Below are 72,089 nucleotides of genomic sequence, written 5' to 3'. Positions count from 1 at the left end.
TCATTCCTTTTTACAAGAAAAAAGGGATCATTAAAATACAATTAGCATTGAATAATTAATGTTTGCTATAAATATAGATAATGAATAGTCATTTGAAGAGTGGAGTAGTCAGTAGGAGGAAAGACCTTTTGCTGTGGAAGATCCTGTTACAAAATGCCAAAATCAATAGATGCGGTTTGTGATATACTAATTTCTCTAAAGTTGTTAAGATTGAAGATTATTTAACATTATACATATATATATATATATATATATATATATATATATATATATATATATAATATAAATAATCTAACAGTCTGTTAAACTTTTATTATTCATGAGAGTTGATTATATTCAACAAAATATGTGTACTGAAATAATAAAAATAAATACAAAAACATTAACGGAATGTGTTTCTGATCGGTAATATAGATTAACAGAATTTTTCTATGAACCAGGTTATTACAAATGTTGCTACTTATATATTTCTGATAATTAATAATACTATAATAATATTATAAAATAAATTGCTGTAAAAAACACAAATTGCTCTCAAATTACAAAATGTTCTGAATTATGTTTTGTTCAACAGTATCAAGTTTCCAATGAAAATGTTAAATGGGATTTGGTAACATTAGTGCTGCTCAGACTAGATATACAAATTTGTAACTCTCGTATATATTATAAATGATATTATAAAGTGTACTGTTATATTTCTATTCACATACGGTAGAACCTATTTTCTATAGTACCAACAGTCCTGCTTTGTTGTAGGCATGAAATAGCACATATGGATATTTTGAGGTTATTATTAATATGATCATATATCACTGTAAGTTCTATTGACCCTATGGCTCACTAGTTACTTACTACCATTGTTTAATTTTTGGGGTATTTTTTTAAAGTTTGTATTTATTAATTGATTATGCTATTTTCTAAGAATAGATTTATGGCTAAGCCAGACCATGTGATATTAATTGAAATAAATAATATCTGATTAAGAGAATACTTAGCGAATATAAGTTATGGATAAATTTCCTAATTTGGAAGAATTTCCAAATAGGTATTGTTAGTACTTGCATATATTGCATTACATGTATTAAATGATTACATAAAATAACAGTTTTGTAATTTAATATTATTGATTTATTCAGTACATACAACAATTATGATGCGTTCAAAATTGCATTCTTGATGCTTAATAATTTTATTCTTTGTACTTTCTTTCTAAGTACGTCATATATAATAATTGAGAATGCCATTTTGATCCATTTGAACATCACCAGTCAGCCAAAATGGCTGTAATAGAGCTGAATTTTCTGTAGCGTTAGCAACTGGCAATTAATATTGAATCTACTACAAAAATCTTATGCGGAAGAACTCATAGGTTAGTCCAGAAGCGCCATCCACATCGTCTTATCATATATAGAGCCATGAAACCACATTTACGAAGTTAAAGCAAAATAGATTTATTGTATAACTTTCGAAATAATTTAGAGTCAAATAGTAAGTATTAGAAATAAGACGTGAGTTTAATTAATTTATAAGTAGTTATGAGTTTTTATTTTAGTTTACATTAAAAAGTGTGTAGTCAATGAGTTCATTTACAAAAATAAATACTATATTAGATACGTCATGAATCAAAATAGTAGGAACATGTACTATAGTTTAAAAATTATAAATATAATTGATTTGCTTAATTTCTGTACATATTAATCATTCATTATTTAACAATAAAGATAAATAAGGATTTAATATCATTTTTCGTTTACTTTTCTTATTTTATTAGTATGAGCTTATATTATAATTATACATTATATTATTATATAATTATAATAATATATAATATTCATATTATATAATTATAACATTATCGTATCGATTTTTAGTCTTAAAAATGTTTTTGCTATGATATCGTTATCATAATCAGAACAAAAGATAAAACATTAAATAAGACGAATAAATAACTAATCGAAAACCACGAATAAGCAAAAACTTTTTTAATCTCAGACTTTTGACAAAGTATGGCATACGGGCTTGCAGGTTAAATTAAAAAACTTCTCCCTCATTCGGATCAGTTATTAAAATCGTATCTCACTGATAAACATCTTATTGTAAAACAAGACGATGATCATACCGAATTACATCCAATTTATTCAGGAGTTCCGCAAGGTAGTGTACTGGGTCCAATAATATATCTTCTATATAAGGCCAATCTACCGATCATAAAAATAACTACTGTAGCAACATACGCAGACGACACAGCAATGAATCTACAAACCCACCTGGAGCAAATGTAACTGTGGTTGAAGATATGGCGAATTAAAGCCAATGAAACAAAATCCTCCCATATAAATTTTATCCTGCGTATGCATTTAGATCGACGCCTAACCTGGAAGAAACATATACTCGCTAAACGAAAACAACTTGGACTTCAATTATATCAAATTAATTGGTTTATTTGGCGCAAATCTAAGTTATCATTAGAAAACAAGTTATTGCTGTAACAGTCTATACTCAAGTCTATTTGGATAATATCGAATTCAATTATGGGGTACTGCCAGCAAATCAAATGTATCCATAATTCAACGGTTCCAGAGTAAAGTGTTGCGTGCCATTGTAGTGATGCTCCATATTATGTTTCAAATGAACTAATACAACGCGACATTCCTTTAGAACCTATAACGAGTGTAATTCAACGTGTTTGTGTGAAGTACTTCGAAAGAGTGTCAGTGCATGCCAATGCACTCACTAATCAGCTAAATATGCCACGTGATAGTGAAGTGCGTAGACTAAAACATTTAGCACCATCTGATCTGATTATTGGATATATATAGACTTTAGAATAAGGCTAATTAATTAACATAATATTTTATTCAGGAGCATAATATTTAATTCATCATTTAATGAAGGGTTTTCTACATGCCATGTATATATAATATAAATATAAGAAATACTTATTGCCTATTGGGCAGATTGTGGAACAATTAAGAGTAGTAAAAGAAGTATTTTACATTTCACAGATTCCACAATCAACTTACATTGTGTTCAGTGAAACTGGTGGGTATCAAATAATTTCTAATAAAAATTAATTCTAACTTATTGTTAGCAATAATAAGATTTCTTACTTACCAGCTTTCACTGATTAGGCTGTGGGAAAAATGGCAGAATATTTTCGCCAATACGGAAGACTAAATATGTATTGATGAGTCTATGTACCAATGGGATTATCTTGGGTTAGAAGAGAGTACATGACTGATATTTTTAGTGTATGTTTGTGATTGTTTGTCCTGATCTATAAACGAGAGTGTAACTACGCTGGATAAGATCGGATATTCCTTATAACTCTAAGCCAACATTCTCACGCTTCATAACTACTAGTATTTAATTGTTAGTTTAATATTATCGAATTAAATGTTATACGAAATAAAACTCTTATTTTTCTGGTCGACCATTGTTGAGCCATCCTGTACAGTGTCCATCGATTTAATTTGGTTCGTCGGTGGTTGCAGCGGACGGAAGCTTCGTGGCGACAACAAAAACCCGTCTTCCTGGTGATGTAGGCGCAATTAAAAGTGCCCAATAAGGTCATATATCACGCAATATTGAATGAAACGATCAAGGTAAGCCTCGCCTTCCGCAAGAATTCGCTTTTTTCTTCTCGTCGTCGTCGGCTTTGCCCAGACTGGACTTTTTCTAAACAGGGGAATATATTTAAACACTGACCTTGATGGCTATGCGACTGTAACAAACCCACAACATACGTGGATCTAACGTGAGTATATCCTGTCGGTTTACGAGCTAAACTTCATTTTAATCATCATACGAAATAACATGTTTTATATTTATTTGATATAAGCAATAAGAAATTCATTTTGATAATGTACGTCAAAAAAGGAGTGAGAAAAAGAACTATTAAATTGTTTACCACAAAATGCCTGTGAATTTTCTTACATTACACTATATAATTTCTATGCTTACGATTTTGATATTTTATTACATTCTGTCAGATTTTTCTGCATATTTCTATTTAAATTGAAATCACACTGTAGATATTTTATGTAAAATTAGATATAATTTAGAATATGATATGAAAAAATATTAGAAGAAAATTTTTATATTAATGATGCGTGTTTGATTTGTTTTAAAGAAATACAAAAATGAGTTTTTGGGGTAGATGTTTTTAAAATTGTATATATTAGCAATGCTAGCGAGTATATCATCTATAGAATTCCGGACGTAAAAACGGTGGTAAACGAATGAGGAACGAGAAATTATGACGGAGAGTGTGTTAAATAGTTGGTTGGAAAAGTAGGGGATTTGGAAGGTGGATATATAAACTAATTCGTTTGCTGAAGGCGCGTTAAATATTACTGAACACAGTTGTTAACACTTCACACGGTGTTTAGGCCGCATCTTAACGGAATTGGTGGAGGCGTTAGTCCAGGATGTATTACTTTAACTGCGGTTGTGACGATGCAAGGAATGGAAAGAAAACGTAGAAGCGTAAGGAGAAGCTATACTAGTTCAAGACATGAACTGATAGTTATTAGAAGATATGAACATTGTGATGATTTATCGTTGAATTGCTTGCACTGTAGATATACTGGTATTTATTTAAATGGAAAATATCTTTATTAATAAATTATTTTTTCTGAAATTTACCAGTAAATATCAAACCTGTTACATAGTTAAATCATACTGATTCCTTAATTTTCATTATTCATTGTTCAAAGGTAAATTATAACGTTATAAACTTTCCTTTATTGTGCTAGATGTTGAGCCATTATAAAAAGGGTGTCATATAGACTCAATAGTTTGAAAATTTATAAGTAATTCGATTCTTAATGATAATATATTAGGTGGGGTGCGAACTGGAATGCTTTAGCGTTCGTTTAGCGTTAGAACTTTAATGTTGAAAGTTATATCTTGTATAATTTTTTTTAGTATTTGATCAAACAAAATTACTTCATTTTTTATTCTTTCAAAGAATGTTAGTGCGCCACAATGTGCTTGCGAATCATCTAAATCTGCGACACCGCAGTGATGTCCGTAGACTAAAACGTTTAATGCCATCCGATCTGATTAATGAACATATATATACTTAGATCGCTTATTGAACTGATTTTCTACATGTGGTATATTTAATTATTAACATAAAAATACTTATTAACCATTGGGCAGGTTGTTGAACCACTCAGTTTAATAAAAAACTTATTGTTTCTTGTCTTAATTGATGTCTCATAGCTTAGAGAAGCAGCATTATAGCATTCATATGTATGTAGATATCATATTCTTCTATAGCCAGTTTTGGAATAAAATTAACAGAAGTAACATATGCAAAAATTTTAATTAAGTTAAATAAGAAAAATATTTTCAATGAAGTACTTTTAGAAACGGACTTTAGTCTTACCGATTTAAGAGCAATTATTTTTATGTTAATGACCGAAATAGTTAAAACGCAATTTATTGCGAGACTTATCGCACCAAGACCCAGATCAAACTCTCAAGGAACATTCAGATAGTTTAATAGTAGAACAGGTTTAATAGTATAACAGTTTTCAGATGTTTACATGTCATGGAAAAGATCCAAAAGTTGAAAAAATGGTCACCAAATGAATTGACTGAAAAACTCAATTTCGAACTATTTCAAAGCAGATGTTTGGCTTGTCAGGTAATGAAGCCGCGAATATGGTTAAGGGGCGCATTGTGATGAAACTAACAGTTTTTTGTGGAAAGAAATTGTATTGCAGATCTATATGGCTTGAAAATTGGACAAAAAGATTAGACTAGATGCAGAACAGAGCAAAATATTAACAACTGACGGATCGCATACTATTGAAAATTTCAACGGGATCCAGTTAAAACGACTACAGGAGTACAGGTACTTGGTGTAGTAATACAAGATTTTTGCATAACATCGTATATGTAAGCACCTAATAATTTGTAGCATTGACAATATGTTGTTTGTATATTTTTGATATGATATTTTCAAGAAAGAGAAATAATAAGAGTGAGAAACTTGATTCTACAGAAAGATGAATATATGTACTTGTCAATCCCTACTACACCCATCTTGTTTACTACATATCATCTCTTGTGATTACATCTAACACAAATAGATATCTCATAATCTTTATGGACAGTACTTCAGTTTCTACAAATATGTGTGAATATTGATTGGTATATGGAATATATAATAAATATTTACAAAAACTGTTTTTTTTTGTTTAAATTCTATTAATTAAAATAACTAATGGCAGTAATTTATTTTTCCCATTAAACTTTAGCATCAGCTTTGTCAAATTGATTTAAAAACATATATTGCAATTTAATCTTATTTCCTAGTTCTAGCGATATATTCTATACAGTTTCTTTTTAGTTTTCGTCATTTTATATAGATTCGACAATTTTCTTGTTTTTGTTATCATGTTTTATTGTTATGCTCCATTTACATTCAACCCAACATTCAATCAGCCTATTACATAACATTCTATTGATATTTACCTGACTCTTCTTTTGGGAATATTTTTATTGGGATAATACGATCCCTTAACCCGCTTAGTTCCAATACGTCGAAATGGTGTTGATTTTTTTTCTGTTCGCATTTTGATATAATAGCCCGATACAGTTTTTATATTTATAATAATCATATGTAATGTAGTTTTCCCTGTTCAAGTTTCCTCACCCCTGCTAAACTTGAATGATTGGATTGGAAGTTGGATTTCCTCTTTGGTCTATCAAACCCTTCATTATTTATGTTAACTTTATATTGAATTGTGGGTATTCTTTTTGGAATGGTCTTCTTTGCACAGTCCAATTTATTTTATCTAGTTTTAAATCCATGTTATTTCCGGATATTGTTATGAAAGCAATATATTTGTATGATATATTATACGAGGTTTATTTCTTATTTAGCTAGCTCGTGCTAAATTTAGTGGTTTTTGGAATTCTGGATATGTGAACTACTTGGTAACTACGTATTTTTCTGGAGTATATGAAATATATAATAAACATTTACAAAAACTGTTTTTTTTTCAAAAAAAATATTGTACTAATTAAAATAATTAAGTGCAGTAATTTATTTTTCCCATTAAACTTTAGCATCAGTTTTGCCAAATTAATTTAAAAACATATGTTTAATTTAATCTTATTTCCTAGTTCTAGCGATATATTCTATACAGTTTCTTTTTAGTTTTCGTTATTTTATATACATTCGACAATTTTCTTGTTTTTGTTATCATTTTTTATTGTTTTGCTCCATTTGCATTCGATCCAACATTCAATTAGCCTATTACATAACATTCTATTGATATTTACCTGACTCTTCTTTTGGGAATATCTTTATTGGGATAATACGATCCCTTAACCCGCTTACTTCCACTACGCCGAAATGGTGTTGATTTTTTTTCTGTTCGCATTTTGATATAAGAGCCCGATACAGTTTTTACATTTATGATAATCATATGTTATGTAGTTTTCCCTATTCGAGTTTCCTCACCCCTGATGAACTTGAATGATTGGATTGGAAGTTGGATTTTCTCTTTGGTCTATCAAACCCTTCATTATTTATGTTAACTTCATATTGAATTGTGGGTATGCTTTTTGGAATGGTCTTCTTTGCACAGTCCAATTTATTTTATCTAGTTTTAAATCCATGCTATTTCCGGATATTGTTATGAAAGCAATACATTTGTATGATATATTATAGGAGGTTTATTTCTTATTTTGCTAGCTCGTGCTAAATTTAGCTCTTTTTGGAATCCTGGATATGTGAACAACTTGGTAAGTACGTAATTTGTTAGAGTATATGGAAGATATAATAAACATTTACAAAAACTGTTTTTTCCAAAAAAATATAGTACTAATTAAAATAACTAAGTGCAGTAATTTATTTTTCCCATTAAATTTTAGCATCAGCTTTGCTAAATTTATTTAAAAACATATGTTGTATTTTAATCTTATTTCCTAGTTCTAGCGATATATTCTATACCATTTCTTTTTAGTTTTCGTTATTTATATAGATTATACAATTTTCTTGTTTTTGTTATCATGTTTTATTGTTATGCTCCATTTACATTCAACCCAACATTCAATCAGCCTATTACATAACATTCTAGTGATATTTACCTGACTCTTCTTTTGGGAATATCTTATATTGGGAAAATGCGATCCCTTAAACTGCTTAGTTCCAATACGCCGAAATGGTGTTGATTTTCTTCTTGTTCGCAATTTTATATAATATCACGATAGATTTTTTATATTTATAATAATCATATGTAATGTAGTTTTCCCTATTCGAGTTTTCTCACCCCTGCTAAACTTGAATGATTGGATTGGAAGTTGGATTTCCTCTTTGTTCCGTCAAACCCTTCATTATTTATGTTCACTTTATATTGAATTGTGGCTATTCTTTTTGAAATGGTCTTCTTTGCACAGTCCAATTTAGTTTATCTAGTTTTAAATCTTTATTATTTCCCTATATTGTTATGAAAGCAATATATATGTATGTTATATTATAGGAGGTTTATTTTTTATTTTGCTATCTCGAGCTAAATTTAGCGCTTTTTGGAAACCCATTGGATTTTTGGCAAACCCATAAAATGACACTACCTGAATTATATCAGTTACATGTAAAATATTCCTCTATACCCGCAACATGTGTCCCCTCAGAACGAGTTTTTTCAAAATCTGGCAAATAATTAACGATGGAAAAAATCGCCTCACGGGAGAAAAGTTGAACACGATAATATCCCTGAACAGTAATTTAAAAATATTTCAGTTCAAAAATAAATAAAAAGGGTCTGGTAGTTATTGTACAATCATTTTTAGGTTCGTCATGGATTAGATTTTTCAATGATTAGGTATACGTTTACATTTTATTTAGTAGTTATGGTTATTGAACCTCTTTAGTTTTTAGGTTTTGTTTAAGTTGTATTGTACTATTTATATTTATTATATTATGTTATTTAAAAATAGCAATTAATATATTAAAACACGGTAAAACATTTGTGGTGTTATTATTCCATTCCTTTTTACAAATCCACAGAACATTCAGTATAAAAGTAATCCTACTTCCTTTAAAATTATACTATTTATTACATGATAATAGAAATTAGTAATTTCGTTTTCCTTTTCTTTTTTAAAGTTATCACGTGAATGAATATATATACATCTCTGTCTCGCTTATACTACCATTGGAGAATATAAACACATTTAAAATTAACTGTTCCAAGCATTTATCTCCGTCCTTTTCTATCTCACATTTTATTCAGATAAGAATTCCTACATGTTTGTCTGACATCACGAATGGAAAAAAACAGTCGAACCGTGCATTTGACTGAAATTAGTAATTACTATTTTCAGTCGCTATTTTTTTGACTATCGACTGTTTCGACTGTTTTGCGACTATCGACTGTTCGATAGTTCCCAACGCTAATATTAAGCTTTAAATAGCAAGACAATAGCTTTCTATTTATTTTTGTTATTTTCCGTTTGACTTGGTGATGATATTTGTGACGATGATTTCTGTTGCTTTAATACTTAAATCAATCACTTAGATATTCAGCTTGACAAACAAAATATAAATGTTGGCAATGTGTTAGGTGCTTGTATGTGTTCTGCTTATATTTCATTTCAAAATTCATTGAGAAAATTTCTATTCATTGATAGTGGACTACTTTTGTAGTAATAACTTTAATAAGTTTTAACAGCTTCTAATACATATCACCGCCTTTCTGAACTAACCAATGAAATCGCCATGTTGAAACGATTCGAAATGGCGTTTTCAGTCAGTTCGTGTGATGGCTAATTTGCATCCAGTTGGTTATTTCTCATAGCATATAGATGCAAATTAAGATGTTACTAGGCTGCCAGCATGTAAGAGTTTGAGCTGGGGTTTCATCCAAAATAAGTCTTACAGTTCATTGTTTTTGAACTCTTTGGTCTTCCAGACCGTTCTTTGTCATTGATATTAAAATCACCAGTTTCGAATCGTTGACTTATTTTTTTAATGTTTGTGTCTCTCGGAGATCTGGATATTATTACAATGTGACATCTATAAGCTTGAAGTATTTCAAAAGCGATACTTAAGGAAAAATAGTTCAGAGAAATTGCCTTATAGCCTTGAAGTGTTTGTCAACTAAAAGAGGGACGAATTATTTCGTGAATACTTGAAGTGCAAGAATTTGAAATTGACATTAGAAATCCTGAGGCTCTTAGTGCCGCATATTGATTGGGAATTAGTTACTTGATCCGTCTTGATCCTGAAGCGTCTATGGAATACTAATCATAAATTTACCAGAAAGTATTGAATGTGAAGTTATTTTTAAACATTGCGTTGGTATTTTAATATAGTTATTAATAAATTTGTAGGATTGGATTAATATTTGTTGCAAAATGTCTGATTGATTTGTAGTGGAGAGGTATAATGAGGGAATGAAATTATTTGTATCCGATATGTTAACTGGCTCTCTATATTTTAAAACCAGTATATAAAAATTATTATAAATTAAGGATATATTTAAAAAACTACGAAACCTTTAGCAGTTAATGCATGTCTAGATAATTATATTTCTCGAATAATGCTACAGCACTGTAGCATACAGTCTTGCTACAGTCTTGTCTTTCATTATTATATTTTTTTATTGTGCTAGTGTGTAAAGATATATCATCATTTTAGAAGTACCTACTGAAGATATTAAACAGTGTCAGTTCAAACCATTGGATATTGAATTTTGGTAACGCATAAACCGAACATTTCCGAATTTCCCAACAATTAACTTAGTACATAAACTAATAAATTAAATTTTGAATATTTAAATAAATAGTTATACTAGGAACATTTAGAATCTAAATCTGTAATTTAGTATATTTAGGTCTGATTATTTTGAGCTTTATTGTATATTATTTTATTTAATATAACTAAGAAAATGTTTCTATAATTATATTTTATTCATTTGAAATTATTAAGCAAAATATTGATCGGGCCCCCTACAATTTTAATATAAAATAATTAATCATTTTGCTATAAAAGCGCCGTCTAGAAAGTTTTATTGGAACATGCATTAACAAAGTATATATATGCTTATATTAGCGTATGAAAAATTGAAAATTAAACGAAATCATCATTTCATCTAGTAATGAAAATATATGCCGGAGAAGATCGAAAAGGAGAGACAATAGCTGATAATCCCGTATAGAACAGTGTCATAACTCTGGCGTGATTGCTACATAAACAAAAAGGGAAATTTTCCTTTAGTATAGTTTTATTTAGCATTAGCTTTTATTAAAAAGTGGATCTACTACGATAATGTTAAACGTAAAAAGTTATGAGTTAGTCTAGGAGTATAATAATAATAATATTAGAGCATAATTTTGTTGTGGATATGATCGGACCAGTAACGTATAGTGTATTAGGAGCTGCTAAAACCGAATGAAGCTGTTACTGCCTACATCAATTGAATAAATTAGACGCCGCTTTGTTACAAAAATATCAACAACAGCGTGTACTAGATGTAAATTCATTGTCTTGAATGGAAAGTTTTGCCACATTTAGCGTACTCATCAGACAAGCATTAACCCTTTTCCAAGCCAACGGAAAGGATGCTTGACTCGCACTTGTTTTCAAATTTCTGAAGAAATCCGAAAATGAATATAAAATGAAATGATAATAATACCGCCATGCCGCTAGAAAGATGGGAAACAGCTGTAGAAAATTATGGATGATATTTCGGTTAATATGTTCTGAACCAATTGTTTTCAGTAAATGCTTCTTTTATTATCAAAAATTAATTATATTTCATGTAATAAGTAAAACAAGTTGTCAGAAGTTATCTCAAAAGCTTAATGATGACGAATGTGATGTTAAAAAAGCTGGAGATGTATAAAGGTATGGAATTGATGACTTTGCTCAACACCGTTGGAGTTTCAGTTTGAAGAGGATTTAGTAATACAAAATAAATGAACCATTAGTTAAAATTTTCAAAGGGAATTGGAATTTAAATTAGGAATGGGCTAAAAATACGACGGTAATCACATTTGCTGTATACATTTATTTGAAATAACTGCTTACAATAATATAACATTAATAATCTGAATTACAATTAGAATTATAATAATGATATGTATCATATGATATGTATTAGGTACCGAAACCTTGTTTCGTTTAGTTACGTCTCAGTTTATACTCATTTTTTAAATATAATAGTTTGTATATTAATCGCAATAGCGCCTTTCTAGCTTTAGAAAAATACGCTTCTTAAAAGTGTTGAAGATATGGCATTTTAATATCTACGTCTATTTCTATCCCGTTTCTATCGCATTGGTAGCGTTCTGCCATGGTTTCATTGTGTTACATGAGTCTGTTACTTTGTACCAAAGTCAATTTTACATCTATACGCCTTTTGCGGTCGCAGGAGGCTTCGTTTCGATAATAGAATTATCTCGCTCTCACTCTACGGCCCTGTTATTTACAGTTTCCATTGTAACCGACCGAATTGCGAGTGCATTGTTGCCAACTTGTCTCCGCTAGATCGACGCCTAGGCCAAGTATTCCAATCCTAACCTCTAAATTTATAACGTTAAAATAGTTTTTGATTTACGACTAATTTTGCCTCAGCCATTAAATGGTTCATTATACACTTATGTAAATAGATGTTTTGATATGGGGAAAGAGTGATAGCGGTAGAGGGAGGAGGAAGAGCTTAAGGTAATTTGGAAAGGGATCGAACCAAACCGAGCACGTTCGGTTCTAAAATGGATTGATGCAGCGTTTAATGCAGAAGAGGGGTGTTGAGGGTGAAGTAAGGGCTTAGTGCATCATTGGACGTTTGAAGGCGGCCAAACCGGTGATTCTTTTTTCGCCGGCGGTGTGCTCTACGGCGTCTTTGATTTGATCGGTTGCCACAGGGCCTATACATACCAGGGGATCCTTGAAGTATGAGCAGACCTGTAAAACAAAATATCAGTGTTAATAAAGTATCTATATATATCCAAAGAAGAAGTAAACATAAGTCATCAAGATGCTTAATGTACTGGCTGCCGTAATTTGTAAATTCGTTTTAGAATGAGACAATATTTTCCTTCACATTTTGTTCTAGTTAAAAATAGATATCATGCTGTCCGATACGCTCGAACATGTAAAGAAATGAGCCTGCAAAAGTTGTTCGGTTGCCAAATTTATGCAAAACTCTTCAAAATATTAATTATAATAACTACAGGTTATAAACCGACAAAATTGTTTTAACGCTTTACTTGTTTTAATAAATTTGAAACCGGTGCTTATTATTATTCTGATTGAAAATGCCGAAGACATACCGAACAGATTGTGCCTCTAATCAGTTACTTCTTTCAGGAACCAGATAATGGAGGCCCCTCTTGTCAATAAAATTCGATGGAGAATTAACATTTTTACTGTTAAATATTATGTTGTAACGGTTATTACTGAACGAATTTTCAGCGGGTTGCAGCTGCACTGAATATTACTATGGGTGCAGCCATTAAAATATCTCAAAAATTTAAAAATATTATTTAGGATTCACCGAAAAGAAACTGCCCTCATACGAAGCGGGCGACGAATCAGATTACCTTCATGTTAATTCTATCAGAGATCAAATATATAATATGTATAAAAATGATGACTTGTTTTTTCAATATTAACATAATTTAATATAATTATTTCAGAGGAAACTGTCCGGCAAGTATCCATAGATAGCTTAGAGCTATGAGATATAGTCTTTGAGGCATGTAGAACATCTATTCGTACACTGTTATGTAATATAGTATTTATATGGTGTAAAGATAACTTACGAAGAGGTCTAATGGAACTTCCAGACGTTGCTTTTAAAAGAATACAATTTTTAAAAGCACATAATAAAATCATGGAAGACTTAATATTTCAATGTATGTATTTAAACGAGACATGGATATTTCAGAATGAGACATTGGGTCACTCATGGCAAGATGATAATAAAAAGTATTAAGATAAAAAAAGTTGACGGACGAAGGTAAACGCTGGAATAACAATTGATTAGGTATTATTAGTCGTAAAATTTATTAATAATTCATTGCAGATATATTATTCTTGTTCTTGTTAGAATTTTTGAGTTGGTATATTAATAACACCTTTGATTTGGATGAACTCGATCAGACACATTGAAGAAGAAATTGACAAAAGAAAAACTATTAGACATAGTGGAAATTAACAGCCTAGTTGTTCACTTGAATTAAACTTTGTGAATGTGTTATTTAGATTCAATGCTGACAATATCCCACACGAAGTTGTATTCTAGAGTATGAACGCTTTATCTGCATTGATGTGTGTGTAATTATTCAGAATTATACATGAGCATTACTTTAGAGAGTATAAGGAGGGGTGTGAATATTAACTGATTTGTAGTTATGGAAAAATGTATTAGGGAGTAATTTATTTATAATAATTATAATAGATTTATTTAAGAATGGTGCATACGGGTACTAACAGAAGAAACAAACAAATATAGTGATATCAAAATGACTTCACAAGGAAACACGCCATGGGAGGAAACAAGAAATAAACCTAAAAAAGTAAATATGCTGTCTAATGAAAATGAAATGCATTACTTGGATATACAATTGTTAGTTGGGCGGTTTAGGTCCCCAAGGGGTACCACTACATAAAAAACGCGCATAGAAATCTATCTCATGGGTAGTATGGAAATTAGTTAAATGTAAATATAATAAAACAACTCTAACCTATAAAATATTGAGGGTTTATAATTAATTGTAGTTTAAATTATTCGATAATATACGCATTAGATCTACTATAATATTAAAATACCAATTTAGTAAACACATTTTTGGTAACATTTTTATTTCGTTATTTTAATTAGACTAGAATTTTGTTATATGTTAAAGACAAACTATATTAAGACTCATTGAGTTGATGCAGCAACATCGGCACGTTTAGACGGCATCAATTAAGATGACGTATGTTCACTGCTTCTTTGGATTAACTATATATATTAATCGGCTTAGTGAAATTTGGCGGGATTAAAACTTATATCGAGAATAATTTTTAGATCTAATTTTTTTTGTGTAATATACGCTGCAAATAAAATATATTCCAATAAAACCAAAAATGTCCAAAATCCGGAAACCTGGAAAACCTAACAGATTATTGTAACTATACTATATTTGTATTATACGAAATGTATAAACAAACCCAGCGGGTGGCCGTGCGGGCTAAGGCTTTAGTTCGCCGACAATGACGTACTAAATTGGAATCTCCCTGGGGATAAAGGTTTTCTTAAGTTCATAAAATAAAAAAAAGGATAGAGTTCGTTAAAATTAAGATACCGTGATAACTGTGAGAGAAACCCGATATATGTAAAAATTTTATCCCAAAATAAATTGACAAATTTCGAGAAAAGCAAGAATCGTCTCTATTCTTTGCTTACAAGATATTTAGATTTTTTAAATCACAATATTGATTTAATTTGATGTCTGGCAAAGAAAACGAAAAATTGTTCTTGCTTAAGTACTGTTATTAATTGATATAGTTATGGATATATAGTATATTATTGCACTAGAAGTAATTATAAAGGTTGTTAATATTTTTATGTAAATTTTAACGGTATTAACTCCTGACAAATTTCATGTTTCATTGGTAAATCTATTTTTTAACAAAGCACTCAATGAATATTGTGGGTAATAAATACGTTAATTTGTACATCAAGAGTTAAAATGAATATTCCATAGAATATTAATACTGTAATAAAATAGTAATAATAAAATAGTTTCATAGAATTCTAATTACTCATTTGTCTCTGAGTTGTTAGTTCCCAAGTTATAGAAATAAACTAAAGATGACCTATCTGCAAGGGCGAGATCGAAAAGCGAATAAATAAGCACAATAAGAACAATCTCATTTACTTAAAAATTTTAAGTAAAGAAAGCTTTTTTATAATCAGCCTGGTGTATTTATTGTTTTTGTAATATATATTTTAGGTGACAAATACTAATAAAAAAGATAAGGATTATATGAATACATAAATGAAGTAATGAATATGTGCAGGAGTTAAAATTATTTACATGTTAGGCCTAAGTTTTTGAAAATTGTAGAAAATAAATTGTATTCATTGTATTCGTCATTGTTTTATTACACATGATAAAGTCAAATATCAATTTCAAAATTGTTCTATTCATTTATTCATTGTGTTAATATACAAACATGCGTTACTTCATCTATTATATTTGATGCTTTGAAGTTGTTACAGTGCTAAAAATAATCTTACTTATGGTACTTTGTTATGTTCAGTGGCGTAGTAATTTTTACTTATTAATAACTAAGTTAATGGAAATTAGATTTAATTAAAGGACATTTGAAAAAATTTAGTGAGTAGTTCTTGAGATAGTTTGCATTTAATTTTATATACAGGCATTTATTATTTTAATTAATATTTTGTATCAAATACATTTCTTATCTTATACTGAAAATACTGTGATAAGTTTTAGTAACATATCATTTTTTAAAAAATAGTCCTATAAAACTATTTTAAGAAAAACGGTCACACGGTGATTACTAGTAATTAATTAATAATCTACAAATTACACTTGTTTACTGATGTATGCGTATGACTGCGTATGATCAGTCCGTACACCCTTCGGCTGATATGGTGGGTACAGATTGAATATTCGGTCCGAGCTGCTTGCGATCCTTGATGAAAAATGTGTTTTCTGTAAATGCACCGAATCAGCTCTACCCGAATGCTCAGGTCTTTATCCACCATTAAACCAGGCGCATAATGGAAAGCACTTTGTGGGGCGACGCAGCGTGAGTCACGGCGAGATTTTGTGAGTTTAAAGAACGATAGCTACCGAGCAATATTGCTTCACAGCGTGCCGTGGTACAGTTTTGGCTAAGGTCATCCTGCGGGAAGCAGTGTGGTTGTCGCAGTTTCTCGCCTACAGTCACGGTGAGTGTTTAAAAATGGAAGACGAATTAGACGAATCTGTGTGGATTCGGCATGTTTTGTCAGATACAAGTTATGCAGACTTCATGAGGATTAATTGAAAGGATTCTTTAATTAAAATTTTTCTAAATTAAATTCTTGTAAATTGAAATACATTTTCCGTAAGTTTCTTTTTTGGATACAACTTTTCATTTATCTTTTACCAGCCACCTGGGAGATAAATATTACCATTTCAGATTTAAATTCCAGTTCAGTCGTTATTAGTACAATATCAATTGCCATTGTACCAAGCCTTCTACTGTGTATAGCTTTACTGCGAAGCAGGAATTGCAATCGTATTTGCACGGTTTCGGCGTCTGGCAGTTTTATAATGCGTACACTTGCCGTGATCCTCACTGCGTCACCTCACCAAGCTGCGTCCCATTTTGCAGACGATAGTAAAAAACCTCTCGATCCATGCCTACACAAGTTTCTATTGGCTAGGACTGCACATGCGCACTTGTTCTAATATAGCCTGACAGTTTTCACAACTTGCGTCCTCTTCTACCACACCTTCCGTGCCACAGTCTTATTTGTGGTTAGATGTAATTTTTAGGCAAATTTTGTATTTAAACTTTGTTGAGGTAATATAATTATTTCATAGGAAAAATTAGCGACAGAAAATGCGAGAATAAATGTATAAGGTATGAATTATTAATAAAATATTATCATTTTATAACACTAATTTTGTAGATTGTTATGGAACAAAGGATATATTTTTATGTTAAATAATATGGAAATAGAACTTATTAGAAGATTATAGTAAAGGTAAGAATGAAACATGGTTATGTTTCTATACGTTTTCTGTCTATTTGTTATAATACATATATCTTTCTGATTTTATAGATATTTTAAAACATATTTCGAATAAATACAAATATGGCAATAGAATCTTTGAAAAATATATTAAAAACAAATATAGTAAGAAGGAATGCTTGGATGTCAGTTGAAAAACTATTAGATTCGTTAGATGATCTGGTAGATTTGATAATTTGGAAAAGGATTTTGAACATTGAAAGATCAAACGCTAGTATCTATCAGAAACGTATAATTATTAATACCTACAGTTCAACAAAATTCAGGCAAATTTAAAGTCAAATATTACAACAAAATATACAATGTAAATATCAATCAAATCTGCGAGAATAGTTGTAAAACTTTGTATTGTAGACTGTGTAAGATTAGTTGCTATAGGAATGTCTGTAGCTCTCCAGAGTATATGATAAAGAAGCAAGCATTTTGAATTTGGTATATATGTATGACAAGATAATGGGCACTAATTCTTTTGAAGATAATGTAGCTAGTGCTCGGAGAGGAGACACTGATTAAATTGTAAGACAAGAAACAATCTCAAATCGAAATGGTGTGTAGTTTTTAGATATTTAATATGGATGGGAAAAAAAATTATGGGAAACAAAAATGTAAGATAAGTTATTTTGATTCAAATCTTTGTTTTAATATTTTATTTATATAGTTTGTATGTATCTATTTAAATGTGTATTGTCTAGATTACATTTTCTTTATTTATTTTATTCTATTTATTGCAATAAAATTTGTTAAATGATGTAATATTTCGACATTATTTATCTACTCTGAGGAGAGACTGTATTATCAATTTATTCCAACCCTTTTCTATTAAGTACACGTTATATTTACACAATGCTGAAAATTTATGACACCGTTTAAGCATTTAGATTTTTTCTTCCCCTTGAAATATCTGTAAAATCAGAAGGATATAATAAATCACAAAGCTTCAAATTCGATGTTATTAATTTATTCCAACCACTTTCTATTAAGTACACTTTATATTTAAACTATGCTGAAAATTCATGACACTTCGTTTAAACATTAAGCTTTTTTCTTCTTTTGAAACATCTGTAAAATCAGAGAAATATAAGTATAATAACAAATAGACAGAAAACGTATACAAACATGACCATATTTCATTCTTACCTTTACTATAATCTTCAAATAAGTTCTGTTTCTATATTATTTAACAAAAATATATCTTATGTTCCACAACAATCTATAAAAATGATAATATCTTACTAATAATTCATACCTTACACACTTATTTTCATATTATTTGCCGCTAATCTTGCCTACCAAATAATTATATTACCTTAACAAAGTGTATATACAAAATGAACCTAAAAATGACATCTAACCATAGAAAAACATTTAACCACAAGTGAGACTATGGTACGAAAAGTGTGGTAGAAAAGGACGCGAGTTGTGAAAACTGTCAGGCTAGATTAGAACAAGTGCGCATGTGCAGTCCTAGCCAACTTGTATAGGCATGGATGGAGAGGTTTTTTACTGTCGTCTCTATTTTGCGCCTGGCCTTACTGTCGCCTCGCAGGTTTAGTACTTACTGTTAGAGTCGAAAATAAAACAAAATATCTGTGTGGCGACCGCCACGACCCTTTAGGCCACCACCAATTCACCATCAACAACTACAAAGGTTGGCAACGCCGGTGGATTGGTACCATGCAGTTCTGGAGTATAAAAGGCCATCACGACGACGTCTCGCTCTCTTTTCTTATCACCGTCCCCCTGTAACAGTACCATTTCCACAGCGCTACCGTACTTCCTTCACCTTAACCTAAGATCCTGTCAATCCTCCCATCGACCACATGTATCAATCGCAAGTTAAAATAAACAACTTTGATTCAACCAGTGTTTTTAGTTCCCGTGCAAATTCCTTCCAAAAATAATAGTGAGTGTTCTAATAGATAACCGCAGCGGCAGCCACACGTTTCGACCGACCGACCGACCCGACGAACATTCCTACAATTGGTGACCCCGACGTGATCAAAGTGCCTAACAGGTAAATCAACTCAACATAAGCCACTCGACAGGTGCTTGACACGTGCATGGAAGGATAGCACGAGGAACGGAACTCATCAACATCACGTGGTCGACGACATCCCACGAGACTAGCCTGATGGACGAAAACCACAGAAGCCCATCATGTATACCAGCAACACATGAGCACCCTCACATCACGAAACGGGACACGTAACACATTTACAGGTACCCTCAAACAAAGCTAAACGCCTCAAGACGAACGACGTCCTGCTACAGCTCCGATGGCAGCTGATCCCGTAAAACTCCTCGCTCAGGTTGGGATCCCCATCTCATCAGCAGTCCCCGGGCGTTTGTTTGCGTGATTGCGGGTGCATTCCGGAACTTGCACCACATATAGGTACGTTCCACGGCTGTTCCACTAGGAGGGGAGTTATGTGGCGACCGCCACGACCCTTTAGGCCACCACCAATTCACCATCAACAACTACAAAGGTTGGCAACGCCGGTGGATTGGTACCATGCAGTTCTGGAGTATAAAAGGCCATCACGACGACGTCTCGCTCTCTTTTCTTATCACCGTCCCCCTGTAACAGTACCATTTCCACAGCGCTACCGTACTTCCTTCACCTTAACCTAAGATCCTGTCAATCCTCCCATCGACCACATGTATCAATCGCAAGTTAAAATAACAACTTTGATTCAACCAGTGTTTTTAGTTCCCGTGCAAATTCCTTCCAAAAATAATAGTGAGTGTTCTAATAGATAACCGCAGCGGCAGCCACACGTTTCGACCGACCGACCGACCCGACGAACATTCCTACATCTGCTGTCTGAGAGCGCCATCTCTTATATTCCGTAGCAACTATCTGCATTGCGGCGCTGACGTCGCGCCACTATAAAATTCCCGATCTACATCGTCTAACCCCACCCTAGCCATATCTACAGCCGCCTTACTCCTATTTCATATTTATACAATCATCAGCCAGTCGCGGCCGCATTATCCCGCTATTGCGCGGACCTAATCTGCCTTTTAGCGTTCGGTGCGGACGGAAAATACATTTTCCGCCCCCTGGCGTCGCCCTACGGCATTAGATTTTATTTCCCGACCAGCCAGGATTCTCGTGAAATATGAATATTTTTATTACGGTTAAGATAAACTTTGCGTTGTTTGTGTTTCGTTCTGTTTTCGTTGGTACTGTGGGGACCGCGGGGAACTCGGAGGGGGCGAGCGGGATTTAAGGGTAGAGTTCCCCGGCGTTACGTTTGTTTGTTGTTTTTCCATTCGCGTCGGATCCTCTGGAAACTTATTTTATCTGGTGAACGGTTTAATTTAAATCCACGTTCGATTGCGAGCGTATGTGTAAATGTGATTTTAAGCAATTTTGATTCCAATATAAATATTACTCTCGCTTTTGGTATTTTAGATACATCCATCTCAGGCTCATCGGGTTGTTTGTATTGATACTGTTAACTACACTACTTATTTGTGGCCACGTGTGAATGATTATATTCAAGCATTCATTATAGGATACTAATTGAACTCTTTGAAATATTAGGTACCAAAAGATAAGTTCATAAATATTGGTGAGATGTGTTGAGATAATCAATATCAGAAAACATAGCAACCATTTAACACCCATTTGAAATTTGAGAGTTAGCCAGTTATATATGATGGCGAAAATACGTGTCTATATTTAAGCAACTGTTAAACAACCTAACCTAACTATTTAAATTGGTGGGTTTGACATCTCACTACATAAAATAACAGTTATAATATTAACGATAGCATAATTGATTCGTTCAGTATCTGTCTGTATGGTGATTATGTACCTTGTAGCGACCTTGAGGCATGTCGAATATTACATAGTGGAATAACGGTCTACAAAATACCCAAATATATAATCCCAGATGTTGAACACGGGCGGGGTGCCAGCAGCGCCAACTAGAACCCGATAATGAATAGCTGGCAACCCCGAGACGTTTATCTGGGATGTTGTTGAAGGGTATTTCCATTCGTTCAGTACTCGACCATCGCTTGGATTCGCCTCGTCTCCAGGTAACGGTAACGTATTTTCCACATTTTTACCATTCACGGAGTCATATCAATTTACCATAAAACCTCTTAACTTGGCATTATCATCCTTGATTAATTTTATTATTTGGTTTTAAAATATTTGCTACCGAAGTTCATTAAATTCTTTTAGAAACTTATATGGTTATGCTTCTGCGCCAATTCCAATTTTCGCTTTTAGTTTCAACTATGACAAAGTGATGATTTTGATGTCAAAGACAAAGAATGGCTGGGAGGACTAAAAACTTATAGCAGGACTTATTGGACCGTTTCAAAATCACAGTTTCATTTCTTGTCAGTCAAAAAGAAGAATTTTCTGTTTTGTGTGTCCTTTGCATAGGTTAAAAGAATAGTCAGAATATATGAAAGGACGTATCATATTAGTTGGCATTTTATAAATTAATGAATCAATTTTATATATGGAAATTATTGATTTTTCAAGACTGTCAAATATTCAAAAGCGACTTGAACAATTTGATTTTTTAGGTTTAATACAATGAGTGAATTAAAAGAAGCCAAATTTTTTTTAATGGAAATCGCTACATCGCTACGGATTGCTTTTAATAGATGCCGCTCATGACATTGGAACTTAACATGTATGTATCGTTATATGTATGTATAAAACGCTCTTATGTATTTCCTGAGGTATAAAATGTAATATATTTAAAATCGTTAATAGTCTTTATTATAAAGCAATGATGCAGATAATGATAGATGTATAAAAATCAAATACTTGGTTAAAGTGAATTTTGCGTGATTTGAGTATTTAATTTAAGCTTTTCAGTTTGACAAATTTGATCGGCTGTGAAAATAATCCCATATTATTTATAGTGTCTGTTACAATGCTGAGAAGAAGATGATTTGCTGCGTCTAATTCACTTTACGTGCAAATCGCACTGATGATCGTCGAATAGTTGATTTGCGTTAAACAATGACTGAAAATGATCAGTAAGAGTTGAAGGATATATTTAGAATGGGAGGAATTTCTATAAGTCAAATACAACAACGAGGGACGGGATGACGAACGAGTAATACCAATTGGAGAAATAACAGTCTTTTGTCCATCTTATAGGTTGTGGAAATACAGCGGCAAATTTCCTGGTTTGTGTTGTGCTGGTGGAAAAGTGAAATTGCTACAATTGGCTTTACCATCAGATTACTAATTGGTCATTAGTCAAACCGGAATTGGAGCAGGCAGGATGATATACAATAATCATACTACCATAAATAATGGAGAAGGTTAATAATTTAATTGAAGCAACTATTCTCATTAATGTAAAAAATATACTAGTTCTATAATATCTGCTTATTCCGTCAGATATGGTGGTCGAAATCAAACAAAAACAAAAACAAAAAAAATCGAAAAAAAAATGTTTATGAAGAATTGACCAAATAAAAAATGTTGCTTTTTAACCAGTTTTACAATAAAAAATAACTTTTAATTGAAACACTATACATTTTTTTACATCCCACACAATAGCCACGACAACGTATTTTTGCAATAGATTGAACAATGTGTATTCTTGGAAATCCACGTGGAATAGAATTCTTTAAATGATTTGCTCAATAATTCATATAAGACTTTAGGAATTGCTGGAGAATACTGACGGAGCTGAATATAAAAATTACCCAGAAAAATAATTGGTTCATGCAAAAAATAAATTAGTTAAAAAAAATCGCAATATTATTAATAAACAATGAAAACAATAACTAATTTTCCCTTTTTAGTGGATTTAGCTTTCTTCTACTTGTTCATACATCTTATAAAAATGTACACAGAAAATGATTATCATCTAGCAAAGAGCTTATGTTAGTCGAACAAATGTATTTTGACAGTGCTTCTGATCCTCATTGAGATAATAAAATCAATAAACGACGAGATATTTATGAATATTACAAGGAATTAATTTTATATTTTGTGCCAAAAAAAAACGACAAAACTTATTGAAAATGCTTATACTTATATACTTGATTATATTTATATTTTTAATTGTATTGATATTGTTTAATGAAAGTGGGGTTATAATTCCTATTATGGAAAAGGATAAGCGTAAAGGATAATTTAGCTTCGTTATTTTCGTTAGTTTAACAAAATATCATTTAGGAAAAATTTTATATTTTCTATTTAATTTTAAGTGTAATTTAATTTAAATTTTAAGACTAGTGCTGATGATTTGTGGGTAGTGTTTGCCAGCGATTGATATTTTGATACAGTTGACAAAGAAATCTATTGAAAATGTTTGAAGATATATTAGAATATTGTAATATGTTGAAGAATTTGAAGATATTAAAAAGTTAAGTAGTTTAGGTGTATTGAATAATGACTGTATTGAAAAACAAAAGGACCAGACTTAAGAGTATAAAATTGTGTTTAATCCGATTTTTAAAATATAATGAAATATATTTATATGTTCTCCTGGAAATTTTTCAGCAAATTAGGACAAGCATATGAAATATTTCAAATTTTAAAATGTGCAAAATAACTAACATGTTTATTAATATTATTATCGAATAATAAATAATACAGAATAAACTAAACATGAAAACGTAATCATGTACTATTATAACTATTGAGAATAATATGTTCTTCCGAACTATTACCATATTTTTAAACGGCTTAGTTATTACAAGATTTCTATACTCAAAAAACATATTCTTCAAGTTCATAACATTTTATGCTACCATATATTTTCACCCTTAATTTAAAATTCTAGTGCTCTTGAGAGTCTCAGCGTGACGAAAAATGGAAAAATCTTCACAAAGATGAAGAACTTCCCGCTGAGGTCTTTCGTTTATTTCCACTTGATTTTATTTAATCAAAAGAGGCGGAATATTCCACGCAACTTTTTTAAACGAGGTTTTTGTACGTGTTAGTTTCGCTCCCTGATGATGGCGGAGGATTTTATTGGGGAAATGATGCTGAAAATATGGAAGCGGGAGTTTTGAAAATGAGAAAACTTCATGGTTTGAAAATAACTTCAACTATTGAATTAAAACTCTCAGAGTAGCTCAAAATAATTAAGCTCACAACTAAAAGAAAAAATAACTAACTTCTGAAATACACTTCTTTCCGCTTAGACTGGTGGAAATTCAAATACTTTTTTGCTATATTAATGGTTATCAGGTAAATTGTTTTACCCAAACCTAAATTAATTAAAATTTGTAGCATATTTTTATTTCTAGCGTTACATTATTTTTATGGTTTATTTTTGATAATACTTCATAAGATTGCATATAGAATCACAGGATTCATCGGGTTGTTGGTCTAAATATTATTGATATGACCACGAGAGATAGTATAGCGCTGAAATTGTTCCAATTTAGAAGTGAATGTAATATCTAGTAGGCTAAATGTGGGAAGAAATGAGGCTATTATAAATGTCAATGTCTACTGCATATTGTTATGTTATATATTTGATTTATTGCGGTTTCTAATGTATTTTTGAACTTAAGATGGGTGACATTTTTTTAAGCAATTTCAAGTATACATTTATATACGAGGTTCAAATTACAATCATTGAAAATAAAAATAATAGCACAAGTTTTTGTAATTCGTATTAAATTTGTTCAAAATATTTGGCGCTTGCATGTATTTTGAGTAGAGATATATATTCTTCAAAATATAAAGTATAAATGTAAATAACTGTTAAATAACTTTTCGTTTTTATTTAATAATATTTTTTGTATTAATATTTATAGTTAAATAGATACTATGGTTTTGATTTTCTTATACCTACAATTATAGTTTTCCATTGAAAGTTGTTAAGTTACTCAGTATTTACTAGTGATGCTGCTGCTACCTCATATCCTTATTGTAAGTTTTAGTTTCAACGATTTAGAAGTAGCGAGAGAGAAGAGAAGTTGATGAATCAAGCATTCTAAGACTTTTACATGCCATGGGATAGATACAATAGGAGGGAGTGGCCACCACACAAATTAACTGAAAATGATATTTCCAGCCGTTTCAACATTACGGTTTCATTGCTTGCCGGGCCAAAAAGAAGTGCTTTCTGTGTCATATAGTTATTCTATTGCGACAATTCTAAGCCAAAGAAGCCATGGATCAGTCCAGGAAAGCTATCCACATTGATATCGGATGAAAGCGGAATATCAGACACCACAAAGTCTTGAATTTACTAGTGTTGTTAAAATCAAATGAAACTAATGATGATAATAAATGATGAACTGAACTAATATAACCATAAATTGTTGCGAAAACACCAGTAAAAGCGAGTAATAAGTAAGAGGTCAAAAGTCGACTATACGTTGCAAGAGTTGTGAAGCCAAAGCAACATCCTTCTTTCGACAACGTATTACCATTCTGTCGGAAAGATGATGACAAAAATTGTAGAAAATGATGGAAATATTTTGATTAATATATATTGTAATAATATTCCTCTGTAAAGACATTTTCAAACTGAAACAATTACCAAAAATGCAAGTATATAATAAATTCTGTTTACAAATACTTTTACAATTGGATGACTTTAAATTATTATAGAAATAAATGGTCCTAACAAATACAAATTTATCAGGGTCACCATCTTTACAAGCTGATTCCATAATAACCCAACCTATTCAATATTCCTAGCGTGGTTACCGTACTTCATGTCATCTTGAAAAATTTGAACTATTTAGACTATTATTTGATACCAAATCAATTCGTTGTTGGCTCTAAAGGATCTCAATATATGTTGATTTGTATCAACCTTACCACTTCGTGGATACAGTTGCCTACAAAATATGCTAAATTAAAGAAGAAATTAATTAATTAAGAAATAACTAATTAAGAAAGAAAACAATGAAATAAGTACATCGATATTCTGGATAACGATCGAAGGAAATATATAACTAACCCATCATCGGTCAATTGATGTGGGATATATATCTCAATATCAACTTCATTTAATATTTTTGAGACTGAGAAATCCTTCTATCAAAAAATTCACCATTAAAATATTTCCAGAATAAAATAATGCATTGCTGACCTGGAAAGGACCTTCTTTTTAAGGAAAACTACATTACTGAATTATATTCCGTCCGCATGTATCAGGTTTGCACGTCCGCCTTTTGGGGTTAAGGCGTGAACATTTTTCGATAAATTAACCACTTGTGTTTGATGTGTTTTTGACGGAGAATGGTATATAACCTATATGTCAACAAGACGGCATTCTTTGATTGTATCTGATGAGTGGGTCTACTTCTCAACCAATGAGCTGCTGTTTGCATTTTTGCCTCATGTTTTGACACACGTACAAATTACCTGGTTAGTATTGACTATTATATTGCTTTTCTTCCACACGCCGTTGTATATAGTCTATTCAAAAGAGTAGTGACGTACGTGAACAATATGTGCCTGTCGAAAGTTGAAAAGTCGTTTTACAGACAATATTCTCCTTCGCATTTTATTCTATTTAAAAAGAGATAGAATGCTGTTTGAGAAGTTCGAATATATAACCGAATGAGCCAGCATATGTTGTCCGTTTGTCAAACGTCTGCAAAATTCTTCAAAATATAATTATCGGTTATAAACCGGCAAACGTTGTTTTAACCTTTTTTTTTAATTAATTACAAATTGCCGCGGTTTTTATTGAAAATATTTTTTGCGCGTTGCAGCTGCACGGAATATTAATACGGACACGGTCATTAAAATATCTCAAATAATAAACAACAATATAACTGTGAATTTAAAAAGAAACTGTCTTTATGCGAAACGGGTTACTAATCAAATTTACGAAATAAAATGTACGTATGAACGAACTATTCGTATAAAAACAGTAAGTAGTTTTTTCAATCGAAATATAATTTAATACAATTATTTCAGAGAAAATTGTTAGTGTGGAAAGTGTACATTAAAAGTCAAAAGATATTCAGCCATTTGATGGATGTAGAAGATCCCTTCATAACTGTTGGGTAATATAGGATTTAAGTGGTATTAAGATAACCCAACTAAGGGGCTTAATGGAACTTCCAGTCATTGCTTTAAAAGAATACAATTTTCAAAAACGTAATTATCGATTAGGTTTTGTAAGTCATAAAATTTATTAATAATTCATTGCAGACATATAGTTCTTCATGCTGAAAATAGGAATGGTTTAATTCCTGGTGCAGAATTAGTGTTTTCGTCTAAGTCCGAGGGTGACCACCACGGAGAAATTAACCATAACTTGTTTTTGTAGTGGTTTGAAAATCAGCTTTTAAAAAACTTGGAGGAACCATCAGTTATTGTTATTACACTGGTGGAGAAGATCCTAACAAGTGCATCAACAAAGGCTGCAATTATGGAATGACTTAAAGTACATAAAACAAGTTTTGAAGAAACTATGTTAAAGAATGAACTATTTCAAATTTTTATTCGGTGAATATAAATGAAATATTTAATTGCATTTTATGTAATTTATTTTTATAGAAATAAGCTTGAGACGTGGTAGATCAGGTTGCTGAACGTTATGGCCACAGAGTATTACGTCTTCCTCCCTATCACTGTTTGTTTAATCCATTTGAGTTGATATGGGTATTGCACAAAATTATTAGAATAGACATTCAGGTCGAGGAAAATATTCAAACCAGAACTATCCGGATTTATGGAAAGAGGCATTGTCGAATTGGAAATAACACAATTGGTTTAAATGAGCTCGATCAGACACATTGAAGAAGAAATTGACAAATGGTGGAATCGTGAGCAAGTTTTTGATAGGTTGGAAATAAACAACTTAGTTCACTTGACTAGTGTTTCTGAAAGTGACAGTGATTGAATAAAATTTTATGAATGTTAGTTTTGATTCAATGCTGACAATTACAAAGACAGGATGATGAAAGAGGAAACAACTAGGTCAGTATATAATTAATACACTTTAACTGATATGATGATCTCCAACCTTCAACATATTTAATGTATGTTGGATAATTCCAATTTTGTTTTGTTTTGTCGTTTGTAAATCTGATAGAAAATGAGGCACAAACGGGCCCTTTTAAGTGTAAATGTTAGTACAACATTGTTCTCTCTTAAAACTTGCGAAGATTCAATATTTGGTTAGGACTGGGCATATTTAATTTAGCTGGCTATCTTTGCCATCTCTTACAGTACAGCAACCTTATTAATGGTAACGATGAAGAATGACCTCCTGTTCGTAAAATCTAGTTGTTAATTTTAAATATTCGTCCTACATATACACGCTTATATCTCTCTTGAATTCAAATCATAATCTTTTATATTTCTCGACAAGAGACGAATTCAAAGTTGAAAATGAGTATTTTATGAAATCGAACTCGAATGTTGTAAACTAAACTGACTCGATAAAAATCATTAAATGTGTCATCGTTAAATACATTTTCACTTGCCAATAATTGTAGCTTTGCCTTCGTATTAAATATTTATATATCAATAAATAAACTTACTTTTCTGGGAGCTTGTCTATGACGTCTTTGCAATTGACAGCACAACCCTCTAGAGATATCGCATTCGCTTGACATGTGGCAAGGTTCGGAATATTGTTTGTCCTGATGAACTGGAGGTCTAAACAGGATTACAATAAATATATTTCTATAATGATTAAATTGTTGCTACTTACCGACAGATACGAGCGTTAGGGCCTGAGTCGGATTCTGCGCAGACCAGACCTGACTCACAGTCCGAATCCCTTCGGCAAAGTTCGCCTACCCGCCGACCGTAGAAGTACACGCATGAACCAATCACTGCCATTAAAAAATAAGTTATTATTTATTTCTAGTCAAGGCTTTAATTCTTTTTTGATTTTTATCATTTTCTTTAGGTTTCATAATAAGAAGGTTTTCAATATCTAGCTGCCTTTAAAACGGATAATATAGAATTATACGTAATTCAATAGTAATCTTTGGGAATCAATGAGTTAAATTATGTGTCATAACCCAATTTGGAGTTTCTATTATAGACGGTATCACATTTTTATTTTTATTTTACAAAAAAGAGTGATTCACATCAATTTTCTGTTCTGTCTATATTTTTTTTAGCATTTCGATCTCGACCGGTCAGGGAAAATGTCACTGGTATCGATAAATAATGGTTGGTTTTATATAAAATTTCAAAAAAAATATTTAAATTTAACTTAGACGCGTCAGTCGCTATACAATAAAATATTATCAATAATCAAATTTAATTCAAAATAAATTTTGAATAATATCATAAATTAAATGTTTTTATTATTAATTGAATCTTATATTGAATATGCTTGGTACAGTCTTAATTTGCAAATTGGTTTATTGCTACTGTTCTGTTGTGCGTACTGGTGCACAATCAGGGTAATGATGTACAGGATTTATACATCAGTATGTATTTCTCAAATAAAAAAAAAATGAGGGGCAGTACCTCTGACAAAACTTCCAGGGCGGGAGGATCGCTAGTTAAATTGTGTGAGAGGCAGTACCTCTGGTTGAAGTTTCAGAGCAGCAGCACCGCTGCTAAAAAAATGAGAGGCAGTACCTTTGATGAAACTTCCAAATCGGGCGGATCACTATTTAAATTGTGTGAGAGGCAGTACCTCTGGTGGAAGTTTCAGAGCGACAGTACCGTTGGTAAAAAAAATATTAAGAGGGAGTACCTCTGTTGAAACTTCCAGAGAGGGAGAACCGCTAGTTAAATGGTGAGGCAGTACCTCTGGTGGACATGATGTGATGACCAACCAAAAAGAGCGGGTGCAAATTTTAAAAATAATTTAATTTTAGAAAAAATATTTTCTTTCATAGTTGTCAGATCCCGTTCCTTAACACCTTAACAACAGCCAATATCAACAGCATTGATTTTTATTCAAATTTCTATTAAAAGTTTTCAACTATTTTGATAAAATTTGATTATTAGGAATATTTCGTTACAAATTTTTCAGCTCTCTAACTATTATTGACAAAATTTGATCTTTAAACATATTTTATTTTGCTGTTGCACTGTTATTAACAATAATTAATTTTTTAGGCAAATTTCTTTTCAGATTTTCCAGCTCTCGTACTATTATTGACGATATTTGATTTTTATTCATATTTTGTTTCACATTTTATTTTGCTCTTGTACTGTTATTGAGAACAATTCATTTGTTAGGCAAATTTATTTTCAGATATTGTAGCTCTTGTACTATTATTGACAATATTTGATTTTTAAACATATGTTTTATTTCACATTTTATTTTGCTCTTGTACTGTTATTGAGAACAATTTATTTTTTAAGGCATATTTCTTTTCAGATTTTCCAGTTCTCGTACTATTATTGATAATATTTGGTTTTTTGACATATTTCATTTAATTTTTTTAGCTCTTGTGTTATTATTAAAAACAATTGGTTTTTAGAGAAATTTATTTTCGGATTGTCCAGCCCTTGTACTTATTATTTAACATTTGATTATTAGGAATATTTCATTTCAGATTTTCCAGCACTTGTATTAATATTGATAACATTTTATTTTTAAACTTATTTAATTTCAGGCATTTCAGTGCCATTATTAATAATAATTGATTTCTAAGCAAATTTTTCTTTTTTGAGATATGGTTTGAGAACGCCCCAGTTTGCAGGATGGCCGGGTTAGCATTTAAATCCAATATCCAATATAGAATCCCTGTACAACAATCAGATACTAAGTCAGCATAAATGAGCAATGTCAACACCATGGAATGTTTCCAGAATATTCTCCCTTGGATATGGATTAACATTGACACACTCTTTGGTCTTGTTTGTTGGACGAATAAACCAGTATTTCTATCGAATAAAGGCTTTTAAACAGATAGGGCCTTTATCTATAATTCCTAATATACATATATGGTTTCTCAAAGTTTATTAAAGATATATGTGAATGATAATGACCTAAACATATGACAGTCGGACGGGAAATACTCCAATACATATATTATTAATGCTATATATACAGTGGAGGCATCAAAACTTCCAATACAATTTATCTCATTGTGTCTTCTTCAATTGTACGAATTGTTATTAGGGAGTCGAATTAATGGTCTCTCTACGACAAAGCAGCCCATGATAAACAATTCCTTTCTTTCACCAAAATAACTCGTCTTTAGCTTATTTAACATTATTTTCTTTTCTATCACCTTCTATTATTATCATTTAATTGCTCGTATTCATTTCAGAACTTATTCGATTTCATTTCTTTTCAGTAGCGATTCATAAATAAAAACTCGGTCTATTATATTTTCACTGTTATCATCATTCACTGTTGTATCCAGTATTACATAAATGAAATGTTTTCCGAGACGAAATATATTGGTTTGTTTTCTAATCCTTGTTTAACAACTTTATTGACATTTTCAAAAATTTCGAAATGAGAATGAACAAACCAATTGACCAGATCAGAATTAATCAGGTAAATACTCATGAACACGAAATTTTCAATTAGCTTGTTCTGTATTTTTTTTCTTTTCCGAAGTAGAAAGCAAAATATGAGAAAAAGATCTTTTGGAATCTCCATTTAAAAACATAGTAACTTTTAATTGAATAAACGAATGGCGCTGCTTTTATATCATCTTATCTATCCTGTAGTAAGAATATTCTAAGGGCCACTTCAAGAGTTATTATTGTACAGCCATGTATTGTATAGAGTTATTATAGTAATAATAGTCGATATGCATATTGATTGCAGCTGACGCATTTTAATTGAAGATGTACGACAACTTTTAAACTAAAATTTTGAAACAGGATTTTTTTCGTGTTTCATCAATGTCCAGTTTAAAATGCAAATATTGGGGAAAATAATTTAGTTAGTGGTTAACGATACATTGGTAAATGTAAGGATAATACAGGCAGCTTTTCAAAATTGATAAATTGTTAATAATATTAAATTTCAACTTATAAAACAATCAAAATTAATTTACACTTCATATAAAATATACTTTTATTGTTAAATACTATATTGTTTCATATATTACATAAAACAATTATTACTGTTGTAACATAAGGGGTTTACATTCGGGTTGCTCTTTACCTAATATCCCAAATAATTAATATCATTAATTATGTTACCTAGCTAATAATCCTAGTAAAATGGAAATCTTATAATTTTGTCTTTAGTGTATTAATATGTATTAAATTAATAATTATAATGTACTATATATAAGAAAAATTATAGTACTTCAACTGAACAAACTTTAAACTGCGTCAGGTTTATGAGACAGCTTAAATAACATTTTTAGCTTACATATTTTTCACACCAGTGTATTAAATGTAGTTTTTGAGGCTATCCATTATTTCAATTTGTGTTCTGAATGTGTTGAGATATACAAATTTGAAGCATAAGTTTAGCTATGTTGCGTTAGATGTTTTATATTATTTTTTTTTAATTATCACTAGTAGCAAGTAGCACTTTGCTTAATTTGAATTAGTCTTGACTCTTTAATTTATTCTGGATGTTAATGGTTTATTGATCTTATTCTTAGACGTGATTCTGATTTATTCCTTAACTTCTTCATTAATTGTTGGAGTCAATTTTTGAAATATCTATGGAGTGGTACTGGTTTATAGTTACAGCAGTACATCTGCAATTCGGTACCAATCATTGTAGTAAAATGCCAGGATAACTATAGCCTCTGCTCTTCTAATTTAACTTTTCAAACAATATATTTTTATATTTGAAAGAGACATTAAAATTAGATATGCTGAATTTTTTAAAATTCATTCGTCATACTCTCCAGTCCAAATGATTTATTAATGAATAAGACTATTTAAATTTGGATATATAAGTAAGATTCTAAGATATGATAGAAATTAGTGATTAAATTACTATTATTATTTGTTATTGTGCCGAGTTTCCAGATACTGCTCCAGGAAAATCAACCATCAAGGATTGGTATGCTAAGTTTAGACGTGGTGAAATGATCACTGAAGACGGTGAACGTAGTGGACGCCCAAAACAGGTTGTTACCGACGAAAACGTTAAACAAATCCACAAAATGATTTTGAATGACCGTAAATTGAAATTAAATGAAATAGCAAACACTCTAAATATATCAACTTAATGTATACATTATATCATTCACGAATATAACTCATAACTCGAGTTTTTGCGTCGATATGTGACAATTGATGAAACATGGCTCCATCATTTCACTCCGAAGTCCAATCGACAGTCATCTGAGTGGATTGCCCGCGATTAATCCGTTCCAAAGCGTGGGAAAAGGTAACAGTCGGCTGGCAAGGTTATGGCGTCTGTACTTTGGGATGCGCATAGAATAATTTTAATTGATTACTGCGAAAAAGGAAGGACCATCAATAGCGACTATTACATAGCGTTGAAAATGGCCACATTTGAAGAAAAGGAAAGTGCTGCTTCACCAAGGCAATGAACCGTATCACAAGTCAGTGAAAACGATGGTACGAATTAGGCTTCGAATTGCTTCCTCATCTACCGTGTTTTTCAGATCTAGACCCCGCGACTTTTTCCTGTTCTCAGATCTCAAAACAATGCTGGGAAGAAGTTTTCGTCAAATGAAGAGGCCTATTTTGAAGCAAAGGACAAATCGTACTACAAAAATGGCATCGAAAAGTTGGAGGATAGCTATAATCAGTGTATCACCTTTGAAGGGAATTATGTTGAATAAAAAAAAATGCCAAAAAAATGTGTTTTACTATGGTAGGCTGGGGACTTTTCAAATCACCTGTTATACATGTACAACAACGATACAAAATAAATAATAAAATAACAATAGAAATCCCTGAAATCCATATACGTCATAGAATAAAAAGTGTTAGAACCATTACAGATTTTTAGGTATGAGTATGAGGCTACACTCAACAACAAAGTTTAGTATTCGTCGAGTTTACGGAATTTTGCGTTACCATACATTTCCGCCGTTAATATTAAATTTTAGTGCTCTTGAGAGTCTCGGCATGGCAAAAAGTGGAAAAACCTTCACAAAGATGAAAAGCTTCCCACTGAAATCTCTCGTTTCTATATTGGAGGCAATTTTTTTAAATGAGATTTTGTACGTGTTAATCTCGTTACGTGGTCTTATCGAGGAAATAACGCTGAAAATACGGAAGCGGAGATGTGGAAAAAAGAGACAAAATTGTTGATGGTTTTGGCAATAGCTTCCGTATGATTATTGCGTATGAAATGTACAGTAAGGAGGGAATAGAATTTGAAAATTCGACTAGAAATAAATACAATGGGGTTTCCAATACTATTAAGACACTTTAATAGAGTATAATAGTCATAAAAGTGCACATAATTGGAACTATTTTTAATAAAATGTTAAACTATTTGAAATATTATTTATAAAAAATTATTTATTAAATTAAATATATCATAAAACGTGCAGTTAAGATGAGAAAAGTAACTGGGGGCAATATAATGTTTTGTTTAAAAACCATTTTTAAAATTTTATTGTAAATAATGGAGAATACAGAGAAGAGAATACAGGGCAGAGAACTGCCCATTAGTACACCTGGTTATTCTTTTATTTATTTATTTGTTAATTCTACGGTTATGCCACTTGAAATTGAGAAAGAATAACAGGACAATATTTTGTTATTGACAATCGAATGAATCGACCATTTTATACAGAGCCTGAAACTACAAATTGAGTTTATGAATATATGTTAATCCCAGTAAGTATCTGTTAGTATACTGTATATTAAACGAACAAAATTCATATGAGAACACAACTAAAATATGAATAAAATTTTTAATGTATTCTGATATTAATATATCTGATGATAATATCAACAAAATTACAGGGATAGGATAATTTTAAAAAAAATTTATAATGATAATTAGGTGTATGTATGGTGTTAGATTCAAGTGCTTTGGAACGTATGGTCGAATGTTGGCACTGATTTTTTATATTCTATTTTTTTTTAAATTTTATATCCTTGTGAAACAGCAGTGTTGGTTTTAGTGCTTGATTAAAAAATATATAGTTGTCTTTCATGATCAGTTTGTTTTAGTTTAAGATTACAGTTTTTATTTTAAATTTTTTTGGTTTACTAGGTCGAGTATGTTTTGTTAAGTGTAATTAAATCATATAATTAAATCATAATCAAAAGCATGTAACAGATTTAATCGGTGGAATGTAATCACTTCTATGATTAATTTTTCAGTACCACTTTCATTAGCAGTCATTACTTCTAACACCATACTTTTTATATGAATATAGTTGAGTCTAAAGTACACTTGGATTTAAACGATAGTTCAGAAATATCTAATAAATAAGATAAGCCATTTAACTTGTTGAAATTATTGCAAGCTTTAGAAAGATAGTGATAAATAACTAAAACTGATTAATTTAATAATTCAAATTGATTAGAATCAATAAATCAAAAAAACTATTCGTACAGTTTTAACACTGTAAAAAATAAACATTTTCAAAATGTGGGAATCAATTTTACACATCTTCTTATTAAGACATATGGTATTTGTGACTAAAATAAAATCATTTCTAGATAAATTGACTTCATAACCCGGATGCAGTATATTAAGATTATTAGTTTTTGTGTTCGTAGACAACTTTACTGCAATATGTATATGATATGGTAATATTATAAAAAAAGCTCTATTGTAAAACTTTAATTTTTCAGGAATTTTAACTATACCAACGTTTTAGTGATTGTACGGAGATATTGCGTCAAAAGAATGATGTTGGGTTGGAAGCGATCCAATCAGTGATTAATTTTTGCATTTCTTCTGAATATCGAAACCTTGTGTCAATCAAGCTATATTTTTTCGAACAATTGGTAATTAAAAGACCCTATGTTTGATGAGTGGGCTGGTGGGGCAGAACTTTCCCTTTATAACTCTTGCAATGTGTGTCCAGCGTTGTCCTACAAGAGGATGGATTTGCATCTGTTACTTGTTATCGTTACTTTTTCTTGAACATGTCGTCTTATGTGTTTAATGGACATGGTTAGTGATGGGAGTAAGTAGGACACTGGAGTAACACTTTCATTTGGTTTTAGCGGCTCATAATAAACTACACCTTGCTGATTCCACCATTCAAAATAATAAGACTTTTATAGCTATCAGAAAGTTGCCATCCAATAAGTCTTGCACTTAATCGCCTTCGAACTTTTTTGCCCATCCAGGATGTCTTTTGTCATTTATATCAAAATCACCAATTTTAGAACATTTAGCAATATTACCATAAGTTTCTAAAAGTATTAAATTAGTTAATAACAAAGTAATGATTGTTGATTCATGCTTCCATGATTGACGCCTCTATGCATTGGATAACTGATAAAAGAGATAAATAAAACTGTAAATTTTAGTAGATTAATTGCAAAAGCATGGAACTCAATAGTCAGCTTGAATGTTTAACAGTACTTACTTGAAAATTTCGCATTTTTAGCAATGGATATCGCTGATCAAAATACATGTAAGAACCTAATAGTTCAGAGACCATTTGGTCTTACCCAGCCTCGTTGCATTCCTTTAATTTGAATTTGCTATATTCGTTTATTTAGCAGTGGTTAAAACTCATATTCAGCTTTTTAATACACGAGTTAACTTTCTACATGAATTAATACCAAGTTAAATTTCGAGATGAACATATAAACGGAAAGCACGCCGTTTGGAATTGCCAATATTTTATCACGTAGATAAAATGAGGGGAAGATCGAGAACTTCGGAGGAATTCTCGAAATTAGATAAAATACGGTTAATGGAGCTCCAATTAATGGTAAAATAGTTGAGGAAGTTCAAACGCACGTTTCTTGCATTGGATGCCTCGAGAAATTTGGCTTTATTCATGTTGAAATAATAAACGGTTTGAATATTTTTTATTTTATGTTTTTTTTTGCTAAATTAACTATTTTTTTTGTAAGGTTTTTTGTTTTATTTTTGCGTTGTTTGTAAAGTTATACTGTTGTATAAGTACATAGATCAAATTATTTTTACGAATGTTCGATTTTATGTTCAATAAAATATGGAGATTTAACTAATTTGTATTTTTTTTGTATTGATATTTATGAAGAAAAATTGGGTTATAATATCATTTTACATTGCTTTATCACTTTTTTGATAGCATAACAATACCGCATCGATAAAATAATATTAGTTGTGATGTTAATACAATGTAAAAATTATTAAAATTCGCAAACTCCAATGATGCTTTTGTAAACTGTATTTTGAAAGTGGTTTCAATACCCCATTAATTTTACTTGTGACCTAATAAAACAACTGCTTTTCGTTATTAGATAGGTACAGATATCTATCTAGCTATATACTACAGGTAATAAAACATCTTTGCTGTAGAAAAGAGGTATTACATTTTAAGTATATAATAAATATTATTTTATATATATTTATTATTTACCAAGCTATACTTGATATAATTAATATATCAATCAATCATTCATTAAATGAAAGGAAAATAATCAAAATATAGTTCTTGGTATAATGCAATGTTTAAAAATATATTATTACAATTTAATTTTTAACTAAACTTGATATGATAAATCATCATAACTGTAATTTAATACTGTCTTTCTAGCTCTAACTAATGTTGCGTTTGTGAAATATCTTATAATGTTCTTGTGGAATTTGTATATATTCTTTTAGAAACTAGTTCATATCTTTTCTAGGTGAAGGGAGTTTCATGATGAATATGTTAATTGAAGCTTATAGTGGGCAGGAAAATAACATAATTTGGTTTCCTGCAAGTTTTGAAACGCTATTTCGATAACATCAACATGGCAATTACCGTGTATCCTAAAGAACAAATCTGAGATATTCACTACGGTCATTATGTAGTAAAATGCGTACATAATAATTTACTCAGCTTATGTCCTAAGTATGCGATATTCAAGAAAGTACAGTATTTATAGAATTGTAGTCACGTCAACCTTTTGAATTCTAAGAACCACGGTTATCGGAATTTAAGTTTCTGACTGAAGAAAAGACCAAGGCACTGACAACTGACGGAACACTAGCTATGGTAAATCTCGAGTGGATCCAGTTAGAGCAAATGCAGAAGTTCAAGTATTTTGAATCTGCAAAGCGGGAGAAAATGGTGACATCTAGTGGTCAAATAATAAGTCGAATCGTCCAAACTGCAGGAGCTGTCGCTTTTGTAAGATGGTTCGCCTGGAAGAGGCGATATATGACAATAAAAATTAGAATCAGCCCCTTCCTTTCGACTATTTCTGTATGGTTCTGAGACCTATTGCAGCCTGACATGGATAAACTCGAAATTCTACATATTTCTTTTCCAGATCTTATTAGAAATGATTCGATGAGACATTCGTTTAGGATGTGCATAACAAGATGCAGTTAGTGCATAGTTGAAGAACAAATTCGGGGACGCAATTTATAATGGTGTAGACATGTCTGTCAAATGAAAAGTAAAAGAAATCCTTACTGTGGCGATATTTATACAAGAAAGTCCTGCGGCACCCACAACAGCGTATTGATTGATAAGTAGACACTCTCCCGAATTCCAGCTATGGATTGACGATGATGATGTTTGAGGATGAACATGTGAGATGGAAAATATAAATTATATAATATAAAATATTTAATGATATATTATGTAAAAGTACTTAGATATAGCGTTAAAAATATAAAATTATGAATTATTTTTATGAATCACAAGAACATAACACAAGGAATCGTAGGAAGGAATATGTATTCTTTTACCATGCCCATTCTTTTCTATTAGTTGCTGTTAAACGTTAAAAATCTTAACTGGAATTAAATGTTGTGAATACAAAAAACTATTAGTTTTAATAAAACAATTGAGGGTTTATTATAACAAAGGGAGCCTTATGTTCACTCAAAGTATTGTCCATTGTTATACACTGTTGGTTTTCATACGTGCGGTATACTCTTTGTATTTCTGTTCCATCATGTATTTCTATAAGCTATCGACCCAATTCGGCTCTTCTTATTCCTTTCAATCAATGAAGTGAATTAAATGATTTCAGAGGAACTGTTTATTCAGCGAATATTTCGAAACTTGTGTGAGAAATAAAATAAAAGACATTTTACAATTTACAATTTAACGATACGTCTATTAACAGACGAATGATAGATATATTTTGATATTTACAGTAATAACTGACAAATAATGTATATTAATATAATTCCATTAATATAAGGTGGATAAAGTAAATTGATTAAGTTAATTCGACTTAATTATATATAATGGAATATTCTACAAAAAATATTTTAATTAGATAGAATTTTGAGCCTTTTTATTCCTCTGCATTATACGAAGAGAAAATTGTCACCGTTATCGGGCAAATGCCTACCGTATATTAGGGTATTATGTATAATGAAAATTTGTTATCCAATCTTAAGGGGGCTTTTCCAGGGCTTTGTTCTTACCGGATGTTCCAACTAATATGACTTTAATTTATTCCGTTCTGGTATGGCGTATAGTATAAAGGAACATAGCAGGAAATTTTGTGAAGCATAAATAGAGGTTACCTCTTATAAGATCAGGGAGCACATGTATATATATTATATGTATAATTTCAGTCTACTGGAGCAGGAATTTCTAGAAAATATTTAATACTACATTTTTGCGTGTATTAAATTTATTTAAAAAAAACGTTAATGAATACGTTATTGAAAGTATTGCCTATCGGAAACTACAACTTTTTCTTATACTTTAGGAAGTTTTTGCGAATTATATTCTAAAATAGTTTAAATTTTTCGTTTCCAAATTTCTTTAAATAAAATATTACCTGTTTAGGTTTGGCATTACATTGGATTGTTTCAGATTGTTGTATTATTTTATTTCATTTTCATCCTCAGTAAAATTGACTTTTTTCAACATTGGAGCAATTATTGATTTTAATTAATATGGCACTTAATTCTTTTGATTTTAAGTCATTCAAGACGATTTTAGACATCTGGAAATAGTTGGATAACATTTAATGATTAATTAAATCATTCAGTTGCCAAGATCTGACCGATAGATGATAGATACCGTATATAAATATTTGGTTGATATTATTTATTTGAATTTGACATAGATATTCGTAAAATTAAATTATAATAAACAAACTTATTAGCTTGAGTTGGTGCTTCAAAATTAATTTTTGTTTAAAGGTTTTTATATGTATAAAGATTTTAGATATAAATGTGGATATTGTTATAATTTACTAAATAATAGAGAACAAAAGGTGTATATGAAATATAGCTTGAATATGTTAATTTAATAGGAATTTCTGGCTTTTATGTTTCAAAATATTTATCTATATTTAAATACCATATATAATTTTGTATTATATTTTGGCCTATACTTACAGTCGATAGCTCTATATTTATGGCTGTTTTAAATTCATTTGGTTATCATAATATTATTATATTTTTAGTGTAAGGTTATAAAACGATGGTATGCAGCAGAAGTATTCGTTTACATAAGAATGACGTACAAAAGCTGACATTGATTAACCTGTTTGCGTTGAGGATAATCTGTTTGCATCTAATTTAGGAGGCAGATTAGACGGATAAAACAGCTTTAGCAATAAGAACTTTAAAAATAACTCTAATAATAGTTACGATATTTTTGTTAACTGTGTTTTATAATGACTAAATTCAACCATATTATTGAATACATTGGGAAGTTAATATACATTTAGTACCTTGAATATTAATTCAGACAGATAATTTAGTTGCAGCTGCCTCCTATGACTCCATTTTATCGGTAGCTTAACAAATATTAAATTTTTATCATACATAGTATTTATGCATTCTTAATGAGTCAGAGATTTCTTACTGTAACCGGTGTGGTTTGTTCTCCATTCTACAGATATCAAAGTTATCTGCAGTTATAAAAATAACTTATCACGCTTTCCCGATATACTCTAATTACTATAATGTTGTTCATATCACAAATCTAAAATCAGCAATTAAAAGTGAGGACTTCTTTCAATTTACAATAACTTATTTTCCACTAATTTTTCGTTTGTTTTTTACATAACTTCAACGATAAAAATACATTTTTAAATGGCATGCACAATGGAATTTTAGCATTAATATATAATAATAACACTAGAATATAATATTAGTAGATATAGGAATATTAGGAAGATACATCCTTTACTGCCATTGAATGAAAATTGTATGATTAGTGAACAATTGGAGGCCAAGCTATTATATTAAGACTGCATGTTTTTTTGCATGCGTTTGATATTGAACAAAGCTGTACTTTCTGTTATAAATTTGATGACATTTTGGTGATATTCCAATAGAGTGAGGTGTTTCGTGAATTTTGAAGATGACCGTAAAGTCCTAGATGTTGACCAACTTGGTAAAAATCGAAATTTCGAATGAGATGTCCATATCAATAAATAACATATAAATTATTTGGTATCACAAACTTAAGCATGGGCAGTCCAAATCCCTATAAAGAATCTCAGGGGAAATATTTTGAGTATTTTTTTTATTTCATTGCTAAGTTGAATTCACATTTTAAATTCTGTTTATTTTTAAATACATCTAATATTTGACAATGAATGTGATATTATTTTATATCTGAAAAAAAACTATATCAAGTAACTTGAATAGAACAAAAATATTGTCATTTATATATATTCTACTATTTGTCATAATAACTTAATATGAATATGAGAGAATATAATTTTGATAATATATATTTAGTTGTTCTCCATTACAAAATATTTTTGGAATTCAATAGATTGTGGAGAAGTAGATGATGATGATGGTGTTACGTTTCTATTTTTCTGTTACTCACCACCATCTGCATCAATGCATATTGATCCAGGACAGCAGTGTTCATTCGCAGTGCATTTCCTTCCATAGCAAGGCTCCATATCCACTTCGTTTCCATATTCTTCTAAGAAATTATCCTCTCCATCTCTCTAAAATCAATATTAGTTAGAAATAATAGATCTCATGGCTATATATAGTAAAACTTACGCTCATTCCACCTCCATGGCCGCCATATCCCATATTGGCGAGCATTTCGGGCGAGAATCTGTTAAATAATCCACCCCAAGCGTTGGCCTTTTGGGTGACCAGTAGGATGGCCAATACAGCTGGATAGATTTTCATTTTCTGAAAGTAGAAAGATATTATAATTATTTTGAATATTATTGTTTTGTCATGAAACGTAACACAACATATTAATATATTAAATACGAAAATATGTTAAAGAGCTCTCTACAATACTCAATATTGGGTCTATTACAACACTCAATATAGTGGTTTTCTAGATATAAATTTATACATTATTTTTTAATTAAAGGTATTGTTATAATGGCTTTTTATGTGAAGGAAATGTTATTTATATGATAATACAGTCGGAATGTTGAGACTTTAAGTCTACATTTAACTTCTAGGCCTCTAAAAATATTTCAAAGTTAATAATTAAGGTCCTTTAAAGTTTGAATAATATCTGATAATATTGAACGTTTATTGATGTCCATAGCTACCTAGCCACTAGAAAATTATGTAGTTTTATTTCAAAAAAATGGTAATGATTTTCCGGTACACCTGGTAATGCTAATGTATGATAATCTAGACGCCTTAAATATATAGATTGATCGACTCCCTTATGATTTAGTAACTTGGAGAATTTTTACGAAAATTATGTGAGCAGTAAAGAAGCGGCTACCAAAATGACAGAAGTTGAGTTAAGTAATTAATTTGTATATATTCTCCTAATGGATTTGATCTGTTAGATTTTTTATCATAAATGGAAGATCACGACGGCTGTATATATGGTACAGTGATTCTTGCTGTTGGAGATAATAGTGAAAAAGCCAAACGAAAAATACAATGGGCGAGTGATAAGTGATAATGACCTAAACCTGGAGCATAAAATTAACGAAAGTAAATCTGTGCTTTTGTAGTTCACCAGTAATCAGACCGCACACGCACCAATAACAATGATTAATACTATAATTCCATATAACACCAACACTAAGTATCTCGGAATAAATCTTGATGCAAAACATCGCTTGAAGTATCATATAAAAAAGAAAAGGAAAAAACTGGCATTTAAATACAGAAAAATATTTTGGTTGATTGGAACAAAACTGCAATTTTCTGTATGTAATATATTGCTATAAAAAGCAAGTATAGCGATCTGTATGGATATACGGAATAATATGTAAAAATACAATAGTATATAATACAAAACCTAAGAGTTATTGTAGATGAATCCAGATACTACAGAAATATATACTTACACCGAGATATCAGATCATATACCGACTGTGACTAACTAAATTAAGAGAATCGCAAATAGACATGAGACCAGACTTCATTCTCATGTCAATATTGATATACATTGTAATACAACTCTTAGATAATACGAAAACAGGACATAGACTCAAAAAAACAATGTATATGGTTTGTTGATCTTGTGTAGAGTAGTGTAGTGAGGTGCATTTAATAGAAAAATTTATCTTAACACATTATAACAAAACTTATTATACTAGAGACGGGTTAAGATAGGGCCGATAGATCCTTCTAGATATATACTTGGATTTAAGTTAATATATTTGTTATTTCTCGAATGATGCGGTAGTGCTATTAAGAGTAGTGCTATTTACTTTTCTTTTAATTTAAATGAATGGTGCAAATATAAATGAGATTGTCTTTTTGACAGAAAACTTTAAACCAACTAATTTATATATAATGTGTCAACCTCGAAAAAAAAAGGTTGAATTCTAATGTATTTCTCAGGTGTTATTTTGAAAAATATTATGCGTGAAGACCACCTAGACAAAAGATCAAGGTACAAACATATACAAATGAATTCCGATAAATACGTACAATAAGATTAAAGAATATGAAAGGTATCCAAAGAAGAAAGAAGAGGGCTGTTAAAAATTGTTAAGGTTGTGATCTAATTGATCCTCCAAAAACAGCGAAAAGCTAGAAAATTGTGGAGGATAAAGCAAATAGTAGGAGACGCCGTTATATCAAAAGTTGCAATCTATATGCCAAGATATTTTCGACTGAAAAACTAAAAAATGAAACTACAATTGATGGGCTAGAAATGTGAGCATCGAGGGCGAACAAAGCTAAATAATCCGAAAGACAGAACAAAGAGATACCCATCCACTTGTCTTATAATTGGCAAAAAAACTTATATCATCATCCAAATATAGCCGTGTCTGGAATATATTTTATCTATTCATAAAAAATGTTAACATATTTTTGAGCATATTAAGTTGTATTATATATTATATTTCAGCCACTGTTATTAAGAGAAAAGTAAGTATATTTAGGTATATTTCATAAACAACTATCATATTATATTTATATGTAAACTTTATACTCATGTGAGTATTTTGTAATTCCTAAACTATAGCCATTAAAATAGAGCATGATCAATTTCTTATTTTCTAAGAAACCGTTTAAGTGAGAACGGGATTGTCAGACATGTGTTTTACTATATTAGAAAGCCGCAATATCCTAGACCTATTTTTAAAATTAATTATACCATGGGTTTTACCCTTATTTAAAATTCAGATACATCCATGTTAGAGCAGTTATGTGCTGCAAAATGGTCGATAGTTTCATAAGGAAAATATATAACATCATAAAAGAGCCATTCATTGTTTTGTTATACTATTAATATTTTTATTTGCGTGTTTAAAATTGTAGTTAATAATATTATGAGAGAATATATTAATGGAAACATACGCTGGCAATAAAAACCATGGAGACATTTTTGTTTCTAATCATGAATCAATTATATTTATTGTTACTCAATCATAGTAGTTTTCAAAATTGAGCACATTTCTACTATGAATGCGATGATGCAAAATGCTACATTACCTTCATTTGCTATTGACGGTACGTGTGGAAGAAAATTATTTGAATTCTTATGTTTATCATGATCGGGAGACTTGAACACTTATATACTCTAAAATCACTAAGCTATCATTCGATAGACTCTAGTATAATAAATATGAACTATACTTTTAACAACACTGTACTCGTTAAAATTGGATTGATACCGCTGAGCTCCTCTCCATCCTAAGGGCTCTTGTCTTTAGTAGAATCACGTATCACAAAAATATTAGCTGGTTGTATATATATTATGACCAGTTCTTCAGTTTTAAAACACATCTGTCTGGAAAAATTGATAAAACATATATAACTCAAAATATTTTAAATCATTTTCTATAACTTTTCTCATCTTTCTGGTTATTTCAAAATGGCGATACCTTGTTGAAAGAAGGATGTTGGATTGAAATCACTGATGTTGACCCAATCATCGATCTATTTTTATACTTTTTCAGCCAAGCTAGTGGTGTTAGTATTCTGATTAATTTTTTGGAAACATTGGTATAAGAAATGGTAATCAACCTATATTTCATCATTTCTACAGTTTCATTAATTTCTTTTATCCACCTCTTTGGTACGATGGAACATTTTTAAATGGAACACTATTTTGAAACTATGTGCCAGCCAAGCTAAGGGTGTTTGCCATCGAAAAATATACCGATATTTCCATATTTAAAAAAATATCGATGATGGAATATATCAATATATCGGAGAAAAAATATCGATATATTTTTTTCAACAAGTATAAAAAAAATTATATTTTACAAAAAATATATTGATATTTTTAAGAAAAAATGAAAATAGTGAAATATTAGCCTAAAAATTATATATTTTTTTGTAAATATTTTAAAGAATAGTGATATTTTTAGTGATATAGTAGTCATATAAAATTAAGTACCAATTTTAAAGGTTTATTAAAAATTATATTTAAATTATTTTGAAAAAATATCGAAAAATATCGGATATAAAATATCGATATATCGGCCAAAAATATCGATATTTTTTTCAGAAATCATGATATCGAAGTGGCCACTTTTAAATTGTTGAAACCAAAACTAATAAATGAGACAGAATTAAACAATGAATTTCAAATCAAATGCAAATGCAATTTTGATCTCTTCATGATTAGGAAATATCATGATTATTAACAGGTTAATTGAGAATCCCCCATAGCAAAACACATTTTTTGGCAAAATTAGTTTTTTATACGAAATAATTCCCTTCAAAGGTGATACACTGATTCTAGCAACCCTCAAACTTTTCTTACCATTTTTGTAGTACGATTTGTCCTTTGCTTCAAAATAGACCTCCTAAAAGCCTAAAATTTCTTCCAAGCGGGCATTCTTATACGCATTCCTATACGGTGGATGAGGAAGCAATTGGAAACCCATTTCATGGATTTTTGCCATCGTTTTCACTGACTTGTGACACGGTGCATTGTCTTGGTGAAGCGTGAAGCAGCACTTTTTCTTCAAATGCGGCCGTTTTTCGGCGATTTCGTCTTTCAAATGGTTCAATAACGCTATGTAATAGTCCCTGTTGATGGTCCTTCCTTTTTCAAGGTAGTCAATGAAAATTATTCCATGCGCATCCCCAAATACAGACGCCATAACCTTGCCAGCCGACTGTTGCGTTTTGCCACGCTTTGGAGCGGGTTCATCGTGTGCAGTCGACTCGGATGACTGTCGATTGGACTTCGGAGTGAAATGATGGAGCCATGTTTCATACATTGTCAAATATTGACGCAAAAACTCGGGTTTACTACGTTTGATCATCTTCACACACTGCTCCGAATCATCAACTTGTCGTTGTTTTTGGTCAAAAGTGAGCTCGCCCGGCACCCACTTTGCACAGGGCTTTTTCATACCCAAGTATTCGTGAATGATATGATGTAAACGTTCAGTTGATATCTTTAGAGTGTCTGCTATTTCATTCAATTTACGATCATTCAGAATCATTTTGTCGGTTTTTTTAATGTTTTCGTCGGCAAAAACCTCTTTTGGGCGTCCACTGCGTTTACCGTCATCGGTGCTCATTTCACTACGTCTAAACTTAGCATAACAATTCTTGGTGGTTGATTTTCCTGGAGCAGTGTCCGGAAACTCGGCATCAAGCCAAGTTTGAGGCAAAAATATATTAAAGCAACTGCATATTTTCGCTTCAAAAAGCAATATTTTATCAATACGCTGAAATTCCTTCTTAACCTTTTTATTGTTTTCACAATAACAAAAGTTGCTTCACTCAAAATGGTATAATTCACAAACTAATGATTCGACACCTGTCAAATTTATACACGCATCTTTTCAAGAGATTCTCATTCATCAATAAATTGTATTATAATATTATTTGAAATCATTGATATTATATTACAACTGTATGTGAGAATAATAGACTTGTTCGACGGTTCAGTGGACTAAACCCATCCGAATTACTATACTACCGTTAAACTTTATGGATATACTCACATTAGGTGAGCGCATTGAACATTATTACGTGAAGTGTAATTATGGTATGTGGGTATGTATTGAACATTTACTTGGATATTGCGACAATATATTTCACACTGTTAACAGTTTTCTATTTCGCTTCATCGATGTGGAAATTATGTTAACTAATTAGCTAATCGAAAAAGGTTTTTTGTTCACAACCCTCACTAATAAGATAATTTACTTTTAAGTTATGCTACGTCACGACTAACGATCGAAAACAGTTCATTAGGTTGATAAAGGCTTCGTCGTAATTAATAACATCCAAGTCGGGTTCATCGAAGGTCTTTTTTAGTCTGCAAAATGATCCAGAAAATTAATTGACGTAGTAATATTTAGATTACTTACGTCATTAGAGTACGGGGGTGTTTTAATTAGTTTTAGGTATTAAACGATGAATTACGAGGGTTGCTATTTATATAGTTAGTATAGTTAGGCTTAATTTTGGCGACTGATATTTGTTTGACTGAAGATTGACCTTTTAACCATAACCTTCTTCAGAACGTTTTATCATTTGAGCACAAATTGTGTTGTTTAGGATGATTTCAAAATTTTGCCTAAGTAAAAAATTGAGTTAACTCTACTTAAACTATCAAGAAAGGAGTGCATGGATCTGTTTGATCTTTGACTACTGTGAAACTACTGTGTGTGTTGGTATAGTGATTTTAAGTTCGCTCAGAGGGTCTATTCAAAACTGTAGTGACGCACGTCATCAATATGTGAATGTCGAAAGTTATAAATTTGTTTTACAGCCAGAAAATTTGTTCCTTCTCATTTTATTCTATTTAAAAAGAGATAGAATGCTCTTTGAGAAGTTCGAACATGTAAAAATCCTGCAAAAGTTTAACAAAGTTTAACCCCTTTAGTCCCTTTGTTAAACGTCTTTAGAAAATTATGGTTACGGGTTTTTATTGAAAATATTTTTTTCGCATTGCAGCTACAATGAATATTAGTACAGGCACGGTCACTAGCATATCTGAAAAAATAAAAAACAATATAACTTTCAATTCACCAAGAATAAACCGTCTCTATATGAAACAGGTGACGAATCAAGATCAGCTTGATGTTAGCTGTATCGGAGATCAAATATAAAATGTATAAAAACAGTAAGTAGTATTTTCAATCTAAACATAATTTAATATAATTATTTCAGAGAAAATTGTTAGTCTGGAATGTATCCATAAGAAACCAAAAGATATGCAGCTCTTTGATGGATGTAGAACATCCCTTCATAAACTGTTCGGTAATATAGGATATAAGTGGTGTAAAGATAATCCACGAAGAGGTTTAATGGAACTTTCTGGCATTGCTTTTAAAATAATAAAATTTTTAAAAACATGCAACAAAATCAAGGAGAATTATTATATCAATTTGTATATTTAGATGAGATATGGATATTTCAGAATGGTACATTGGATCACACAAGATGATAATAAATATATTGTAAAAACAACAAAAGTTTGTGCAAGAAGGTAAATATTGAAATAACTATGGATTAGGTTTTGTTAGTCATAACATTTATTAATAATTCATTGCAGACATATAGTTCTTCATGCTGGAAACATGAATAGTTTTATTTCGTGGTGCAGAATTAGTGTTTTCCTATAAGTGCAAGGGTGACTATGATGGAGAAATAAACCATAACTTGTTTTTACAGTGGTTTGAAAATCAGCTTTTAAAGAACTATCAGTTATTGTTAAAGGTAATGCACAAGTGCATCAGCAAAGGCTACAATTAAGAAATGGCTTAAAGTACATAAAATAAGTTTTGATGAAACCATGTTAAAGAACGAACTATTTCAAATTGTTACTTGGTAAATATAATCTCATTTTAGGTAATTAACTTTTTTAGAAATAAGCTTGAGAAAAGGTACATGGTAGATCAGATTGCTGAACTTTATGTCCACAGAGTATTACGTTTTCTTCCCTATCACTGTGTATTTAATCCAATTGAATTGATATGGGTTGTTGCAAATAATTATTACATTAGACGTTCATGTCGAGGAGGATATTCAAACTAAAAATGTCTGGAGTTATGGAAATAAATTGTCGAAAATAACACTTTCATTTTAAATCAGCTCAATCAGACACCTTGAAGAAGAATTTGACAAAAGGTATATAATTAATATACTCTAAATGTAGGAAATTGTATTATAGAGTGTGAAAGATTTATGAGCATGTGTGTTATTATTCAGAATATACATGAACGTTTAGTTGAAATACATAAGGAATTAAGTAATACTAACTGTTTTGAAGATTTGGCAAATGCATCAAGGAGAATGCAGTGATTAAATGTAGTTTTATCAAGAAAGATGTATACAGGTAGTAACAGTACAAACTAAGAAGAAATATAGTAATATCAAAATGACTTTAAAAGGAAACATTTCATCAAAGGAAACAAGAATCGATCCTCTATGCTCTTAAATGAAAGTAAAATACATTACTCAGATATACAATTGTTAATTAGGTCGCCTTCGGAGGATACCACTACATATAAAAGGCATCTAGGACTTTAACTATACTAGTGTGGAAAAAAGTTCAATGCAAATATAATAAAATAACTCTAAGCTATAAATAATTGTGGCTGTATAATTAATTATAGTTTTAAGCTTTTCGATAATATATGTATTAAATCTACTATAATGTTAAAATAAATTATAATACATATATTTTTGTTTTCTTATTTTATTTAGATTAGTATTTTGTTATGTCAAAGTCAAAATGTACTAAAACTAAAAGTCATGCATAATTTATTGAAATATTATAGTTACCCCACAAAGTCTGAAATGTAACTTTTGTAGTGTGGTTGCGGAAAGGATAATAACGCTAGGCGATGTGTCGCGAAAGTTGTGAAGGGTATTTAAGAATTGCGAAAATGAATGGATGATTTGATCGCTGCCATACTAATATATATATTTTGGAATGATGTTGTCATGTTACCACAACGATGAGAGCAAGTTGTAGAAAATGTTAGAAAATATTTTAATTAATATACAATATATTGTATCAAAGTTTTTGATATTCTTTATTATTGCTTTATTAATGCCGATAATATAGTTTAATGATATCAAACTGTTACTGCATATTTGGCAATGAATGGTTTTTCTGGACTAACCCGTGGATTTATGGCTTGAGTGGTGCAGTAATGATAGTGGATTTAATTTTCGTTACTAGTCACAATAAGCTACAGAAAACTCTTTTTTTTAATGAAATGTTGATTATACTCATTATTTTTCAGAAAGTTGCCAATTATATAGAATATTTCATATAGTACAATGGGAGATATAATATAATCGTAAAAAATGAATTGTTATATTTATTATATCTTTTCATCTTTTGACATAAAATTCACGCCAAGAAATTATTGAGGAATAGTAAAAAACAAAACATGTTATGTGTTTTATATATCTGGTGCTTGTATATATTCTCATCACATTTCACTTTAAAGAGCCATTTATTGAGAAAACTGTTTATTTTTAAAAGAAAATGGTATTTTGCATTACCTTTTACATTTTTACATATCTCTCTGGGATTATGGCGAAACCGTGTTGAAAGAACAATGTTGGTTTGGCAGCGATACAATCACCAAATAATTTTTGCACTTCTTCAGCATGTGGAGACTACATGCCAGCGAAGCCAAGGTACACATGTTTGAACAATTTAAGTTGTTAACTGGATAAGTACCTACTTTTAAGTTACTGTAGAGAAAAATTGTGTATGATAACTGCTAAGTTGTCTAAGAATGTTCTCTTAGTGTTAGTAGTTCTCTTTAATAAGTTGAAATTCTTCAACTCAGACAATAAAAGTTAAGTCTTCGAAATTGTAATTTTCAACCTTCCATGATTAGAGTCTCTTTATATTGAATAACTCAATAATACTAAATGGAAAACTGATATTTTATGCAGAGATACGTCAAAAAAATCTCAACAATTGTTTTTATCGATAATATTATATTTTCACTATGTATATATATATATATATATATATATATATATATATATATATATATATATATATATATATACATATCTTTGTTGAGAATGCATGAGAATGCACAAGTTTTAAATGATCTCTTAGATGTAATCATTAAATGCGCTAGTCTTTACGTTTTATATCGAAATTATTGTCATTTAACGTTTATGAAGATACGAATATACGCATTATATTAGCCTGGCTATAATAGGCTTTCGTTTAATACTCAATTATGTGAACTTATAAAGCTTTATTTACTAAAGTTCAATCTAAAAGGATGACAAAATGTTAAATTGAGCATATTCACTTTAATAACACCATAATTTGAAAGGTTATTTTATTAACGCTTTATAGAGAATATATTAAAGGTTTTATGCATTGTTAAAAAGCCGAAAAGTATATCAAAGTAGGACAAAAACAAAGGCAATTTTTCAACTGGCTAATTCTATTCTGCAAAAGCAAAAAATATACGAAAGCTTCCTATTTAGTGATGCAGATTAAGCCCTTTTTTGGAGAGGGGTTTAAAAACCAATTTTTCTTTCGGCGCCATTGCACAATTTCGTTTATTTTTCGCTCGTTTTCAAATTTCGGTCGTTCTCTGCAATGCGTGCTGATAATTAGATATTCCCTCTTTTAAATTGTTCGGAACACTTGAATAATTGTTCGCCAAAGAAAAAAATAATTAAAAATAACATTAATATATATTTAATAGGATTAAATTGAATTTAAATTATTAAATTTAAATGATTGGGTTGGGTCGATTATATTAATAATTGTTGCCAATTATATAGAATAAAATATGAAAGAGCTGGATTGTTTAATAAAAACTTCATCAATTCATAATTCATCTTTAGATAAGGAAATATGTAGCTTATGGTTGAGAACGCCCAAACTCCATGGTTAGAACAGGTCACCTAGACAGGTCTCTTAGACTGGACAAACGTCGTTCTAACAACCTACCTAAACAGTCCTCATATATTCTATTCCAACTTACTACTTTCTGCGAGTTTCCCGGTTCCAGGCCAAAAAAAAAACAGTGTTTTACGAGCGGCCTATCCTATTCAAAATTTTTATGAACCTTATAAAATTAATAAATGACCACGAAGTTTAAACGTTCTTAGTTAAACCTTACAGCTTTTCCAATTTCTAGCTAATAACAGAAAAAAACAATTCCATAATTATGTGTTTGTGATGTTTATGATATCATCTGCCAAAATGTGTTAAATTACAAAAAAAAAATTATTGAATATTTTAATATATAAAGTTTTCTATGATTGTATTTTAGTAACATTAATTTACTACTAATTCGCCTCCTTGTAGAAATTCGACTATAGCGTATTAAATTAATCATGTTTTTCTTATAATAGAGTAAAATAATTAATTAAAAAATCATGTGTTATTAAAACTTATTTTCAAAGCATTTTTAATATATGATCAGAAAAGTACTTGATACATAATATTAATTGAAATAATAAATGTCTGTATATTAAAATATTAAAATATATGCAATCTCAAGAACTCACTAACACTTTTTAAATTGCATTTAATTAAATCTAGTTTCCATTAACTTGCATAACTTGCAATAATAAACGAAATATTAATAAGTGTAAATTACTACGCTACTGAACATTATAACAAAAGTATCATAAGTAAAATTATTTTAGTACTGTAATAACGTTAGAGCATCAAATATAAGTATAGATGATCTTTCTTTACTTATGTTATAAGCATAATTTTGGAATTATAAATAAAGTGGTGGATAAACCCTTAAAGAAGACGTGGATCAACAATTGTCCTTTTGTGCTTCCGGAATATTTTATGGCTCGGAAATGGAGATTATATCTGGCCGGTGCCGGTTTATCTTTGTTTTTATTTAGTTGACATATATATTACGAATGTATTTCGTTGATAAAATTATATGTGATAATAATCTATTTGAGCTTAGCTAGTAAGAAAGTATAGATAATTTAATTAATATCTGGTCTATAAAGTAAATAACCAAAAGAGTTGATGCAAGATTCAAGAAATAAAATTTCCTATAGTCACATATCTTATTGCGTTAATCATTAAACACCATAATAGTTTTTAATGCTTTAAAATGTTTACAAATATAAAATAATAAATTTTTTTCTATTTGTTCTATGTGTTCCAATTATGTCAATTATATAGTTAGTTTCATTTTAAGTCCTGCATATTTTTATTACTTCCTTTATATATTCATATAGTCTTTATCTTTTATCCATATTTCTCACCTAAAATATATATTACGAAAACAATAAATACACCAGCCTCATTAAAACAATCATTTCTGTACCTACGTTTTGAAATAAATTGTTAATTGCTTATTTCACTTTTTGATATCGGCCTTTCAGCTCATCTTTAGTTTGTCTTCTATGGATTTCATTTATCTGTTGCTTTCTGCTTGGTATTTTGCCCCACGTGGGAACTAACAATTCACCAACAAATGAGGAATTAAAGTTCTATGAAACTATTTTATAACTGTTAATACTCTATGCTGATATTCATTTTAACTCTTGAAACATATTTATTACCTGCAATATTCGGTTAGTGCTTTGTTAAAAAATGCATTTACTAATGTAACCTGAAGTTTATCAGAAGTCAATACCACCGAAAACTCTTAACAACCTTTAGAATCACCTCTAGTACTATGTAGGTTTACTATTATTAATTGACAGTCTATAGATAGTTATCGAGTGAGATCTCTCAGTTTGAATTTAACGAAATTGTTATATATTATTAAATTATACACATATCAAACCATTTAATACTGTTTTTTATACTGCATTATATAGACAAATGCCTAATCTGATTTCCTACAAATTCATTAATGAAACGGAGGTTAACTTATCTTTATTGACCTACTCACAGGAATTTTGGCGGAAATCTAAAACGGTATCCCGTTAGATCCCTGATATATCGATCTAGACCCGCTGCAATACTATAGGACAGGCGAAGCTGCAGGTGGTGCGAAAGTTGCAGCTTAAAATAGGTCAGAGGGGTAGGAGAGGCATGCGGGTGTTGGAAAAGCCCTTAATGAAGGCGTGGATCAACAATTGTCCTTTTGTCCTTCCCGAATATGTTATGGCTCGGAAATAAAGAGATATTATCTGGCCGGTGCCAGGTTTTCTTTGTTTTTATTTAATTAACAATATATATTAGGACAGTATTATGCTGATAAAATTATATGTGATAATGATTTAGGTAAGCTTAGCTAATAAGAAATTATAGATAATTTAATTAATATCTGCACTTGCCATATTTATAATTCTTTCGTTCTTAGGTTTGATACTAGTGGTAATAGTCGGACTAACAAATTTTTGTTTATTTAACTTATTCGATTTATTAATGAGAACGTTACTAAAGATTAAGTTTAGTTAATTAAACTAAGTGCTTTATAATCTATACATTGTGATGAAGTAAATTATCATTTGAAGTAAAACTTAATTGTTGAAACTGCTTGTTTTTAACATGTTGCATATTGGGTTAGGAGATATAGTGACCTAGGTGGCCAATATCAGAGTGTCATGCATTCTATATATTTTGATGAAAATACATTTTGAATGGCGCTTGATGACTTTGAAATAAAAGTGCATAATTTTCATCCCGAATTAGATTAACCACGATGTTATGTAACCAATGATACAGAAAAGTTACATTAATACAAATAACCTTTTGAAATATAGTGTTATTAGCTGATATAATGTAACAAAACATACGTCATTGACTTATCACTACAAGTCAATAGCCAAAGCTAAAAACATGATTTAAAGATTGGATGGCTTCAAATAATAGTCATTATTTTCATTCTGGAATGCAGTGTTTGTAGAAAATATAAATTTGAAGCTTGTGGATAAAGACTGTAGATCATAAGCTATCCTTTAAATAGAATATTCTAGAGAATTAAATGGTTTTGTAAATAATTAAATAGGCAGACGCAAATAGGCATTTCCCAAAGATGACTACCTTAAACCAATTTAGTTTATAATAGGATATTGTCCACAATGTGATTGTGGGGACATTAAAATTACATCATATTTCTCTTTAATATGGTACGATTGGAGATTTATATGAAATAAAAAAGAATTCGTCGTCGTTATCATTTAATACATACCATTATTTATTTCACAAGTTAAATAATGATTTATCAGTTTGTCGATAACTCACATAAGAAATAGAAAATACGTTTTTCAGTTGGATATTATCTACCACAAACAATTAACATTTTAGTACAGGTAACTTACCTACTCTATTATAATATAGTGATGATTTAGTTATTATATTTTGAAATATTTTCTGAAATATTTATAATGTACCTATATTTAAAATATATCTAGTTCTTAGCAAATCGTGAAGCGTTAAGTTCTTAGCGTGAAGTATTTAGCGTTATAGAACTTTGCCTAAGTTCTATAACGGAAATAAATGCTCTTTTATTTGATAAATATTTTAATAAATGAATTTTGAAGGACGATCTATGCTCGTCGCTATTATGAAAATGTGTCAAGAATATCAAATTATCGGAGAATTAATTTGCCGTTAATACTCAGAAAATTATTTAACATAAATGCATACAAATTAAATTTAGAATAATTAACAATATTTTTATCGAATATGTTTATACTTTTTTGTAGAAGAACTATTCAGTAGCTATGGCTCTTACTGACTTTTGGTTGAAAGAATCCAAAAATGTTCGCTAAATTTTCAATAATGGCGGCACCGGGGCGTGGTCTCATCGAGCGCCCTCTATGAGGGTGATTATAAGGGAGGCAGTTTGGGATCTCAAATCATCAAAATGTTTCCTTCAACCTCTACAGCTTTTCAGCAGAGCAGTTTTTCATCTACCTTACAACATAATAATTTTGTTGCTGTTAGATGGTAATTATTCAAAAATTCAGCAATCTATCTCCATTAAGCATACACGTTGAAATACTTGGAGTTATAGTTGTCGGACTTGAACGCTGTGGAATTTAAAAAAAGAAAATGGCAGAAGGTTTTTTCGAAGCATCTTTATAATAATTATAATAATTTGATTTCATAACCAAGGTTTGTATAGCTATAACTCTTTCACCGATTTTAACGGCGAGATCAACAGTTTATAAAGAAAAGACAATTATCAGCTCCAAAAAACTTTGTTGAAAGTCATAGAGAGTGGTCTAAAGAATCTAAAGTTAATTGTTTCTGGGGATTGCGGACGCTGACGAGGTTTGGTGAAGAATGTTCAAAGCCATAGGATCATAAAACTAATTTATTAATTAGAAATAGACACACTCTCCAAATATTAGCTAAAATTTGATAATGGTTTATTTCACATTAAGCAATATTGATGAACTAGTAATTACTTGGTCAAAAAGAGAGAGGGCAGAGAGTTATTCTAGCTGATTACGTGCTAGTAAAATTTATTTTATACAGAAACACTTTTTTTAGAGACAGTACTTTTTTATAGTTAACATTGTTTCAAAAAGTATACTTCAGTTATACAAAATGTTTGAAAATTTAATGAGAGATTTTTTAACAATTTTTTCTCTTTTCTGTTACATGATGTTGGAACTCGAGAATCCCGCCCGAAAGGAAATGTTAAAAGCATACCATCTTGCCCGCCATAAATCCATTAGCATTATATTAAATATTTTAATTTTTTCCCAACAAAAAAGCAGCGGTGGATGTTTCATGTAAATGAAGAGGCTAAAAGTTAGGTTTTTCTGCATAAAATTATGAATTACTTGTTATATACCGCATGGATATATTTAAAAATGTCTAAGCAATTTTTTTTAAAAGAATTTTAAATATTTTTTAAATCGATTTACGATGATGTTGGATCTAACTTTTACAACCAAAGTCAAGAAGCTTTTGATTATATTCTACACCTGGTATATCTATTCTGGCAGTATATTTCAATGCCCATACAGGTTCAGATAAAACTAATTGGGAAGAGGTTTTAAGAAATTTTGACTATGGACAAATTAACAATAATGGTTTACGTGGATGGTTATTTACCTTATTAAATAACAATGCCGTAAATACACTGTATTCCAATATCCTCCGAAGCACCAACTAACATAGCGAAAACCAAGAGGCATTGATTGAACAGTGTTAAGTTATGTTTTAATAAATTACCGATTGCGTTCGACACTTAACGATATATTTGATGTACTTCTTTGGATCATCTTGCAATAGTACAACTATTATCCAAATAGTAGAACGTAAAAGGTCGAATACAATTAATCACGATTGTAGCTATTTGCGTAATCCGAAATATAAAAAGGAGTTTCAAATTGAAATAGTAAATAAGTTCCAAGCACTAGAATACCAAATCGATACAGATATTGATGTAATAGAAAAGAAAATATCTTAACCAATTATCTCCAGCAGCTCGATATAATGCACAGCCCTGTATATCCGAAGAATGTCTACAATTGGTAGAAGATCGTAAAAAAGCAACGATAATTGATCTAGATAATAACGAAAAGTAAATAGAGATATCAGGCAAAATCTAAAAGTAGAGGAAACCAAACACTTAGGAGGTTGAGCGGCAGGAGTGAGTCTTTCAATGACAATATCAACGAAAATATCCAAAAAGCTTATGGAACCTTCGTAAAATCATATGATGGAGAGTGTTCTTCAGCTCTACAACATGACCCACTACAGGATTTAACAAATCAGCCACCAACTCATATTCCAGAAACTTTACTTCCTGATGACAACTTGATAATGGACGATTTACCGATGTGGTAAGACCGCTTCGGTGGTCCGACCGATGTAATCAAGGCCGATGGGGAAATGTTGTTTCAATAGTTTCACGTACTATTTACACACATTTGATGATCAGAAAGCGTACCTCTGGCGTGGAAGAAATCTATAATTATATATAGACTGAAAAAAGGTTACCGTAATCAGTGTAAATACTATCGAGGTATGATTCTCCTATCAAGTGTTGGGAAGATCATACAAAAAAGATTTTAAAGAGCTCGCAATGATACAAGCCCAGAAGGGCATCCGGGATTTAGACCCAATCGAGGTGGTCTAGATAAAGTTTTCGCGGTCCACCAGCTGATTGAGGAAAATATTAGATGGGTTTTTTCCTCTCGTAGATAGGGCATGTGAAAGAGAGGAAAATGTTACAATCAAAACTAAAATCTGCCTGTTTCGAATTATTATATTAGCAATTCTTATGTATGGTTCGGAGACCTGGACACTACTATAATCCAACAGAAAGATGCCTTGATACGGCAAATTATACATGTTTTTCTTCGAAATTTTTCCATAAGGTGCGACAATCAGTACACAATTAATTTGGATGTATTTGTCGAACGAGAATTCAACGAATTTCTCACAGACTTCTGTGGTGAAATCCACTTTTTCGATGCAAGATACAATATGTAGCTCCAGGATAGAACTGTGTCGAGATTCGGTGAAGAATATTTGGACTTCTGTGATATCAACAGCAGTGTATTTGGTTGAAAAGTTGAAAGTTGATGCTCCCTCCAAGCGCTGACTTATGGTGATAAACTTCTAAATAAAGCCAGGAAATTATATTATATAAAAAAGCCTTATTAATAATAGGTGTGTATATGTAAGGACATACACGTGGTTCGACAAGAAACAATACATAATGGGAATATAATGCTGAAGTATGTTATTTTGTTATGTTTTGTGTTCTCTGTTTCAAACAATAGCTGCCTAGTAAATATTTCTATTGAATAATATGTTTACAAATTATGTAGTTCGTATGTAATTGGGTCGCAATATTGTGGTAGATAAAATTACTGAGTCTAGAGCGAAACTGTGCGCTAAATATTATATTGTTATTTACTAATTTGAATGAAACTAGAATATAAGAATTATGCCTAATAATGAAAATGTCTCAGAATAAAAAATTTTCTTATACTGTAATGTTATAAAAATAATAAAAAGTATATACTTTTTTTAAATATTGACACATCTTTTAACCATCAAAATATAAATAATTTATTGGATTTCTTCATATTGTTTAAAGGGTTATTATCTCATTTACGTACGATGGATGTATTCTCTCTGGTGCACTCCATATAATTTTAAAACACGGCACAGTTTGAATGCTTCGACCATTTTTATGTTTACGCAATCTGAGTTAGTACTTCCTGGCAAACCTTTTCAATTCCTTGTGGATTTTCTTATTTACAATGTACTATGGGATGTTAAGCTGCGACGAACTTTGTTTACATAAGTTTGGATCAGATTGATATAGTATTTATTTTTGCGACACCATAGTCGCATACTGTTTCTTCATACTTTCTTTCTTTTTAACACGCACTTTGTGTCAAGCCCAAGTATTTTGTTGTGTTCGCATAAGGAATTATTCTAGAACAAATTGTCATTGAAAATATTTTTTAATATGTGAAATCCAGATGCGTAAATTTCGTAGTATTTAATTTTATTCTCCATTTCAGAGTTTGCTCAGTAATGTTACTCAGAGATGTTTATAATCTATTTATAGTTATTTCAAGGTTGTTACTTACAGCGAGTAGTGCAATATCATACATGTTGGCCAAATACATGTATTGCAAGTCTGAATATTTATAAAAAATATATTACACATAGTAAAATGATGCATAGTAAAACGCAAACTCTAATAACAGAGCGTTGATGGCTATTATAGTTAAGTGTTCGATGCGTTATTCTATAAGCTAGCACGTCATCAATTGTAAATCCTTTATAATTAGTTGAAAGGCATAGTACTTACTATATAAATATAGAAGTAAATATTGTTCAACGAGATTGAAAATATTAAACAATATGCGATGGATTTAAAATTATTATAATTCAATAACAAAATAAAAATTTAGAATTTTAACATTTGTGCAAGCCAATTTATATATAGACAATAGGGACTTACACTTTGACATTATAGTGGAAAGTTATTATCGGATACTAACCTAAACTTTTCTAATTAAACAATACCTATATAACTAATTCCCATCGAGCAATACATTTACAAATAATACACTTACTAATTAATTGATACATGATTAAAATAATATACTCACAAATATGCTGAAGTTAGGGCCTGTTAACAATAATGGTAATGTGTCCCTTTAATTTAGATAGCTGGAAAAACCACATGGCACAATTAATACAGAAATGTCCCTAAGCAAATAGCAATTAGGTAGAAAGTTTTTTAATGTATCACATCAGTGAATGTCCGCCAGACAAAAAAATCAATATCAAAACAGGTGGAACACTATTAATTCAGAAGAGACGTCAACAGAAAGGTTGTTATAAATGAAATATGTAAAATAAAAGTGATTAACATTTATACAAATGTCAACAATATAATCGTTAATATATCTAATAAGATGTTAATTTTCTTATTCGTTATTTTTTATTGTTTCTTACGTTAATATTTAATAATGTTTATGATTATTATGTTAATTAAAAATGTGGCTTTATCAGCATATCACAAATAAGTAAGTGTGTATTTTTTGATCAAATATTTACTATTTGACAATGTTGGACTCCGATTTTATACAGAGGAAACTAATCTATTTTGTCACAATAATTTTTCTGGACAAGTGTTGCATGAAAACAAACCCTCTGGCTATTCGCTTTCAAAATTGAAATTTGCCATTTATTGTTTAAATGTTGAGCCTACTATTGTTCACTATTAACACTATACCGAGAAAATTCTTTGAAAAAGACATGGAAGGAGATTTTAATTTGAAAATTCGTCATACTTTTAATGTTATAAGACTTAACCATGGTTTACGCTATCAAATTTAATAGTCTTAATATCTAACTATAAAGATCGATATTTTTTCTTAGACTTTTTATTTCAGATGAGTATTTTCAGACCAAGAGCTATCCTAAAAAATCTGCAACCTGAATTTTTCAATCACAATCGCACCAGATTTCTTAGGCAATGAATTTAATCATCTCAAATTTTTTCAAAATGGATACAACTTGGCGAATATTAATAAAAAAGAAGATATCCAAATGAGCAATAAGCTGAAATTCTTTCCTACTGTTAAAAGTGAAATAAGATAATATTGAAAATATTTTCCTAGCAGTCCTCTCGTTCACAGCATTACAGTTATATTTATACCACAAAGGAAGAAGCCCAAGACGCTCCCTAAACTTAATCTGCTGTGAGCGTGGGGAAGTTTTTATAGGAGAAACTGGGAAGATGCTAAGTACATGGTTAAAAGAACATTAGTATATTTTAGTCAACTTTAATTACTTTTAATGTTTGTTCCATCAATACTGATGTTTTATTATGTTAATTTGATTAATACAGTTTTTGAAATATACATTGGAGGGCCATTGCAAATTTATGAAAGATTATTGCTTAAATATGCATATGGCCGTTCCGATTTAAGGACCATCAATAAAATACAAGAAGGTTCAAAGACGTTGAAAGCTTTATTGTATATAAATCTAATTAAAAAGCGTAAAGGACTTGACGAATCGTCAGTTGATAAAAATTGTCGATGTTAAATATTTAAAATTGTAACTTCGGAATCATACCTGGAAATCTAAAACCAAAATGCCACTCATATAATCATGTCCCCATAGTGACTGTGGATATTTATTTATTATTTATTTTAGGATTTAGAAAAAAATATCGACACTAAATAACAATTGATAATTAAAATTAAAAAAAAAACAATATAAAATGTTTACACAATTCTAGTGGACTATGATAATCCTTTCTTTATAAGATTTATTATATTATTATTATTATTATTATTATTATTCTATGTTTGAATATTATAAATGCTGCGCTATTGCTTAAGATATATGATTATATTTTATAGTTAATAAAAAGAAAACATAATTACAAAAAGGAAAACAAGCAAAATTCCCCGATTGAGAAAAAAATTTACGAAAAATATATTCAAGCAAAATACATAAATCGCCTCGAGTATTAAACAGTATTGTAAAAAAATACACAATATTTAATTTTAGGAAAATATTAATAATAAAAGAAAGCTGATAAAAATTAAATAACTTTAAATTAAATTTTTGATTACTAAAATTATTCGGTTATCTGTACTTGAAACTTGAAGGTGCTAGGTTGTTTAATATTTGTCTGACAGCTCTGGATAACTTTATATGCTGTGAAAAGTTGGTCACCTTTTTGGGGATAATGTATTTATTCAAAAGGTCTAAATCTAATTAACATCAAAACCGAACTGTAGGAATCCTGTGGAAGTTAATGAGTTATCTATCATTTAGTCCTTATGCAGTAGACAACGATAATTATCTATTTGCTTGTATCAATAATAAAACGTCTAACAAGATGATTATTCTTTAAATTTCCTTTAAAAAATTACCAATTGACAATGTGTTTTAGATGTCGATTGATAATTGTTAAAACAAGTAGAGGTTTACCAACAAATGGTTGTTGTTTTCAAAGTGCAAGCTTTGAAAATATATCGATGGCAGCGAAAAGCTGAAAAATTTCTGAAATCTGTTGATTGTCATCAAATGTTTTTGCTAGAAGGAAGAAAGACACTTTAAAAATTAATTGTTATATATGTGTAAATAATTTAGGTCTCAAATCTTGAAATAGAAAAGGCAATAATTATAATAATATACTAGATCTTTCTTACTAATTTTTTATTGATGTAATAAAGAAGTGAACTAACTTAAATATTTTTATTAATTGAGTTAATTAATTAATTTATTAATAGGTTAGTGTAGCAAATAAAACATTTTCAAAGATAATGACATATAGTGATTAAATTAATACATAAATTAGTTTTATTATTGTCGAACAGAAAATGTTATTAATGTATTTTTGCTCTGTCAAGACTACATCATCTTAAGTGTGAAGTGAACTAAAGGAATGTTGAAATGTTGAATGAAAAGTAAAGTAATACATATTAAACACAACCTTAGTGCCTTTCGTTCATAATTAAATAAATTTAAATTTATTTTGTCAAACCTTTACCAATATATTTTTTCTCAAATTCTCTAATGTTGAATGAATGAAAGATATTGAATTACAACTTTACAAAATATATTTTTATATATAATGTTACACAAAAATAACTTTTTCATTTCATGTTTGATTTAAGGTAATTGGTAACTTACAAACTTTGTTTATAATATAATAGACTTAAACGTACTCTATCGTTAAAAATGGGTGAACTTTGATTACGATGTTTGAGAAAACGATTTTCATGCGATTTACACGTTAATCGAAAAAGATCGGAGGTGATGAACTGGAAGGTCAAACAAAACGAAATTGGCATGGAAAACTGCTATCGATTCCAACCGATGCGCATTTTTATTCAATAAAGGCAGTTAGTCGTAAAACCAGAAACACGATAATGTTATAAGATAGTGAGCAGCATGAACAGATTTTTATATGTTACATACTGAAATTCTCGAAGACCTAATTATGCGTAGAAATTTTAAATTGTTAGCATGAAAGCGTTAATTTTGTTATACAGCGAATGAATATTCAATTAAATTGAGTGAAAATAAAGTAATAACGTTGCACTGCTGAATATTCAACTGCTGATTCAAATTTCTGAAATTAGGTATTAAGATTTCTTCATTAATTTTATATTATTAGTGGTATTATAATAATACTAGTTTAATGGTATACCCATAGACTGAAGTAAATTACAATCAGGTCATAAGCTAAGACTTAACCAACTTAACCATAAACCCAAGACTTAAAAACAATATAAATATAAATAAAGTAAGATTATTAGTTGGTTTGACAATTGTGGTAGAATATGATTAGCCTTTCTTTATAAGATATTAAAATCCGTCTAAATTGATATAATATTATTATCAGTATGAAAATATATTTTATTACATTATATTAATGTTGTGTTATTGCTTAATATATATAATTATATTTTCTAGTTTTTAGTGCATTTAATTTGAATTGCAATTTGAGATTAATTTTTAAAATAAATCGAAGTTGAATATTTGATTTATTAGTAAAAATGCATTAATACTTTAAAAGAAAGACTAATTTAATGCATTTATTTGTAAACGATAACAAATTTTTCTTGAATGATTTTGTATTATTATCGAATATCTACAGCTTTACTAAAATAATGTCAGGTTAAATTAAATTATTTACTGATAACGGGATTTAGTCCAGACTTACCAGTTCCGTCTCTATTATCGTTTCGAAATCTCTTCTGGTCTGACCACCACCGTCGCCCAATAAAGACTGAAACCTATCAGAAACCTGTTTGCAACACTAGCCGAATAGAGCCGAGCGGTCTTAGGTACCGATCCATACAGTCCGAACTTTATAATGTCGTGGCTCGGCTATTTTCGTCGCTTCCCGAACCGGTTCGTTGTGGCTGGGAAACGCGTGGGGGCGGCAGATTTGTCAATGAATGGCGGGGAGCGCATTCCGCTGCACGGGGCCAGGGGGAGGATCGACGGAACTCCCAAAAGATTAAAGAGCGGGCCTGGCGGACGGGGTTGGATGGAATAACATGTTAGTGTAATTTTTTTTTTAATCTCAAAGGTAAGAACAATCAACAATGCGATCGTATTGGTGAGGGAATTGTACGATGACGAATGTTGTTTCAGTTTGTAAACAGCTCAAGGTAGGGGAAACTGGTAATGCAAGGTTATGACGTCATGGAAACAATCGGATATTCTTTTGAATTAACTCTTCTTTGAATTTTATATTTTACTATAGCCAAAATAAAAAAATTATGGCATATTTTTTCAGACATGATATTTTTCGTGTTAAATAAAAAACAAACAGTATTTTTAGTATCCATTTCTTTATTAGATATTTATTGCGACTGCTCGATAAAATACAATTTCTTTTGGCATTTAAGAATTTTTAGACATATAAAAATAGTAAATCTTGTACGATAGAAGAATATATGGAAGAATATACATCAAATTTTAAGTAAATCAGCATTAGGAAGGCTTAGGATATCATGCAAACGTCTCGAAAAAAATAGTTTTGGGAAAAAATCCTTTAAAGTTAGGGTAAAGTTACGCGCAGTCTTACAATTTTTTTTCACAGTTTTACAATGATACTTTATACTCAGATACTTTCAATATGCGATTCCTGGTTCTGGCCTGCTTTGAGCTCATATTTCTGAGCGCTTAATTCAGGGGTTTTCCCATGTAAGGGCGAACGCATAGGTTCCTGGACCACTTGTTATATCCATAAGGTTGATAATATTTTAAATAGGAATGAAGCCTTCCTTAAAATGTAAATTGGTGTAAAAGCTGTAATTTTAATTGTGTGAAAAATATTGCAAACATGTTTATGTTTTGGTGCAAAAGCCCATATCAATGATTTTAGCGACTTAAAAAAATTCATAGATTATTTTGGGTTTTTGAATTACTAGAGCTACTACATCACTAGATCTATATCTCCGAAACTAATTGAGATTTTGAAAAATATCTTAAACTTTGAAAATAAATCGCATAATATATTAACTTACAATTTCGTGACTTGATGGCTACAAATATGTACTATATGTATTGATAGTTGGTGACCATATCTAGTAAGTTTGATATATGGACAAAGAATTCAAGCAAATGAGCTTACTTTTCATCTAAATTTAAAGAAAATTTAAATGTTCAAAAAGATAGCAAGCTATCGGAATCTGTCCATCCAACATCAATCAGGCGTTTGTCATATAAGGTGCTAATTCAAACTTGTTCTCTTATACGGATTCAGTGCCTTTATCAATTTTATTACACCTCGGCAGGTGAAAAGCCATAAAGATTTTCAAAATAAGCGTGACTCACAATTAAAATTAAGGTATCAAGGACTTGTTGGGCTTTAACCAGCACTGGCCAGTTCCTTTCATTTTGGGGTGACTTTCTCCTCGCCAGAATAATCAGGTATTCAGGGTTTAGGATATGTTTTTCTTATATAACTTATCGATTAAGGATATAAAGAAAGAGGGTAGCTTTTATGCAGAAAGCCTAGAGGCAGTCCTACAGAACCCAGTTGTGTTGATTCATGAATGAGTTTGTCGGCCTATATGTGCATATAACAAAATTTTTATGATAAATCTGGGATTAATAATGCTATATGAACATTCAGTGTTTCATGCTGAGTGAACAAATGGCTAGGAGTGCGGTGCTGTATTCCTCTCAGAATTATTGATAACAAAGTCAACAACTCATCAATCATCATCATTGTCAAAGCATATTTATTGTTGACAAGGGAAATAATCAAGGCTGAGCTCGAGTAGAATTTTATGGAAGAAAATACCAATCGTCTAATACTTTCAAATAGTATATGTTGCTAAATGAATCTGAATATGATTATCTATTCAGACATGGCTTATCAGATTATACTTGGAATAGTGGAACCGAGCATGCATGTAAAAAGTGTCACTAATAATTGGAGATTGTACTGCTTTCAATATTGCAATTACTCTTATTGATATATTTAGTATTTTTAGTTCTCAGTAATATGTAACAACCATTTTTATTTACGTATTTATTTATCAGCATTTTTAATGTTATTGCTAAGGGTACAATTTTGACTTAGCTAAATCTAATCAATTTTCATATAACATGTTTATCCGTAATATCCATAATATATTTATTTGTAATCTTAAGAGTGTGCATCTTTAGTATAAAGCCATTAAAAGATACATATATATATATATATATATATATATATATATATATATATATATATATACATACTTTTTGGTATACTAGATGCTTGTATGTCTTTGGATGCGCAATACCTTCATAATTCAAGAAAATGGCAAAAGTCAATACAAACATAACAATACATAAAACAATATTATTCACTTCAGTATTCTTGCGTTGCTGTTGCACTTTTAGATACTTATGGTGATGCTGCTCCGCTATATAAAAATGATTATAATGATTTAAAAGTTGTGATTTTAATGTCAATGGCAAGCAATGGCTCGCAGGACCAAGAAAGTTCCAAGACAATAAAGTACAAAACTTTTTGGTCATCAATCCAGTACACAGAAATATACTGTTTGATGGATCAACTGTTCCTAGATCTTTGGATGCATTGGGAAAGATCCAAAAGCTTGAAATAACTATACCATTGCAAGAGCGACCGACAGACGCAAATTCATATTCTACTAAATGACAATGCTTGCAGAAACGTAGAAATAATTGTGAAGGACACACTGTTGCATCTCGAATGGATAGTTTTGTCGCACTCAGAGTACTCACTGTTCAGATTAATTCAGTTAGTCTTAGCTGGTTTACGCTTTCGAAATGCTTAAGTGGTATAAAATGGATCGATGATTAGACCGCTACCACATCATCATCGGTTTTTCGGCAAGGTACCATGATGTTGCCAGGATAGTAGAAAAAGTCGTAGAAAATAATTATATGAATATATATTATACCAATTTTTCACAACACATTCCATTTTTAAGTGAAAAATTTATCAGAATACATGCAAGCATATAATATTATCATTAATTCACTAATAAGTTTTAAATAAAGTAAAAATATGTGAAATAATAGTAATGCTATAATGATATATTGTGAAGTATCCAACAGAGTTAATATGGACAATCTACCGCGCTGGATTTTCGTTTATTCTTAACGACCGCTTTTATGTCATTCTTAATGATGCCTGTATTTGAGCCCGCCTTTTGTAATCGGTCTTTTCTTGATTACTTGTGGTAGCATGGAAGTATTTATCATCATCGATTTGCGTCTATTTGTGACTGAGATAATATGATATCGATTTCTAATTTGGGTTTTTATTTCTTGATTAAATTCGAACATTTATTTTTGGGCATTTATCGTAATTTATTCATTTACATATATTTTCTCAAAAAGTATCGTTTATACATTTTTAATATATTTACTTTTATGAAATCGAATCTTTTTTTATGAAATTTTGTTTTTATCCTTTGAACTCACCTGCTCTAATCTAACGGCTAGCCATTGTATTTCATAATTTGTTGTACATTTTAAATTTATGTATAATAATATTTAAAATAATATTTGAAATAATTGTCTAATTTTTTGTATACATTGCATTACCATGTCTCATTTAAGCAATCCCTGTAGAAATTATGTAAATTATTTATAATATCATTTATAATCACTAATTTGTAACACAGTATTATTTTGATAGTGGTAGAGATATTAAAAGGTTTGGTATCTCTGCTGTTTTCCTTTTAAAGTAATAAGTTTATATGGCGGGAAAGAATACATCTAATCTAGAAAAGATACGGTTTGGTTTGGTATTCAATATTTGTTTTTTTTAGCACAATGTCATATATTACGGATATATGCATGATTTTTTGTAGGTGTCCTACATGCTTTCGGCAGATTGACTATTATTGAAATAAACTAAAATCAATGAGTTACAGGCTAGTAGCTAAAATTATTTCCTTCTCGAAATGTTTTCAAACCTAGTAGAATGTAGAATTCTGCAACCAGAAAAAATCTTGATTTCAAAAATAATCTTTTGCCCATATTTTATAACCGTTCTGTGCTGATATATAATTGTTCCAAATATTTGAAATAGCTCTTGCTGACTATATAGGTAGCTCTTAGATATAGGGGAATATAAAACAAGCTTACCACAAAAATTCTGTTGACATGGTTGATGGGATTCATGCCCATTAGATGGAAAAATTCCAGAAAAAACATCGTTTAATGGTTATTAGAGATTCTTAATGAATACAATATAAGCTTTCAGCTGCTTTAAATCAATGTTTTCTGAAGCTAATATCATCTAAATAAGAACTTTTACCTACCTGAAGATGAGTTAAGATCTGTAATATTCGACCTGAACATACACCGAAGTTGCATTGCGCATGCACTTTGCTTAGTTTCAATGTTGGCCGCATTAAGTTCAGCATATACCGGCGAACCGAACCTCACCCGTGGTATCGTGCATCGGCACAAAAATATGAGAGATAGCGGGAATAACTAGGGGATAATGAATGGCATAGACTTTGGGTCTGAGAAGTTAACCCTACTTTTCATTTGTAATGTAATTATTACCACCAATATGTCATGGACTTATAAATATCATTTTAATATTTATTATTAGTTAATAATTAATAACGTATAATGGTATAATAAGATCATTAAGACACATGAGCATTTTGAATTAAAATAATTATATGTTCCTTACAAAAGTTTATTTTTAAAATAATATTTACCTTATTTCACAAAGGGTCATTATCAACAGCCATAAGTGGGTCCTAGGACTCTTGAAAAAAATGAAATATCATATTTGTACCATAATTAGTGTTGGAAGTATGACTGGAAGAGTAATGCCTTTCCTTTTTTTCGTTAAATGCAGCGGCAAGCAAAATATTATAAAATAATTTCATATTCTCTTTACATGTTGATACAAATAATATGAAAAAGCTGTTTCACATCTGGTGAGGGAGAGTGTTTATTAATGATCTCATATAAAATAATTATTAACAACATAAAAAATTAAGTTTACTAAGGCTTGGTGGAATATTATTTTTCAATATATTTTTGTTCAGAACATATAAGAAAGTTTAGCAAATACCAGAAAAGGCATTCGAGTATTGCTACTAATTTTACTTAGTTTATGAGCAACATAAACCTTTTAAAATTGATCAAAGACAACAACATGCAAAAATAACCAGCTGTAACTGATAATATTAACCACACTGTATTCAACAATTTGTGTTTGAGCTCCTTTCCCATATTTTCTCCTCATAAGGGTGTTTAGTAAAAATATTTTTGATTTTTGAGAGTAAAGAACATCTTTTCTATATAAAGTATGGAGTAAAACCAATTAAATTAAGCACAACAACAAATACTCGCTGGTTATGTTATTAGCAATTTTATTCTTTAGTTTGTTTTTTGTTTAGTTTATTATTTTTTAACAAACAATTAGAGGAGGCATTTCCTAGTATCAATATTTGATTAAAAATATTCATATATATTCATGTTAATGGTGCACCCTATATAATAAAATCAGACCTGGTGCTGATATATAATATTTTAAATATTAACTTATAAAGGGCTGTTTGTTTGTACGATATCATAAAATAAGGAAGGGGAAACATAACAGCAGTTTATATGAATATTCTGGTAACATTTTTGTGTATGTGTATATTTTTTTCGACAAGATATATGGGGAGTTTAACGTAATGGCAATTTTTTCCATACAATGGTATCGTGTCAGATATTGCGTATGATAAATCCTCGGGCTTTTTTAAGTCTCCTGTTCCGCATAAAAGAATTACTCAGCGATGATGCGGCATTTTCCCACCTAATAATCTTTAATATCACGAATTATTGATGACAGTTTTGTTTTTATTAAGCTCATATATTCCTTTTTGATACATTTTTATTCATACTAGAGTTTTAGAAATTTAAAATATTGTTTAAATAGGCTACCTAATGTTATTGATTTATACGAGTACTGTACAGTAAACGGTATTAACTTTAAAGATTAGGAAGTGATTAACTCAATATAACCGCCCCAAAAGACATGCGGTCTTATAGATCTTGATTACTGGCGATACAATTGTAATTACAAACAATTAGAAACATACATTTACATGCAATATGATATTTCAACCCACAACTGTTAAGAACCGTCCTGTCGCCTTAACCACTGTGGCTTCTTAGAGGGTGAGGGGATTATTAATGTTTAGAAATATTTTCATACAGTTGAAATAAAAAACATAATTGCTGCGAAATATAATGAATTGCTATATATTAGTTTCCCAAAAACACGAGAACGTATTGACCGATTTAGCTGATTTTGGTTTAAGAATATTTCTTTGAAAAATAATAATTAGATTGTTGTGGGGAATGTAAGGAATAAATAGGATTGCAAAGAGAAAAATTTGAATAATTTATATAGCTGCATACAATATGGATAAAATGGATAAGTAAAGGAGGTTTCGTAATCAAATATCTAAGATGTATGGCCTATTCAAAACAGTAGTGACGCACGTCATCAACATATGCCTGCCGAATGTTTTAACTTCGTTTTACAGTCAGACAATGTTTCCCTTCTCATGTTATTCTATTTAAAATTAAAAAAAAGATAGAATGCTGTTTGAGAAG

The 72,089-nt window shown here is 30.3% G+C and overlaps 1 protein-coding gene across 2 annotated transcripts; it reads right to left on the bottom strand.

The window, feature by feature from the left end:
* Positions 1-12,643: 12,643 nt before the first annotated feature.
* spab (space blanket) lies at positions 12,644-65,317 on the bottom strand. Of its 2 annotated transcripts, none has more exons than XM_076404551.1 (6): positions 65,179-65,317; positions 42,710-42,847; positions 42,525-42,651; positions 29,426-29,549; positions 29,253-29,370; positions 12,644-12,931 (listed from the first exon to the last, which is right to left on the bottom strand). In XM_076404551.1, exons 2-6 carry the CDS (start codon positions 42,842-42,844, stop codon positions 12,794-12,796), a joined length of 642 nt encoding a protein of 213 aa, XP_076260666.1. In that variant the 5' UTR covers positions 42,845-42,847; positions 65,179-65,317; the 3' UTR covers positions 12,644-12,793. The 2 variants fall into 2 exon arrangements, with proteins under 2 accessions (XP_076260666.1, XP_076260667.1); XM_076404552.1 differs by lacking the exon at positions 65,179-65,317 and adding an exon at positions 61,094-61,156.
* Between the last annotated feature and the right edge of the window lie 6,772 nt (positions 65,318-72,089).

The sequence above is a fragment of the Rhynchophorus ferrugineus genome, unplaced genomic scaffold, assembly GCF_030347505.1.
Source record: "Rhynchophorus ferrugineus isolate W39M unplaced genomic scaffold, kcgeb_rfMv2 rfM4, whole genome shotgun sequence".
Lineage (NCBI taxonomy): Eukaryota > Metazoa > Arthropoda > Insecta > Coleoptera > Curculionidae > Rhynchophorus > Rhynchophorus ferrugineus.
The sequence above is the reverse complement of the archived record's forward strand: the minus strand, read 5'-3'. Positions and strand labels throughout refer to the sequence as shown.

Coding starts and splice junctions, on each gene's coding strand:
- spab (XM_076404551.1), bottom strand. CDS start 42,844: ATGAAAATCTATCCAGCTGTATTGGCCATCCTACTGGTCACCCAAAAG. Junction 42,652..42,709: donor GCCATGGAGGTGGAATGAGC/GTAAGTTTTACT, acceptor TATTGATTTTAG/AGAGATGGAGAGGATAATTT. Junction 12,932..29,252: donor ATAGACAAGCTCCCAGAAAA/GTAAGTTTATTT, acceptor TTTGTTTTACAG/GTCTGCTCATACTTCAAGGA.